Genomic DNA, 71,438 nt, shown 5'->3' with positions numbered 1-71,438 from the left:
CAGAGGTTCACCTCAATGAGCAGAGGCCTGGGCTGGCCATGTGGGGTCCCTTACCAAGACCACAGGGCACCTCACCCATCAGAGGTGCCTGCCAGGCCAGCACACACCTTCTCAGCACTAGTATTTACATAGGATTTGCAGAGGGGGGAAACACAAAATGCTTCAAAACACTCCACAGGGGAGAAGAGACCACAAAGCCCTGGGGATCCAGCACGGGCTCCTGTAGCCAGCCCTGAGCTGACTCCAGGACCTCCCAAGGGCTGCTCCTGATGAGCTCACAAGCCTGTGGCTGAGGCCAGGCCCCGCACATGTGGCCATCCCTACGCATCACAGCCCTGCTAGGCAGTAACTCATGGCATCTCCCACTGAACGGCTGAGAAAGTGAGGCTCACAATGATAAGGGGGCAGAACTGGGATTCCCACCCACTCTGCCTCCAGATGAGCCTTGAGTGCCGAGGATAACCTGGGCCAAAAGTGAACACACAGGATATCTCAAGTCCCCAGGTTCTAACCCACTCAGCCCTGGAAGTGGGGCTGGAGTGCTGGGGGGCATAGCTTAGAGAGAAGAATTAGAGGTGCAGGTCCCCAAACAACCATCATGACTCTGCACCAAAACACACTCCCATCTCCCCACAGGGCAGTCAGCCTGAGGATCCCAGGGAAAATGGCAGTCACTTTGCAGCCACCAGCTCTATGCATCCAAGGTTCCCATCTGAGGGGGGCAGCCCCCCAACACTGAGGGAGCATCAATATTTCATGGGCAGCTCCCTCCTGGCCTCCAATCGTGTTTTCAATTGTCATGAAACAATTCAGAATTTCCAACTCAGGGCTAATAGGCTGCCCTCCACCAGTCAGCCAGAGGAGGCAGGGGTAATTATTTTAAAAGCTTCCGACAGGGCTGCTCACTGCGCTGGTTCCCCAGATTGTCTGTTTGCGGCAGTGTCTGTGCCCCTTCGGGCCCTGAACGCCCTGTCTCCCCAGCAGCAGCAGACACCTGGAAGGCTCCTGAAGCACAAGCCACAGAGCCTGTGAGGATGAGAGACACAGACCAGGCCTACAGAAGGGTAAACTGAGGCCCTCTAAAGGGCAGCTCCAGAAAGCAGGGGCCTCAACTTCTCAGCTTCATATTTCCCAAGCCAAGCTGTAGCCTCCTATGCTCCAGGCAGATGGACAGACTGATGGACCAAGAAAGAGATGGATGAAGTGGCTGAGTGAATGCTATTGCAGTATTCTGCTCCTATATCACCTCCTCAGATCCATCTTCCACTACCCAGAGGGAGTGATCTTTCTAATATAAATCTGACCAGACCTCTCACTGTTTAAACCCTTCACCTGCTCCTGTTTGCCTTCAGGAGAACATCCCATCCTCCTAACAAGGATTGTGAAGCCCTGTGGTATCTGCTTCCCACTTAATTCTCCAACTTCCTCTTCCCCCATTCTATGCCTTACCACCTGTCCCAGTGCTACTCCACGGTGGGAGGGGAGAGGGGGAGAACTGTTCGAGGCAAACTCAAAGCCTGTATGTCATTCAGGGCCCTTCAACACCAGGCAGATTTCCTCTCCAGCACTGTGCTCCAAATATGGTTATGGGTGGCTGTGTCTGCCTCCTTGGCTCAACCCAAATGAGCAGGAGATATCAGTCTTTGTGTGTCTGCAATCACAGGCACAGAATATGGGCTCTCTAAACTTTTGCTGACTTAACAGAGGCCTGTCCAGGAAGGTTCCAGACCAGGGCTCTTTCCATTATTCCATATAAATGCTGATAGGTCTGCAATGAAAAAAATACTTGAGATGCCCAAATGGTTTCTATTTTTGCTTTGGCTGCCAGGAAGCTCAAAGTGCAATATAATAATGCTCAAAGTAATTAATATCTTACCTGATCCTAGGGGTTCCTCTCTACCTTTAGAGCCTCTAATTCCCTCCTCACAGATGAAAAAGGGAGTACAAAGAGATGCCCTTCCTTGATCTAATGATCCATCCCTATATGTGAGTCAGCAGACTCTGAGCCTGCCCTCAGACGTCCTGGTAGTCCTCCACCTCTTCCCACAGATGGATGCAGGAACAATCCTGATGGACTTCAGACTCTCAACCAAGCCAGTTCCTCCCCACTACACTGGAGTGAACTTCTTATCAACACCATCAGCAGCCCTCTGAGAACCTTCACAGGGCAGGGACTTCTTTGGGAACTAACCCATTCCCCTCCACTTGCACCTCAGAAGACTCGTTGCAGGACAGCAGCCAGTATTTTGGAGAGAGTATGATGAGTAGTCCCTAACGTGGTGGTGCTCCCTGTCCCATCCTTCTGGGGTGGAGCCTGTGACCCTAGCCTAGCCAGCCACAGCCCTGAGCCACTCTTCCCCACAAATTGATTGGTTCAGCAGTGGGCATGCAAGCTGCACCCAGCCAATCAGCATAGCCAAATTCCTTTGCCCTCCCCCAGGGAGGGTCCTGTGGTTGGCAAGAGAGGCTCAGCCTTGCTCTCAAGGAGCTTACAGGTGGTAGGGGCAATAGGTTTTAATCAATCATTACATAAATACTGATTTCAATACTATTGAAATAAGAGCTATGAAGGGAAAGGACATTCTCCCTGCTTTTACTAGATATTGAAATAAGAAATACTGCTTGAAGAATCGTTATGCCTTTCTGCATAACTGTGGCAGAAGACATTTGCCCATTATGTTTAGTGTGAATTCATGTGACGAGTTCAGCTCAGAGTTTTGTACTACGGAGAAAAACTTCGGACCAGAGGAAGCATGTCAGTTTGGAAGGAAAGACAAAGCAAATGCATCAGACAATTCTGCTGACCTTTTTTGGTTAGGTACCTGGAAGCTCAAAGCTAAACTGATACTAAGATACAAGGACTGTGTCACTTCTGTTCCTGGTGGATCCAACTCTAACCTTCCTCTCTCTGATGCCTGATTCCTCTGCCTTTAAAGTAGAAATGTGTATGCCCCCAAGATGTCAAAATCTAAAGGGAAAATGTGAAAAATTCTTTTTGGAAGAAGTGAAAATATGATCATAAAAAGCATTTTTGATCTACTCCAGTTCACCAAGAACTTCTAGGCTTTCAGGCCCTGATCCCACTCCACCCCACCCAACCTGCCTGCTCAGCTTCCCTGACCCAAAACTTCCAAGCAGCTAAGCAGGGGATGAGTAGCAGGTCTACTAAATCAGAGAATGAGCCTCCCCTTGCCTGATTCAACCAACGTGACCACGCTGGGGAAAGAAGGAAACAAAAATGAGAGCAAACTCTTTTAAAGAGCAAAGCTACCCGGCAGGTATCACCACTTTGAGCCTGCTGCCCACTGTTACACCAGGCCACACCCCTCACCTCCACCATCTCCTAGATTTATCAATGAAGTGAAAACTCTTATTATTCTCCCATTTCACAGGTAGGGAAGCTGAAGCTGGGAGATATTATGTGATTTGCCCAAGGCCACACAGTTAGTAAAAGACAGACAAGACTCCAACTCTGACCATCGGGTCTCAGAGGCAGCTTTTTGACACCACAGGCTCCGCCTGGGAACAAGGACTTACAGAGAATCACATTCATGGGCCCAATCACCACTGAGAACAAAACGCAGAAAATCGCTGTTGTGCAGGAGGAGAAAGGTTTGATTTCCCAGCGCAAGCACCAGAGTGAATGCCACCACAGCTAGACAAATGTCTGGCCCTCCGTACGTAGTAAGGGCCCAGCGGTTACATTTATGCCCAAAGATGCCCAGGCGCCCAGGGTGTGAAAGGAGGCTGCCTGAGACAAGGTCGGTAGCATCTCAGGTTAGCAGCCCACGGGCCCAGACTGGCCAACAAACCAGTTTCACACATAAAACAGACAAACTAGTGGCAGCGGGAGAAGCAGAGGCTAGAATTCCTGAAAGGGCAGGGTCCAAGCCGCGAGATTGCGTTCCAAGTCTGAAATCGGGGGTGTCAGGGACTCAGCTCTTCACCCTTACGATCCTGTGTACACCGAGCCCCACACACCCACCAAAGAGGTGCTCCCGCTGTTGAGGGTCGAGGGGAGGCTGTGGATTCCCGCAACAGCAAGACTGGGTGCAGGGGCCGCCTTGAGGGCCCGAGTGCCGCGGCCTCTGCAAGCCTTGGTCCGGCAGGCTTCCGGCTTTGGGTGTTAGGAGGGCGTCCGGGGTCTCCGCGTTGCCGGCCGGGTAGCCTTGGAAGCGAGGATCAGAGGGCGCCAGGGCGGGCGCAGGGGGCCGTGGCCTCTCCCGCAGCAGCTGTCAGAGAGAACCAGGCAGGGAGGCGTCGCCGGTGTCGGCACCTCATGAAACATTGATGCCCGGCCGCCGCACTGCCATCTCCCGGCACCTTGAGCCAAAGCGGCAGCCCTGAGTCCCTTGGCCGTCGGGGGCAGGCTCAGGTGCTCCTGTCCCCGGGGGTAGTCCCACACCGACTGCCCGCCCGACTCTGTGTCCCATCCCATGGCCCCAGCAGCAGCAGGCTCAGACTAGGCACTTGGGGGAAGCAGGAGCCTGTTTGTCCAACTGGTTTCCAGCACAAGGCTTCACGCGGGATATCTGGCCATGGGTGAAGAACCCAGTCGTCTGCGGATGGAACCCAGTTCCCCTCAGTCCGGCCCATCTCCCAGTAGCCACCAGCCAGGGATAGCCACCAACCAGGTCACATAGGTTGAGTCCTCCCCCGTGGAAAGGCCAAGCAGGATGACTGCTGGAGGGTGTGCAGGCAAGGGGCTGGACAAGGGGCCTCAGAAGTCTGTCCTCGTGGGGTCGGTCTCTCCTTTCCTCAACAGCCCAACCCCTGAGGAGGAAGGGGTGGGGGGAGAATTCTCCAAGCAGAGCAGATCGGGCGGTTGTCCCTCCCTAGTAACCACCCCCCCATACACAGAGAAACTCTAGAGTCTGTCCTCAACCTCCCTTGGCTGCCAAGCTCTGCGCAGCGGACTCCCCCTGTCAATATGCAAGGGCAGCTCCCTCCCACAGGCTGAGAAGAAAGGAGGAAAGGTCGAATCTCACAACCCCAGCTCAACCGTCACCTAGCAGGACGTGGGGAAACTCCGACCAGACCCCGACTAAACCGAGATCGGGCTCAGCCCCTCACGTGTCAGGTGGGAAACTGAGCCCGGGGACAGAAAGCCTGCGGGGGCCAGGCCGGGGCTCGCAGAGACTTCGTCCGCATGCGGCCAGGCCCCGCCTCCGCGCGCGCAGTCCCGGGGCGCGCTCAACGGCCTAGGGCCCGGGCCACGAGCCGCGCAGACCCCTGCCTGCGCGCCGAGGGAAGCCGGGACCCCTAGCCGGCGGGACTGCGCGCCGTCCCCTCCGCGCTGGTCCCGGCTAGAGCCTCGCTTCCCCTCCCCCCTTCCCGCCTCCCCAGCTAGTGTCCCCGCCTTCCCCGCGGGCAACGGGCGGCGGCGGCGGGGCAGCGGGAGGAGCGGGCCGAGCAGCGGCAGCCGCGTCCTTGCACGCTGGGATGTAGCGAACCAGAAGGGGCCGAAGCTGCGCGCAGAGCCGGAGACGCAGCTGGATCCGGGGCCCTAGCCAGAGTCGAAACCTAAGCCAGAGTCCGTGGCGAGCGAGCCCGGAGCCGAGGAGCCTCACGCGCCGCGCAGTCCGGGTCAGGTAAGAGTCTTTGGGCTAAGGGCGCTGGGTCCCCGCAGTGTTGGGGCGCAAGGAGGTGGTGGCCGAGTTGCGCGCTGTTTGCTCCGGGAGTAGGTGGGGTCCAGCCGGTGGTGCGGGACTGAGCACATAGCGAAGGCCAGGCGCCATCAAGCAGCTCCAGGAGTTTGTTCCTGCGCCCAGCGCACAATCACAACTGCCATCGTCGGGCGCTACCTCACCTAACCGGTGAACCCACGCCACGCTTTAGCCCTGGGCACCCTAATAGGGCAAGGGTTTCGGGGGTGCGGGCCCCAGCCCTGCGAAGGGCACAGCCCTGGACGTCCTTCGCAGCCCCTCGTGGTGGCGCGGACCGCTGGGGACCTCTGGGAGAAAGGGCAAGCGAGAGGGCCGTCCGCCGCTCCCCGCAGCACCCAGGAATGGGGGCCCCAGAACGAGCGGAAGCGCTGGCCCCTCCGCACGCGCGGGGACTTCGGCGTTAGCTTCGCGTCAACAGGGTATTTTTCCTAAACGAAACCGCTTCATTCGTTCGTTCGTTCGTTTGTTCGGGCAGCTGTGCCGCAGGAAAGCAACAGACGTCGCCCCGGCTCTCTTCGCCGCGCACCCCGACGTCCCGCCGCAGTACTTGGAGGCGCCCCCAGCCCAAAGCGGCCTGCCGGAGCCGCCACCGGTCAGGCTTTTCCTTACCCTGAGAGAAACCCCAAATGCTCTTCGCAAAATCCAATAAAGACATTCCCGCAGCTTCTGCAGGGTTTGGTTGTTGACTCTGGGTTCCGGAGCACACAGCCGCTTCTCTAGAACCGGGTCTCGGAATTCTGAAATTGACCAGCCTCCTAAATCTCAGCCGATTCCACCGTGGTTAAGCGAGGGCCCAGTGGCCGGAATCGCAGAAATGGGAACCCCAGGCCGGAATCCTGGTTCCAAGGTTTTCCGATTTAGGAATTCCCTTAATCAAAATATTTGAATCCACTTTCTGAGAAACCAAGGCTCAGGCTCAGGCATTCTCTTGACAGCCCAGTGGCCTCTGACAGCCACCAGGGCCAGAGGGAGGCAACCGCAGGTTGCTGTCCACTTGGCAGAGGCTACAGGTCTAGGGTAATGACAAAAGCTACAGGCAGCAGGGGCAGCACAGGAGGCGGACTTGCTGGCCTCCTGCCTTTTCCTCAGAGTGCTTTCGAACTCCTCACCTTTGCTCAGAAAAGGAAAAGAAGTGGACTGGGGCATACAGACCCGGCTGCCTGGATGCTAGGATGTAGAGGTGGCTTTTGTTGACCTTCAGGCCAGGTTCAGGGTGCCCTTCTATCAGGAAAGCAGCTGCTGGAAAGAGGAGGCTGTGTACAGCAGAAGCTGACCCTCTGCTTCCCAGTTGTGTGACCAGCCATTGCCACTTTCCGAGCCTTCTCTTCCCCTGGCTCAGCCATTCTCAGGAACTATACAGCGACCAGTGGGCTCCGGTGAGCCATGAGCCTGGAGAGCGATGGGCCCTACCAGCTGCTTACGGGAGAGTTCTGAGTTTCATGCTCCCATCAGCACCCCACTCTGCCATACTGCCTGAATACATCTCAGCTCTTCCCACCAGGACAGGCTGGGGAACCCCGACTGAAAGGAAGTCACAGGCTGGGGACCTAAAAGCCTAAAGGATCCAGTGAGATCATTCCCAGCCCCTACCTGAGCACCCCTTTTCCCATCACTCAGAGATTGCTTGCAGTCAAAGAAACAAGAGTTTTTATTGGGGAGGGGGTGTTAGATCTGGCAGAGGAGGTAGGTGGTCCGGGCTGCACTCCCAAAACTGGGTTTTCTAGTTTGAACTTCTCCACGGCCTAAGAGGCTTAGGGCTGGAATGTCCTAGAGAGTCATGGATGGCCCCTGGGGCAAGCCATGGCACATTCCTTTCCTTCTCCTAAAATCCCTTGATTCTGGTGCAAAGATTAGGACAAGGTGCCTCTGTGAGTGGGTGGAAGGATGCCCTCCATGAGGACCCTCCAACCACCCTTCCCAAATAAAATTACTAAGCCATTCTTGGGCACAGAGTCTGTTTTCTGTAAGCCCAGTCTCGGGAAGAGTCCCTGTGGTGATTATTTCAACCCGACAACAGCCCAGGCTTCTCTGCTGAGCCCAGCCAGGACTCTAAGCCCCAAATTTCCTGAAAGTCACAGAGTCATTGCTAGCTCTGTGTGGCCTGGAGGGATGGGGCACATGGTTCCAGCTCCAGTAAGCCCCCTTCCCTTCTCTCCTCATGTCACATCATCAGGTGAGGTGGAGGCTGAAGCAGCAGTCAGGGATCGCTGTGTCCCATGTCAGACATGGGAACTGGCACACAGTGCAGGTCAAGCCTTGTCTAAGGTCAGACAGCAAAGCCAGGGGAACATTGAACCCCTGCTCTTACTCCTGAAAGACAGCTGCCTCCTGTCTCGAGTGTGTGTGTGTGTGTGTGGTGTGTGATATGAGTGTGCAAGAAGCCCCTACTCTGCCTGGGATAGCAGCCAGCGGAGCGAGTGGCTGAGGAAGAAAAGAGAGCGTCCAGGTCCCTTCTCCAGCCAACACCCAGAATCAGGCCAGGGCCTCCTCTAGATCAATCACTTCCTCACCCCTGCTCATTCAGCACTGCCCAGGTCTAGCAGAAAAGACTCCCCTGGGCAGCCCCCACTAGTCTCAGCCCCTCTCTAGGGCTCAGGGCCCCTGGGATATAGAGCTTCAACGGCAATAGTCTGAGCACCTTTCCATCCACACAGCAGGCATTAAGATTTCCAAACATAGGGATTATTGTGACTGCCTGGAGCACTGCCAGAGGCTTGGATCCAGAGGGGCACACAGCAGGTGCTCAATCACTGCATTAAATGCATCAACAGTGAGATACAAGCCCCTCAGACTGAATAGCTAGAGCTGCAGAGTCACAAAACAGTCCCCATCAATGGAAGGCCTGACTCTTTAGCCCCTTTGGGGAGTGGGGGCCTGTGACCCTCAGCCTCTGGATGCCCGTAGGCAGACCATTCATTCCATGTCCCCATCCAGAGGGGCACTGTGTTTCCCACCTTGGCCCGACACTTGGTGGGCTTAGAACACACGCCTGTCGGCCAGATTTTGCACCAAATAGCATCAGTGTTCTGGGACCCAGAGGCCTGGCTGTGTGTACACATATGTGACTGTACTCGGCAGTCCCCTGTGTGGGTGCAGTATGTGTGTGTCTGTATGTGCACAGCACACCTGTATGGGTATGCAGTACGTATGAGTACATGCATGCTTTTGTGACCTGTCTAGATCCAGGCAGCCTGGGTGGCACACTGTCCAGTCGGGGTAAGGTGGCTAAACGGAAGACGGAGTGTGAAGGGGCACTCCCTGGCATGCTGCAGCACCTGAATACCTCCTTGAAAGGAGGTATCTGCTGCTTCAGGAGATTCAGCTAAAAAATGTGGTAAAAGATGGGGCTGAGGGCAAATGCTAGGAAACCATACCCCCCATGTACCCCTCCCACCATCCCCGTACACACCAAGTCTGTTTTCACCCTGGGGGTCTCATCTTGGAGAAACTTCCCTTTGGGAGGAAAAGGCTGGAGTTACTGAGGCCCTCCCCCAACCCAAACTCCTGGGATGCATCCTCCCTCTGGCCCCAGCCTCAGACCTAGGCCCCTGTGGCCTCAGGCACCCAGTGAGAGTGGGCCAGCCCTAAGGAACTGTGCTTTTTCCCCAGGGCCCAGAGCTGGGGGCCTTGGGCTGAGGCCAAGGGAGCAAGAGGCAGGCCTGGTTCCACCTTGCCCACGCCCCTGCCCTCATAATCCTTACCAAGGAGCTCAGCCTGGGGCGGGGGTCCCTTCCTCTGATAGGGAGCCAGGTGAGGGAAGGGACTGAAGAGGGTCCCAGACCCTGACAGCCTGCACAGTCAGTCCCAAGCAGAGACCCCAGGAGGAAATGAGGATGCACTAGGCCCTAGGGTGAGGTACTGGGCCTGGAGATTACCACAGTGCTTCCCCCCAACCCCGAGGCCGCTGTCCTGCCCAGTGCCGCTTCTGGAGGAGCAGACAGATGAGGGGCAGAGGGCAGCCTGGGGACCAGCTGTGGCTAGAGGAACGGGTCAGGGTCGCAACCTACCACCCGAGCTGTCACCTATTTGCTCAGGACTCTGATGTCTCAAGACCAGTTAACAATTGTTAAGCAAAATCCTTCAACAAACTTTACTGAAGTAGGAGCATTCAACGAGGGACTCATTCTTAGGGGTGGGAAGGGGAATGTCTTTGCCTGTGCTCATAGAGTGCCCACTGGTGCTGCAGCTTAGCTACCACTGTGTGGGAGAGAAGCTCAAAGACCGTCCTAGGCTTCCTGGGCTGCTGGCCTAGGCTTGAAAACTGCAGTCACCTGGCCTGCCAGGCCTGTGCCTGAAGCTCTGGGAAGCCAAAGTGAGGCCCCAGGCCCTGCGAACGTGCCCTGAAGGGGGCAGAGCCCCATCCTGTGGCAACCGAGGCCGGGGCCTGGCGGATTTGGTCAGACCATTGAAGGTGCAAAACAAGGGGAGACAGCCCTACTGAAGAGGCTCTGGGGCCTGGCAGGGCTCTTGGGGTCTCCTGCTGCACTCGCCAGCGGCCTGGAGCCAACAGAAACGCTTCATCTGATTAGAAGCCATCAGTTCTATCCCAATCCCGGAAAATTGACTGCGGTGCAGAGGGGGAGGCCTGAGAAGAAGCCTTGGGGGAGAGGGTCCAAGCTAATTAGGAGGCAGCATCCGGGGGCCCATTAGAGCGCAGGCTGCTGTCACTCAGCCTGGCTCAGGTCCCAGGAGAAGAGGCCGGGTAAGGAGGGGCCGCGGCCCCTCGACGAGGACGCCGCAGGGAGCTGCCAGAACGAGCCCCGGGCTCTGCCCCCACCCTGGCGCTGGCTCGCAGGCGCCCGGTCGGTGCGATCCTCCTTAGTGAACATTCACTCATCCTGGGCTGTTCTCGCCGGGGGCTCGGGACATCGAGGCGGCCCAGACAGGAGTTGATTCTGAGCGAAACAAGTCATTTGGGGCTTGAGGTGGGCACGAGCCGCGCGGGACTTGCAGGCCAGATGCGTTTCTTTTGTGCGGCCGCGGGAGAACTCTGTGTGTCACCGGGGAAGGAGGGTGAGGCGCGGCGAGGCCGCGGGAGGGGGGAGGCGTCGGGAAGGTGGCTGCGGAGGGGGAGGGCGCGGGCGAGGCAGTGAGGGAGGGAAGGAGGGAGGGCGGCAGAGAGGGCGCGGCTGCTCGGGCGGCTCGCGGCTGGATTCCGCCCGCGCTCCCTCGCTCGCTCGTTCGCTCCCTCCTTCCCTCCCAGCCCCCTCCCACCCAGGCCCACCCCACCCACCACCCCTGGCGCAGGGACTGCTGGAACCTGGCGTGCGCGCTGTCGCTTTAAGACAGACTCTGCCGGCGCCGTCCGGAGCCTTAGAAACCGGCCCCGGATCGGGAGCCGGAACCGGGGCCGGGCGGGCGGCTGAGGCCCGAGCGGCGGGAGGGCAGCGCGGAGCGCGAAGCCGGGCTCCCGGTCGCGGGAAACCGCTGCCGCTGCCGCCCGCCTGGCCCCGCAGCCCCGGGCGGTCCATGGGGCGGGCGCGGCGTCGTTTCGGGCGCGGGCAGCCCTGGGGGGCGGCCGCTTAGGCGCAGCTCTCTTGTCCTCGCAGGTCGCAGCCAGGGCGGCCGGGCGCGCCCAGCTCCGGCCCCCGGAGCGCCCGCCGCGGTCCCCGCCTCCATGGACGCCTTCAAGGGGGGCATGAGCCTGGAGCGGCTGCCGGAGGGGCTCCGGCCGCCGCCGCCGCCGCCGCACGACATGGGGCCCGCCTTCCACCTAGCCCGCGCCGCCGACCCCCGCGAGCCGCTCGAGAACTCCGCCAGCGAGTCGTCCGACACGGAGCTACCAGGTAAGCGCGGCTCCCCGCGAGGCGCGCACGGAGCCTACCCGGGTGCAGGGAGCCGCGAGCAGGGCCTGGCGCCCGCTCCACGCCCCAGGAAGCCTCAGGACCTTTCCTTTTCCCATTCTCCACCTGACGGTGAACGCGGACAAGTAGGCGCTTTATGAAGCGGAAATTTAGTGCTTTTCGAAGGCACTTTCACGCAGTGCCCACGCGCCAAGTGACCTGCAGATGCACGAACCTACAACCGGAGGGTCGGAATGACAGCCCCTCTTGATCGGGGGCAAATAGAACGGGGAGAAAAGTTAGGCTTGCGCAAATGGTTGTCGAAGGGCCGCTTGGACCAAAGGAGAGGAGCAGATCAGAAAAGAATGGGCGGCGGGCGAGAGAAAGTGCCCAGAGAGAGTACAGACACCCCGACAGACTGTGGGCGACTGACTGACAGGGAGAGAGCTAAGAGAAGGTGGCGGGAAAAGTCGGAAAAGCAAACTGGGGGTGTGGGGGGGGAAACAACCTTAAGTAAAGGGAAAAGAGAGGACAGCGAGGGCGAGTGGGCCAAGAGGGGCGACCCGGCTCCGGTCAGGACCGCCTAAAAGAGGGATCCGTGCCCCACGTGCTCCGCCGGAGCCCGGAGCCTCCAGGCCGCGGGTCCAGGGCTCCGACTCTGCTCGGCCAAGTCTCCTTCCGCGCTGCCTTTTTGCCCGAGCTCAAGCTTTTTTCCCCGCGCCAGCTACTGGGCCGGCGGGTGGGCGGCGCGGGCAGTGATGAAGCCAATACCCGGCCCTACCCGGGCTCCAGGGTCTCCGAACGGCTCCCGCGCTCGCGGTCCTAGTTCGGCGCCGCCGCCGAGCTCCCCACTCCCCCGGCCGTGGGCGCCTCTTCTGCGTTCATTTCTTAATCCACCGCTGAGTGTTTCTCTACGAGTTTTTAATCTCTATTTATTTCTGTTTTGCATCCCAAAGTGACTTTCTCTGAGAGGTTCTGTTTGCTTGGTTAAAAAAACAATCAACGCTGGACGGTACTTCTGTTTTCAAAAGTTTTAACCGTGGCCTTTGGTTGGTTTTTATTTTTAAAACCCAGAGAAATACATAGTCATAGATTGCTTTAAAAACCCAAGGCTATGAGAATAAATTTTTTAAATTAACTGTATTTTTCGTTATAGAAAGAATTGCTATACTAGATATATTTCTCTGGAATTTAAAATATCTACATGCAACATTATTCTTCGGGAGATTTTAAAAAGTCAATCCAAAATGGCGCTTTTCTCCGGGATTTTCTCAAAATCCGTTTACAGTGATGTTATTTGGGGAATTTAAGTTATCTAACTATAGTGTTGTATTTCCCTGGGATTTAAAAATTATTTCTAGAAGGGCATTATCGGGAAGGGGTTAAAAAATCTATCTACAACAGTACATTGATTTTTTTTAAATCCCAGATAAATAAATGCCTGTGTCTGCCTGGAGTTTATACACTTAACAGCACTGTATTTAGTTAGGGGTGTGTTTGCACGGAGGTTTCTGGCTTCTTAATCTGCATTTGCTGTGTTTCTACCTGCCTATTTTTAAGAATTTGTGACCCTTTCTATGTTTTTAGGCATAGAGCTGTGAGCTTTTCTGGGCTTCTGTGTTTTGTTTTTAAATTCTTTTTCTTTGTGTTTCAGTGTTTCTATAACTGCATGTTGTTTGTGTAGCTTCAAAGAGAGAGAGGCTAGAGCCCCCAGGTCACCTAGACAGAGTCTGTGGGTCTGGGCTGCCTGGCTGCTGCCAGAGGGATTTTCTGTGCCTTAGGACTTGAGGCCTGGAGCTAAGGCCGAGAACCCGGCTGTGTTGTGCCTGCCCGGTGGGGCGCCCACACGGCCCTGGGGAGAAGAAATTGGAGGGGCTGCAGGCCACTGCCTGGCTCTTGCTCCACCCACCCCCCCAGCTTCAGGCTAGAAAGATTTGATCCTAGTTCAGAAAAGCACAGATCCCCTCTGATTTAGAACCCCAAGAGCCCTAAAAAATGTACATTTTCGGGTGACATTAACAGCAGAGCTCCAGCATGAGCCGAGCTGTGAGAGCAGGCCCTGCGCAGCTAGGAACCTAGGCCCACGTCTCCAACTCCTGGGCTCTTCTCCCAGACGAGCCTGATCAGAGGTGACTACTGCCTACCCTACCCGGCACAGGCGGGCTCTTTACAATGGGTACAATTCCAGGGGCCCTGGCGGGAGGGCGGGCCCCACCAGGGCTGACCACGGGCGCTTCGGTGGAGCCGGGATGGGGTGCAAAAGGGCATAAGCCCGAGGTGACTGGCGCCCTGTCCTGCCTGCTTCAGAGAAGGAGCGCAGCGGGGAGCCCAAGGGGCCCGAGGACAGCAGTGCGGGCGGTGCAGGCTGCGGCGGTGTGGAGGACCCCGCCAAGAAGAAGAAGCAGCGGCGGCAACGCACGCACTTCACAAGCCAGCAATTGCAAGAGCTGGAGGCCACGTTCCAGAGGAACCGCTACCCGGACATGAGCATGCGGGAGGAGATCGCCGTGTGGACCAACCTCACCGAGCCACGCGTGAGGGTGAGCGCGGGGTGCACGCCTAACGGGACCCGCGCAGAAGGCTGCCAGCCGGCCCAGCGCAGCCCTTGAAAGCTTAGACCCGCGCTCAGACTATCACTCTTTCCCACACTCAGACTTGCTCCCTCCCTCCACCGGAGGCGACTCCACCTTAGGCCCCGGTCTACCCAGCTGCTGCAGAGCCATTTGGTGCAGCACCCCTCGGCTGCTGCCTCCTCGGATCCCTCTGACCTGCATCCTACCTGACCCTCGGGCTCTACCGCAGCCCCCGCCCAAAGACCTGTGTCCCCAAGGGACATTCCCCTGCCCTGCAGAGCCCAGCACCCACTCGGCTGTTACCCCCTAGACTGAGCAGAGGATTCCCCGCCGCTGGGGACCTCCGGAGCCGCTGGCGCCTTCCCGCGAAAACGAAAGGGAAAGGCAGATCCTCTCTGGCAGCCTGAGAGAGGCCTGATAAGAGTGTAGGCTTGGGGGGGGGTCTCAAAACTTCCTAGGGCAGTGGTCCCACCCGCACACTGCTTCTCCAAAATCTCAGGATATTCTCCACCTGACTCTTTCTCAGCCATTCGGCCAGTCTGTAGGTGAACCCTTTCCCTAATGCTCTTTCCCGTAGGGTTGGGTTCAGGTGAGGAGGGGGGTAGCTCTGGTGGATGAGTGAGCCTCAGGCCGAATCCCTTTGGAGATGTAAGGTCTCCAACTCAAGACAGGACTGCACCCTCCCTCTTCTCACCCCTTGGTTCCCAGTGAAAACATGGCTGTCCTGCCAGAGCAGCAAGAGAATCACTTCTTCTCTGGGTACTGCAAATATTTAATCAGATATTGGGAGCACGTTCCAAGCTAAACCAAAGTCCTACCTGGGCCACAGAATCCCTGCTATAACCCCAGCTATCACCCCTCCCCAGTCAGGCTGGCCAGCCCAGTGGGATAGAGAGTGAAGACAGCACTCAGTAATCCTGAACTCACTAAGCCTGCCTGGGGTTTACGGTGGTACGGGTGGGGTGGGGTGGGGTGGGGGTGGAATCAGGCAATGTTAGTGCTGGGGATGGAGAAGGCTGAGATGCAGGGGTCCGGCAGGAGAGGTCGGGATACAGCCTGGGGCTGGTCGAGGGCTGCGGAGGGCAAAGGACTGGGACTAGATGAGGGTCGTCAGGCACCGGGAGTTGGGAAAGAAGAGGTTCTAACTGAATTTTGTGCGGAAAAGTGGAGACGGGAGAGTCGAGAGAAAATAGTAAGAAGTGAAAGGAAAAACATTTGGCGTATATTTAGGTAGCAGGAAAGAAATTAAGTATTTAAGAGAGAAGCAAAAGGATCAAGTATTTGAGAAAACTAAAGAATCAACCATTTAAGAGAAACAGTGAAGGTCAGATATTTGGAAAGAAGAAAAAACACTAAATATTTGCAGAAGAATCAAAAGGATCAAAAATGGGGGATAACGAAGAAAAATGGACTGTTTGAGGGAGAAGAAAGTGGTTCAGATAGTGGGGTGGACAGAACGAAAATAAACATTTGAGGCAGAAATGATAATATCAAATATTACCAATAAAGATGGAAACAGACTATCTGAGGAACGAAAAACAGACTGAAGAATGAGAGGAGTCGCAAGGTCCTATATTTCAGGAAAGAAAACTACCTTTTGTATTCGAGGAAGAAGAAAATGGATGGAGTATTTAGGAGATAGATGGGGAACCGTTTGCGGGAGAAGGCAGAAGATGATGGTTGAGAGAGGAAGAAAGAAAACAAATATTTGTTTTAAAAAAAGGATCCGTATTAGGAGAAGAAACCGGATTTAATTGGGGGAGAGGATAAAGATCAGAAAAAGGAAAAGACTAATATTTTCTGGAGACAGAAAGGGAACCATTATGGAGAGAAGGCAGGGGTGGAAATATCGAAGAAAGAAAGAAACGGTATTCGGAGAGAAGGAAGCGGGCGGAGGCCTCGGGGTGGGGCGGGGGAGGTGGAGGCGTCTTCCCGCCCTCCGCAGCCCTGACCCTTCTCCTGTCCCCCTCCCCTAGGTCTGGTTCAAGAACCGGCGAGCCAAGTGGCGGAAGCGCGAGCGTAACCAGCAGCTGGACCTGTGCAAGGGCGGCTACGTGCCGCAGTTCAGCGGCTTGGTGCAGCCCTATGAGGACGTGTACGCCGCTGGCTACTCCTACAACAACTGGGCCGCTAAGAGCCTGGCACCAGCGCCGCTCTCCACCAAGAGCTTCACCTTCTTCAACTCCATGAGCCCGCTGTCGTCGCAGTCCATGTTCTCGGCCCCCAGCTCCATCTCCTCCATGACCATGCCGTCGAGCATGGGCCCGGGCGCTGTGCCCGGCATGCCCAACTCGGGCCTCAACAACATCAACAACCTCACCGGCTCCTCGCTTAACTCGGCCATGTCACCGGGCGGCTGCCCGTACGGCACACCCGCCTCGCCCTACAGCGTCTACCGGGACACGTGCAACTCGAGCCTAGCCAGCCTGCGGCTCAAGTCCAAGCAGCACTCGTCGTTCGGCTACGGCGGCCTGCAGGGCCCGGCCTCGGGCCTCAATGCGTGCCAGTACAACAGCTGACCGCCCAGCCGGGCCACGCGGGCCGGCGGCCGGCACAGCGCCGGGGCCGGGACCGGGTCGGGTGCGGGCGCGGAGGACCTGGTGCCTGCGCGGCCCCCTGCTCCCCACCTCCCCACCTCCGGCTTGGTTTTGTGTTTGCTTTCCTGGACCCCACTCTGCCCTCCAAAACGAGACAAAGCAAAAAGACGTCGGAGAAAAGTGCCGCGAAAAAAAACGGATGAGTTGCAATTTTCCTCGGGATGGAGCGGGTGGTGCGTGGTCGCTCGCTCGCTCGCTCGGGGCCCGGTGGGCCACTCTGCGGAGGGGACGCGGCGCGGGAGGCGAGCGCGGAGGCCGGCGGCCGGGAGGAGACGCCCCGTAGCCCGCGTTCCCGCCTGCGAACTGGAGCGCGGACCCCCGGCAAGCCTGGGCCCCAGCCAGGTGCGAACCAAGACGCCCCCTCCGAGCTGGGCCCGGCCGAGCATACCTTAGCTCGATCCGGATCCAAGTTGGAGCGGGCGTTGGGCCAGGGATGACGGTACCCAGTCCAGGGTCGGGATCTCTCCGTGGAGCCGTACTAATGGCTCCGGCGCGCCTCGAAGAGCCCTTGCCTGCCCCGCAGGCTTACTTTAAGGCCAAGGAGCTGCAGCTGGCGGTGCGGACGAGGCGGGAGCATGCGGAGTGCTCGTCTCAGAGCATCCCAGCCCCCAAGCTTCGCCGCAAGCCCAGGCCCTCCCCTCAGCTCCCGGCTAGAAGGTGGCCTGTCTGTCCGGCGAGGAGTCGCCTCCTCACCGCCCGCCGTGCAAGAGTCGAGCCGGGAGAGCTCGGGGAGCGGCCGGGGCCCCACGCCGTGCCCACTTTGCACACCCGCTCTCCGGCCCGCGCCCCTGTTTACAGCGTCCTTGTGTATGTCGGACTGACTGTATAGAATTATAAATCTGTCTATATCGACTTGTCCATGTACATCTATTAAAACCATAGTACGAGCGTGCTAACCACTGCCGAGCCCTGACTGCTTCATTCGGTCTTGGAGGGAAGGCGGGTAGAAAGGGAACTGCACCCCCGTGGGCCCTGCGAGCAGGAGAGAAGAGCCGAATCCGACCCGGCCAGAGGACCCTACCCCCACTTCCCCACCACCATTCCAGACCAGTTCAACCCAGCTCCCTTGAGGGCGCAGCCCACCGCTCCGAGCTTCCTTTCCGCGCGCGCGCGGCGGCAGGCGCGCGCCCGATACTCATCGGCGGTGCGGCTCAGCCTCCCGGCGCCGCGCGCGGGCCGCTCTAGCCTGAACCATCCGCCCTACCCGACCGCCGGATTCTGCAGGCTCTTCCCAGACTGGGTCTGCAGTGACCCTCCAGGCTTTTAGGGTGCTTCGCGGCCTTTGTCTGCTGGGAGCTTGGCGGTGGGAGCCGCTGAGAGCCTCTTTAGACCTGGGGTTGCCTGTTCTCCTATAGGCCCTGTGCCCCCACCTTGAGCCCTGCTCTGGCTGTTCCAGGAGGACCGAGGGTGCTGGATCCGCCAGAGTCGAGCCAGGGCCTCCACATCGAAATCCCACCCAGGGGCATATGGCTGTTCCGGTGAAAGTGTCCATCACACAGAACTCACTTCTCACTTACCTTACATCCCAAGTTATCGGTCGCTCCCGCCGCCATCCTCCCCCGACTTTTGGAAACTACTGAACAAGATCAACCTGTAAACTGCCTGTGAAATTCTGCTTCCCTTAAGTAAGTCACTTCTAATGGCAAAACAAAATGTCTGCAGCTGTAGCCGGGGAGGAAGGAGGGGTTGGTATTCTGCTTTAGAGTCACCTTGTGATTGTCACTGCCCTGGAGCTGGACCCAGGCAAGCCCTAGATGGGAGTGGGGCACAGCCATGGGCTTAGTCATGAGCTAATAGCTGGAGAGCCCTGTGCACACATTCCTAAACCAGGTCAACACTGCCTCTGAGGTCAGGAGTGTTGTCCCTTATACAGATGATGGAACCAAGGCTCCATCACACTATGCACTGGGCCAAGGTCACACGGATTCCAAAGCCAGGCATCTTTCCACTTGTCTTCTCACCTTCAGATGAGGAGTGAGGAGGGGTCCTTGGTGGAGGATGGCTCAGCCTGATGCTGTAGGACTTGGAGTGAAGGGTTCTGAGAAGGACAGGGCCAGATACACAGGCTGGAGGAGGGGAGAGGGAAGGTTGGGGCAGGGGGCTGGAGCCCGACCACCCCTCCCCCAACGGCTGCAGTCCAGAGCTCCGACCCCTAACTCTCTGGAAACATAAACACAATCACATCTGGACTCAGAGTGCCTCCCCCAGCCTCACACATCTGCCAAGGCCAGGGGGCCCTGGTCTCAGCTGAGAGCAGGAGGCAGGGGAGACCTAGAAGGAGCTGGGACTGGAGAGAAGTGGGAGGCAGAGAGGCCTCTCTGAAAGTCAGGCCCGGTCTCAGGTGAGAGGAGGACCGAAGAAGAGCTCTGGTAGAGACTTAGTGTGGAGGTGGGCCCAAAGGGCAAACAGCTGCAGCCAGGAGGAAAGGCAGAAGCAGTCCAGAATGACCCCATCATCCATCAAGGACCACGGCCAAAAAGGTGAGTGCAGGACCCAGCCTTGGGCCCCCCCCATCTATTCTGTGCCTGCAGATGGTACCCAGCCCTCCCCAGCTACACCAACTGCAGGGTCATCTCTGGAGCGGGGATAAGGAACACACGGGGTTCTGAAAGCCAAGTCCTCTGAGAAAAGGCAGAAAGTCCTAGTCCTGCTCTGCCTGAAAAAGACTGGGGAGGCTTCATTTACTGTGCTTCTGCCCTTGGTGCTGGGGATGGAGAAGTGGGAAACAGACACAGTCCCTGCTCTCATGGACAAGTAAACAAACACATATAATTACAAACTGGGCTGAGTGCTTTTGAAGAAAAAGAACATGGTGTTGTGAGTAAGAAAAAATGAAAGTCCTGCTTCAAACAGGATAGGCAAGGCTGTTCGGGGGGGAGGTGGCGCCATCTCCATCTTCAGTGGCAAGCGGTATCATATACTGAGCCCATTCGGGGTCCAGGGCCCTCTGCTAAGTGCACGCTTCTCATAGATGAGCCCCTTTTACCTGCACCGCAGCCCTATGAGAATGATCCTCATTATCCCCTTTCCCTGATGAGACCCCTGAGGCTTAAAGAAGCCACACAGCAGGAAGTGATGGAATGGATTCAAACCCAGTCACTCCCCACTCTCCACCTTCCGTACTGGGCTGCCCCATGCCAAGCACCATGGGCAACATGGCAGGGGAGGGTGTCTGACCTTGAAGAGATAATAATTTCTGCTGGCCACACAGGACTAGCCCGCAGGAAATAGAAAAGCAGATTTGTTCTTACTTGGTACTGACAAAGTGACCCCCAAAGGGCCACTGCAGATTTAGAGGGGCCATGAATTAGGGACAAGAGGGCAAGAGGCTGGTGCCCAGCACCGGTTTGAAGGCACTGTGGGCACCAAAGGAGAATGGGGTGAGCCACTGTGTGCAACCCCTGTAGTGCCTGGTCATCGAGGGAGAGGAGCTGAGTCACCTCCCCTAGCTTTATGGCCCTCCCTCTGGGCCACCAGAGTCACCTGGAGGGGGAGGGGGAAATCACAGCTGGAAAAGCTGCCTTGCAGAGGGGCATTGCCTGGGGAGTCCAAGCCCTAGAGGTGGCTCTGGGTGGCCCTTCAGCTCCACATGCCTCAGCCTGTTGCTGCCCCAGGAAATAGCAGTGGGACCTCAGTCACAAAGAGGGCCAGTCTGGGAAATGAGAGTGAGGGTGGTTTTCTGCCCAGGGACCTCTCCATTTTCTGGGCCAGTTACTTGGCTCTGGCATCCACAGGAAATTTTGCTGTGGTCTTTGAGAGTGAGAGTTTGAGTTCTGGCACTACCTCTGAGTTGCCCTGGACAAGAGGCTTAATTAAGGTCTCTGAGCCTGTTTCCTCTTCAGTAAAAGGGAATAATGACAATCACTTCACACAGCTGTCTAAAGGATTAAATGAGATAATGCACATAAAGTGCTGGCATATAGTAAGTGCTCAGTAAATTGTTATTGATGTTGGAATTGTTATTGTTGATGTTATTATTATTAAAGTGAGATGTACTGCCTCTTCTCCTGAGGGCCCTGTCCCCCACTTTCCCCATTAATAGGGCATCTCTTAAGATTCTCAACAGGTCATTTCTGAAAATGTCATTTGGGGCCCAACTTGGATTTCCCTCCAGCTTTGCTGGGTGCCATGAATGTGAGTCATGATTGACAGTCCTGCTGATTTCCCCACCTGCCTTACCTTCCCCACTCCATCCCACCCCTGGAACCATCCTAGACTTGGGCCCCCAGTAACCCAGCCTTGGGCCCCCTGTAACTCTCCTGATGGGAATCACACTGGTGTTGGGCTAGGGCGTGGGGGTGGCGGGGAGATAATTATAATTCGTGTCCAGAGGCTGGACTCAGCTGTGCTCTGGGAGAGAGGAAAAAGGGCCCAGGCCCCGGGATTTGCCTTTGCCAACCTCATTCGGCTAGGTGGGAGAGGAGCGGAGGACACAGGTGACATCTGGGACTGAGGAAGCCCTCGGTGTGGGCAGCAGAATGAGGTGGGCAGGCGGGGACACAGAGAAGCTTCCTGGTGAAGGCAGGGCCCTGGAATATCAACCATGAAATCCAAACTCCTGTCTTGTTCAGTGTTACGAGCTTCTCGTTTCCTAGATGGGCGCTTCCAATCTGCCTCCCAGGCTTTCTCTCAGCCCTTGCCAATCTGCCTCCTTGCCCCTCTCCCCACAGGAACCCCAGTCTTCACCCTCCTGTGTTGCCTTTGCAGGGCCCTGGGCCTTGCCTCCCAACTGGCTGTGTAACCCCGAGCCGGTGCCCACTGATCAAGAGGCTGCAGGGCACCCCGGAGACACAGTGCCAGCGCTCAGCCAGGTTGGGGAGCCTGTGATCCCATGAATCAGGATGCTGCTGAGGAGCAGGTCAAGGTGCAGGAAGCTGCATTTGGAGCAGGGTGGAGGCAGATGAAAGCTTCTCTGGGTGATCGGGTCACGTGGCCGCATGCCTCACTATGCGCCTTCCCCTGCTGTGCACTGTGCTGTACGTGTTTTATTTATCTTGTGAGCCTCCTTTTCTAGATGAGGAAGCTAAGGCTCGGGGTGTCATATGACCTGTCCAAAGGCACGCAGCTTTAGAGCCTTGGATCCCAGCCTGTCTGACTGCAGGCAGAGCCTGTGGCTTAACTTCTGTGGGGACGGCCTCCTGCAGGCAGGGTCACTGCAGCCCCCGAGAGCCAGGATGTAGCGGCCAACAAGTGTGGACAGCAATGTGTGGAGAGTGTCTGCACACAGTCGGTGCTCAGTAACGATCTGCTGAATAAATGAAGTGAAGGGCTGCCTTCCTTTATATGTCACTCCACAAGACATATCCTGGCCTTCCTCCCTCTCCCCACTCCTTTCTCTCTTCTCTTGCTTCTTTCCCTCCTCCTCTCACTCTCTCCCTCCCCCCTCTCAGCACAGGCAGCTCCTGGCGCTGCTTTTAAAAGTGTATCTGAACAACAACAACAACAAAAATGCAAAAATGGGCAAAGGACTTTGAACAGACATTTCCCCAAAGAAGACAAATGGCCAATAAACACATGAAAAGATGCTCAACATCACTAGTCGTTAAGGAAATGCAAATCAAAGCCACAATGAGATACCACTACACATCCATTACGACGGCTCTTACCAAAAAAGCAGAAAATAATAAGTGTTGGTAAGGATGTGGAGAAATTAGAACCCTTGTGCTTTGCTGGTAGGAAAGTAAAATGGTGCCACTATGGAAAACAGTATGATGATTCCCTAAAAAAAAAAATAAACAGAATTACTATACTATCCAGAAATTCCACTTCTGGGTACATACCGAAAAGAAACAAAAGCAGGGGGCTTCCCTGGTGGCGCAGTGGTTGAGAGTCCGCCTGCCGATGCAGGGGACACGGGTTCGTGCCCCGGTCTGGGAAGATCCCACATGCCGCGGAGCGGCTAGGCCCGTGAGCCATGGCCGCTGAGCCTGCGCGTCCGGAGCCTGTGCTCCGCAACGGGAGAGGCCACAACAGTGAGAGGCCCGCGTACCGCAAAAAAAAAAAAAAGAAACAAAAGCAGGGACTCAAACACATATTTGTACACCCATGTTCACAGCAGCATTATTGACAATAGCCTAAAGGTAGGAGCAACCCATGCCCATCAACAGATGAATAAACAAAATGTGGTATGTACATACAATGGAGTACTATTCAGCCTTGAAACAGAAGGAAATTCTGACAGACCCTCCTACATGGATGAAACTTGAAGACATTATGCTAAGTGAAATAGGCCAGACACAAAAGAACAAACATTGTATGATTGCACTTGTATGAGGTACCTGGAATAGGCAAACTCATACAGACAGAAAGTAGGATGGTGGTTGCCAGGGGCAGGGAGGAGAGGGGAATGGGGAGCTAGTGTTTAATGGGTATAGAGCTTCATTTGGGATGAATATGAATGTGCTTAATGTCACTGAACTGTGCACTTTAAAAAAGGTTAAAATGGTAAATTTCATGTTATGTGCATTTTATCACACTTAAAAAAAAAAAGTATATCTGTGTCTGTGCCTCTACCTTATCCAGAGAGGCATTCAGAGACTGGTGCCCAGGACTCCTGGGGGCTGAACCCACTACCAGGGCTGGTGTGGTGCTTGCTGGAAAACCTTTCCTTGCCGCCCTCTTCAACTGGTACCCTTTGAGGCCCCAGTTACAGTTACAGCTGAACCCCCTTGTGGCCCTCACCCCATCCTCCATCCCTCTGTGCAGCATAGCAGTGGGACCCCATTAAGGACACGTCCCCTACTGAGTGTCTACTATATGGCCAAGAGAAAGTAAATGGGGCCAATGACTTCTCTATAAGTTTAGCATAAAATTAAATAATGGGTTTGCCATTGCCTTTTTTAAAAAACTGAGCTTCTTTGTCAAAACACTAAACAAGGCAAGCTACAGAACATTATATAAGCACGGTACCATTTTTATTTTTACACAGGTACAGAGAAATTTCTGGATGTGTTAACAAAGTGTTAACACCAGCTACCTTTGGGTGGTGGGAAATAAGGGATTTTTTTTTCATTTTTCCTTTCCAAGTTTTTTGCACTAAGCATGTATTACTTTTGTCATGATGGAATGAAACATCAAATATTATTTTAAAAATGCAAAGAACTGTGATCTGCAGGACAGGGAGTGGCCTTCTGCCTACAGGTCCCTGTCCTCACCCCAGAGGGGTCATTCATCACCTCCCTGGGATGATGTGTCAACCCCCAGGATTCAGCCTCACGCTGGGGGCAGGCCAATGTGACAGGTGGTGTCAAGTAAACCTTTACAGATTTTTATAGAAGTGAAATTTTTGTTTTCAAATACTTTCTTCTTTAAACAGATGCCAAATTAGTAGGTGCCAAGAGGAGTGTTCAGAGAGAAGAAGAATTTGTAATGCTCTTGTATATTGCAAAGCAGAGAGAACTCAGTTTAAACACGGCTCTTGTAAGCCATAAGGGTCCCCATCCCTGTCCCCTTTGTCCCCTCGCTGCATCCCCCAGCCCCGCCCTCCTAATCCTCCAACTCAGCAACCTATTTACACTCTTACCTTGCTTTCACACACACACACGTGCATCCACACACGTGCACACACTGTGTGTGCCTGCCAGCCAGCGTGATCATGGAATCTTTATTAAAGAGGTCCAAATTACCAAGGTTTCACTGCACTACTAAAAATAGTCATGCTTACTTAGCTTGTTTAATAAGCACACCATTTCTGATTTTTCTGCCTGAGTAAACTGAAACATCATTCCAGAAATACGTTTTTACTGAAACAAGAAAGCTTGATTTTTCCTTCCCTGCTCATACACTCTTCTCCCTCTTTCCCCTTCTGCCTTCTCTCTCCATCCCCTGTGTCCCCCTCAGCTCCCACCCTTCTCTTTTTGAAATTTCAAAACATAAAGGGGAAAGTAACAGTAATTTGGACTTGGCTTTTACGCAAAATGGACCAATTTTTTTAAGTGTTGGTAATTTGTCCCGAAAATGGATATAGGGAGTTGGGCTGGAAAAGCTTTGAAGAATGGGGTTTTATGAGTGGAAAATGAGGCCTGAGTGTGCGGGAATGTGAGCTGCACCTCCCTCTGTGCCTGGGACAGTGCGGCACGTGTGATAATCGGGGCTGAGAGCACCATTACCGCCATTATCACATTATATTATTAGTATTCATCAAAATCAGACAAAGCACATTAACCCATTTAATTGAACAAAGGGCTTAACGCCCCAGTGACTTCACGCAAAGTGCTTGGCAAACCCTCCAAGACACTGCAGCCACAAAGCAGCTGGCCACTTTGCCGCTTGCCAGGCGGTGGTGGGGCCAGCAAGGGTTTCCCCAAACCGTTCCTGCTGTGGCCTCCCTGGGAACTTTCCAGGACACACTGGAATGGATGCTGATCCCCACCCTTACTCCAGCCTTTTCATGCACACACCTCTCTTCCTCTGAGTAGACATGATCTAATAAAGGCTATATTTGGACAAAACACACACACACACACACAAGACAGTGTGGCCAAGGACCCTCCCTCCATCTCCCAAACTAGCACTCCTGCTGAGTCTCAGAAGCTGGTCCTGAATACAGGCACACAGTTCATGGCTTCTCCTGAGCTTGGTGCCCATACCTCCAAAGCTTCTTGCTTCTTCCTCAGTCTCCACTGAGGCCACCCCCGGGCAGCCCCCCAGGCTCACAGAGACTGGCCCAGCCCATCAAGGCAAGGATACCCACTGAGCCTAGGCTGGGGGAGGTGCCTGGGAGAGGCCAGGGCCCCTCTGGATTCTAGCCCCTGGGCTGGGCTCCTCCCTGGGGCCTGGTTGTCCCTTCCCGGAGCCCAAGTTTCCTCTTCTGTCAGTGGACACTGGATCTGCCTGCTTGCCTCTTGGGGTTTGCTGTCAGGATTTGAAGAGACCATGGACGCGAACAGTATGTAAGGCTTTCAGGTGCGCTGTTGCTTCAGAGGCACAAAATTGTCCTTTATCACTGACCTGCTACTGGAGAATCTCTGAGTGGGAAAGCTCTTCCTTGGTCAACATGCCCAGCCTCCTCCCCTCCAGATTCCCCCACAGTGCCCCTGCCAGCTGGCCCAAAGGGAAATATCTTGCTTATGTCACTGGGGACAGTGGCACTCCCAAGGCCTCAGCAGGGATGCTGCACTGCCCCAGATCCTCCATTGGGTCAGGAGCTACCACTTGAGTGAGATGGCATCACCCTCCCACCCTGAAATCCATTTCCACTGGGTCTGGGGCAGCAAGGCACAAGAAGGCCCCACGACAGGCCCAGCCCTGCCAACCTCTGGGGGGATGAGAACCAGAGAAAAGTAGGTCACGGAGGTTAAGAGTATGGGCTTTGGAGTTAGACAGAGCCTGGGTTCTACTCAGAGCCATACCACTTACTGCCACATAACCTCTCTAAGCCTCAGTTTCCTCATCTGTACAATGGGGATAAATGTGAAAAGCTATGTACAATGTTTGGCACTGTGCCTGTGACATGATAGGCTCAAAATAACTCCTGGGTCTCTGCTGCCTGCTTTCTCCCTCCCCCATCAGGACTCTAATGCTGGCAGATGTCAGCCCATCCATCACTGGCATCCAAGTGTTACAGCATAATCTCAGTCCAGGGCCCTCGTCCTGGTTCTAGAGGAATTATGGTCTGATTTAAGGTCAGTTATGAAAGTTCAAGGGTGAGAGTATGAAAAAGGAGATATCAAGGCTAACCAGAGCAATCTGGGAAGGCTTCCTGTTAGAGGGGGCCTAATGCTGAGTCTTGAAGGACAAGCAGATGGGAATGGGTATGCAGGAGTGGAGGTGAGAATGAGCTGGGCAAAGGGGAGCCCTGGAAGATATGGGGAGAGGAAGCGGGAGACAGAATAGAGAAGCCTTAAATGCCAGGTGAGGGGGAGCAGGCCATTCTCAGAGAGGAAGCAAGAATCAAATCTGGCCAGGTCACTGCCCTGCTTCCAAATTGCCAAGCTGCGGTACTCAGGATCATACTCAATGTACTTCCCCAATCTCCCCCCCACCTCGCCCATACTGCAGGCTGTGGCCACACCACCTTCGCAGCTCCCACCCTTTCTTTTGTGCCTGTGGTTCCTTCTGCCTGGAATGCCCTTCCACCTACCACAGGCACAGCTGTGCATGCACACACACGCAGACACGCACACACCCACACACACTGCTTAACTTTTTTTTTTTTTGGCCACACTGTGCAGCATGCAGGATCTTAGTTCCCGACCAGGGATCGAATGCGAGCCCCGACAGTGAAAGCATGGAGTCCTAACCACTGACCCGCCAGGGAATTCTCAGCATTTTTTTCAAGATGAAAATTATATTGTTTCTCCTGATTGTAAAATACATACTGATTCTTAAAATTCAAAAAGTTCAGAAAAGTGTGAGGACAAAGTCAAGATCACCAAACCACTACTAATATGATTATCCTTCCAGACATCACTCAGCACACACACGTGCATGTACACATATGCTACATACACTCACTCACTCAGTGTTACATAAAGGACGTCAGATCACATGCTGCTTTAGAAGCCACTTTTTCAATCATATAATATCAAGAACATCTATTCTTATCAACAAATCACTATTTTAGGGGCCACATGTATGGACTCATACTAATTCAACCAGTCGGCTCACCAATGGGCATTAAGTAATTCCTTGATTTCTTTTGCTGTGTTTCTATCACAACAGGCCACAGTAAACATCCTTATCCCTGCATCTCTGTGCATTTGTCATTTGGCTCTTCAGGATAATTTCATAAGCAGAACTGTTGGGCCATAGGAACACATGCATAAAATCTAATCCACATTGTCTTATGAAAAAGCCACACCTATGTGCACTGCCAAAGTGAACGGGGGTGCCCTCTCCATACCCTGGCCAATACTAGGTTCCATCTATCATCCTTGCCACCTGAAAGAATATCTCACTGCCACTGTGTGTGTGGTTTTATTTATCTCTCACTTTCTTTTTTTTAAAATACAAATGGTGTCACATATGTACAGTTCTGCACCTGGCTTTTTCCACCTGACACTTCTTTCACACCTTTTCCACTTGCTTATTCAAGAATCAGGTAAAAAGTCACCGACTCAGGTCAAGAACCTCCCAAAGTACCCCCTCTGATGCCCACAGCTTCTCCCCTTGCTGATGAGGTATCAGTGGGTACAGGAGCAGGCAGGGCGCCAGAAAGGATGGAATACATCATCCCCACCTAGGAAGCCAGCCTCCTGGGCAGCAATGACGAGGCTGGCTTATCCTGCCTGCTGAGCTCACGCCTGCTTAGCACATCCCATCGGCCGGCCAAGCCTCCCTGTGGGCCTGCTTGACTGAAACCCAGGGAAGGGTGACTTCTAAGCCAAACCCCTCTTTTGCCCAAGCTATAATTTCCTGATTAGGTGCCACACACTGATTGCTTCCTGCTGCCCTTGCCTTCTCTGGAGTTCCCAGGGCTCCTGAGCCAGGAGCTGCTGGACCAGCAGACTTCAGAGCTTCTACCAGGCAGCAAGAAGGTGCCAGGAAACTGGTTAAATGAGACCCGTTTGAGAGACCACCTTCCCTCCTCCCAGAGGCAGGCCCTGCTCAGGAGGGAATTAGGGCTTCATTTTTAAGGTTCAAAAAATAGCTTTGATAAGAAAGAACAAGGTTGCTGTGAGACAATAGAGCAGAGGGGGACATGTCTGGTCTGCATTCAAATACTAACTCTGCCCTTCAGTGATGATCTTGCCAAGTAACAGTCTCTCTGAGCGCCGCCTGCCCACCTATAAGATGAGGATAACAATTCCCTAGAGGATGTTGCACCATATTATAGCAGAGCAGTTAGAGCCAGACACGTTTGGTTCTTCCCCCTTAGTTATACAGCCTTGGGTAGGTTACATTGCCTCTTCGAACCTCAGTTTTGCCACCTGTTTAATGGGGATAATGAAAGTACCTAACTGTTGTTATGAGATTCAAATCGTGTATGTCAAAGTGTCTTAAACAGAACTACTGATAAAACACAAGGTGGTATTTTCCACAGCCAAAGAGAAAAGGCCATACCTTTGGAGCCTCGGCCTGACCTCTGCTTGGACTCCTCCTTCGCTGGCCCAGCAGCATGTTTTGAAGAGTCTTTTTATCTCATGCCCCAATCCCAGGCATCAAGGCCCCAGTGGGGAAGGAGGGAGTCAAGGGGCAGCTGTGCTCTCAGGACACTGAGCTCTGGGCAGTGGGGTGCCTCTGCTGTGAAAGGTCATTGCCCCATCACCAGTTTACAAAAGTTGGGGTCAACCTCCAGTTTCCTCAGAGTTTTAGAGCAGACTCTTCATCCCCCTCTGGCCTCTTCCACACTTCCTTTTGAGACCTCAGTTTCATTTTGCAAAATGCCAGTCACGTTTGGTGCCACCACCCTCAGGGGTACTTCACCTAGAGGCCTCAGGTCACAGCTGGGAGCTCAGTCAGTGGTTCGTAAAGCCCTCTAAACATATCCCAATTTTAGCCTAAGAGGTCCTTATTACACACAACCATCTTTACATCACCCAAACATGATGCAGACCCCACGTGGCTGAATCTCTTCATAGGGCTCCATTTTTAAAAGACACAGTTCAGGGCTTCCCTCGTGGTGCAGTGGTTAAGAATCCATCTGCCAATGCAGGGGATACGGGTTCGAGCCCTGGTCCAGGAAGATCCCACATGCCGTGGAGCAACTAAGCCCGTACGCCACAATTACTGAACCCATGTGCCACAACAACTGAAGCCCGCGTGCCTAGAGCCCGTGCTCCGCAACAAGAGAAGCCACCGCAATGAGAAGCCCACGCACCACAATGAAGATTAGCCCCCGCTCACCGCAACCAGAGAGAGCCCTTGCGCAGCAACAAAGACCCAACGCAGCCAAAAATAAATAAATTAATTAATTTTTAAAAATAAAAACAAAAATATAAATAAATAAAGGACACAGCTCAGCAACCGAAAATCATCCCTAAACAATTTCCATCATTATTTGCCTCTCTCAAGGAATATCAGTGGGGATCCAGCTGTCACCCTACAAGGATACTTGCTGTCTCCATTTGTCCCCTTTCCATTCTCACCCTCCAGCTGGGTCGGAGCCTCTGTCCAAAGTCTCTGACTCCCAGCCTTGGCCTTTACTTCCTTCCTCCTCCATGCCCCGGCTCCTATCGTGTAGGTCCGATGAGCCTTGCCCATTACCCTGCTTCTTTCTCCACAGTGAAGGAGAAGCCAGGAGCCAACCGAGAAAGCACAGATGCTCCCCTTTCCTTCCAGCTCTCCAGCCCTGCCTCCCTCATCCCCCCATGGCTGCATCACACCAAGCCTCAAGTGAAATCAGAGCTAGAACTCGGGGAAGGTGCGGCATGTGGCTGACCAAACACAGATGAAATTCTTGGTGCAGAGTGTGGGGAAGAGTGGGGTGCTCGTGCGTTGGTAACTCTCACCCCATCACACTGAGCTCCCTTCTCCTAATTTCCCAACCCCTGTGACTAGAATCAGCAACAATTACCTCTCCTTTCTGAGTAGCCTAGTTAGGAATTCAGAGCCGTCTTCTCTTGACCCGGTGAAGGGCGGTTCGTTTTACAAGGTGTCCTGTCTCACCGGCATTTGGGGAAAACATCAAGATGTGCGGTTTCCAGCATCTCAGTATTGGATTTTTAGGGACTGTTGGATTGACGAGGAGCACTTTATAGTCTCAGTCCTGCCTGGATTTCCATATTATAGAGACTGCTTCCTGCTGGTGGAATCAACAAGCAGTTTAGAACAAAAACCAAAATCCAGCCACCTTCCAAACACCTCTAGCCTTGGATTCCACATCCTTCTTACAAGAGCTGGGGGAGGGCCTGGGTGTGACCAGAAGACTCAGACCCAGGTCCCGGGTATCCCACTGCAGCCTCAAACCACCCAGCTGGCAGGGTGGAGATGGGCGAGCCATTTGGGGACAGCTCTGCTGGATCCCGGCGCTGGGGGAAGGAGGAGGAGGGTCCTGCTTTCCACAGCCAGGCCTGGGCAAGCAGAGCCACTTCTGCCCCAAGCAAATCAATTGAAAGCCTTGGCCAAGCCTGTTTGAGTTGGTGAGAGCCCAAGTGGGAATTCCAATCTGCCAGTGTTTGCTCTGCAGGCAAAGAGAGCCAAACAGAAATGCTGCTCTGGGACTTTACACCAAATACCCAGTGGCTTGTTCTGCCAGCAGTGCTGAGCCAGCCCTCTGCACATCACCCTCTCCCAGCTCCCTGCTCTGTGAAAGCCTTCTGCTTGTGCCCTTAAAGGAAGCTTGCCCTCCCACACCACAGCCCTACAGCCCGTGCCTGGGCTTCCCTGCTGGGACCAGGCCCTGCAGGTGCAAGCGGCCATCCCATACCAGCTCCACCTGGACACGCATTCCCCCACCCCACCCCCAGGTTCCTGATCTCTGCTTCCTACTCTCAGCTCCATGCTTTCACCACTCCCACCCCCCTGCCCCGGCCACCTCATCATTGGCCCAGCCCCTCTCAGCCCCTGATCAGGACCGCCCACGGCAGCTGGCCTCACAGCAGAGGCAGAGCTGACAGCCAGGAAGCACGAACCATAGTTGACTCTCTTTTTTTTTTTTTACACTGTCATATGTATTTTATTTGATCTTTATAGCTGAACAGTTTTATCAGTTTTATCAGCCCATTTCTCAGACGAAATAGCTGAGGTTTCAAAAGACCAGACACCTTGCCTGAGGTCACCTGATTAAGGAATCCAAGTCTCCTGACTCTAAAACCATGGTACTCACTAACTTGCCTCCCTGCAGAAATTTTTAAATCTTTTGTTCACTCCCAGAGGCCTAGGGCAATTCCCACGATTCCTAGTGACAGCAGGCAGAGGTGTTTCCGCATTCCCCCATGCAACACTGGCACGTCCAGTGTGGGCAGTTGGCAACGTCTGCTTTATCCCAGCCCTGAATCGGAGCCACTGCCTGAGGCCTGCATCCTGGGCTGACTGGGCTGCACCCACCAGAGCCCCCCCGGAAGCCCCCAGCCAAGAGTCGCCCCCTTCACAGTTAGGTGCTGGGTGCACACCCCGCTTACTTCAGGGCCACCTCCCAGGGCACTGGTACCAAGTTCTCTCCACCTGAGGAAGGAGCGAGGCCAGATGCCCTGCCCTCACAGGGCTCCCCCACTGCACGGTGATGGGTCTCACGCTCCAGAGCGATCCTTCTTGGCACCATTTCACACAGTTCTGTTTGGTCCTGAGTGTGATCATTTGCAAATAGAAGTGATCTGAGTATCTTAGAAGACACATGCTCTCTGCATTCAAACAATTATTGTCACTTCCTCAGGGAAATTTTCTCTCATCCGTTCTGGCCGGATGACTGTCTCTCCTAGATAACCGTGGGGACCAAGGGGGCCAGGACGAGACTGTGGCTTTCCCGTCACAGAACCCCCAGCGCCCTGCATAGCTCAGAAACTAGTAGTCGGGTGAATGAAACTACGGGTAAAGGCTTCCACCAGCCCTTGTCCTCTGGCTTCAGGGGTGCCGTCATCCAGGCCTGGAGCCCACGGGCCCCCCATGGGACCCTTGTCCAGCCATTCTCAATTCTACGTGTTTTCTACTGACCTGACTCCCCAGGGTGGGCCTGGGCACCCAGCTACAGATGCTGGCTTCCCACCCCAGCTCAACCCAGAACTCACTTCTCCTCTAAGAATAGGGCACCGCCAAGGTGACAGGCCTCGAGAACACTCCCCAGAAATGGGAGCAGAGGGGGCACTGCCGGGCCTCTGGTCTGGCAAGTCGGGAGCAAGGGGTGCCAGCCACCCGCCCCCACCTGGGCCTTCAGATGGCTCCATGATGGCTGGACCGGGGTGGTGCCAGGACCTTGCCAACTGTGGCAGTCATTTGGCCAGGGATGACACAGAAAATGCCACCTTTCGAGTAAAGAGTTCTAACTCACTTAAGGGGATGGAGCAGCCCAAAGCGCCCGATGCTGCCACTTGGCTGGCCCCTGCATGAGGTGCCCCCCTGAGCTGCATGCCACACAACAGCATCCTTCCAGTCACGGCTGCACCCCTGGGGCACCACCATCACTGTGAGCCTGGGAGAAGCAGAGTAGAACTCCAAAGAGGGGCCTCCAGGGCTCTGGGTGCACAGAGAGAGCTGTAGCTCTGCCAGGCGTGGGCACACACACAAAGGTGAGCGCAGCAGAGCTTCCGGGATCAGTAGGGCCACACCAGCTCAAAGGGGCCACGCACTCTTATGGGGTGGCTGGAAGCCCTTCTCGGTCCGGGGTCCCCAGGTGGCTTTCCCAGGAACCCGGTGGGCCCTTGATGCTGGGGTCAAAGGAGGAGGGAGCCAGTGTGGACCCTAGGTGTGTCTTCTGGTCAGGGTGGGCCTTGAGCCTCCCTCTCCCCACTCCCTACTCCCAAGGTCTGGCTGTGTCATGTGAGGGAGGAATCAGAATTCACGGGCATCTACTCAGACCCAGTTCCCAAAGGTGGAGAAATGCCATGATCACAGCAACCGTGAAGAGGCCAACTCAGAAAACCTGTGTTTAGTTGGCGGGACAGGGTGTCACAGCCTGCGAGGCCCTCGGTGCCTGGGTGCCCACATCCACTACTTCTCCTCGACCTTCTCCAAGGACTGGGACTGCTTCTTCTGGGGCAAGTCTTCAAGCATCAGGCTCAGCACGTGCACGATCTCGTAGTACAGCTCCTGAAGCCTGGAAATGGAGGAGGAGAGGAGGCCTGAGCTCACGAGCGGGCTCCATGCCACGCTGGCCCTGCCCACGGCACTCTCGCACCCGCACGTTTGCCACTCCTGGTAGGTGTGGGTTCAGGGAAGAGCAAGGACTTCAGAGCCACGTAGGGCTGGGCTGGGAGCCTGGCTGTGCCACTCTACCTGGGGCCCCAGGAGTAAAGCCATTTCACCACATGTGTCAGGTGGGAGACAACAGACTCCTGGGCTCGGAGCGAGGTGAGCCCGTGGAGGTGCCCAGACGCTGCCTGGTCCATGCCTGGGCCAACACTGGGCATTCCTAGATCCCCTCCTTTTAGTTCCTCCTGTCTGCGAAGCCCTCAAGGCAGCTTTTGTTGAGAAACCAGGCTAATTGTGCACCTCCCCTTCCTGCAAGTAACGGCCAGAAGGAACCCAGCTAACTCACACTGAGCACAGCCCTGGGCCAGGCCAAGCTCAGAGCTTCACACACATTGCTTCCATAGTCAGCCCCTCCTGTGCCGGGTAGGAAAGGGACAAAGACTTTGCCAGAGTCACACAGCACCAAGCCAGGGGCTTCAGCTTCTGACTTGCCAGCCAGCGGCGTTCTCTCGGCCCTCTGAAAAGTGCTTGGTGAGGAGGGTCTTGGAGAGTCAGAGGAGCCAGTATTTAAAAACAGGTCAGGGTGGGCTGCGGACGCCAGTGGGCAGAGTCTCCCCCAGCCACAGGCCCGTCCGCACAGCAGCCCAGCCCCTGCGCGCTGCCAGGAAGGGCCTCGCCCCCCCGCCCTGCACATCAGCCATTGCCCCCCTGGGCCTGGGACCGGGTCAGTGGGGCTGAGACTGACTTGTAGATGGTAGCATCCTGGTTGTCCAGAGTGGACAAGTAGACATCAATGAAGGGTAGGCTAGTGCCAAAATCATCCAAGACCATGGGGTCAGTGTGCCGCAGGGTCTTCTTAAACTTCTCCACCAGCTCAGTGAAACTTTTGTGGTCAACGTTCTTCTAGAGAGGGAAGCACAGAAAGCAAGGATGAGGAGGTAGTGACCGGGCTGCACAGAGACCTGGGGACCCTCCATGTGGGGCCCAGGCAGAGGCCTGACCCTGGCCCCAGGATGAGTCCTGAGTCCAATCACAGTTCACCCCAACCCCTTCTGGGCCTGGACCCCCCTGACTGAGGTCACCTGGTGAGCCACCATCCCTGACGTGAGGACAGGTGACATGGGAAGGAATCGGTGGGAGCCTGAGCGTGGCTCAGCATTTCACCCTGTTCTGGACAAACCTTGGGCACACCGAGACAGGCGGGCGTCTCCACCTCAGAGAGGAGGCTGAGGAGGGAGGCACCGGCCACTTGGCGGGGAAAGGGGCAGCATGCTGTTCACGACCCGGCCGAGCACCCCGGCAGCTCAGAGCACTTCGGCCGAAAAGAGAGGACTCTCCTCCAGCCCCTCACAGCTGTATCATGCTTGACAGAAAATCTCCAGCCCACTGTGCTCATTCTTGTTCCAGTTTAGAAAAACTGAGGTTAGTAATGCCTGTCAGGGCCTCTGTGGCCTCGCCCACTCAGCAGACGGGGACCAAGCCTGCCTGGCACCCAGCGAGCCCTCAGGAACAAGAGTGCTCCAGGCAAAGGGCCCAGCAATGGAGTTTTGCCCATGAAGAAGGGAAATATTATAATCACAACACTCAACACTTGAAGGGGTCCAGAGAAATACAAAAATGCAGAGAATAACATCTGACTCTGAAAAGTACAGGGGGGGTGAGCAGCTGACTTACCAAATGCCACAGATGCCTAAGGCCACCTGCCCTCCACGCAGGCCCCAAGGCCCATCTTCCTGACCGTTCCCTCAGCCCTGACTGTCCCTCTGCTTGTCCGCCGGCCCGTGGAGACCACCTACCTGTGTCTGCATCAGCTTGCTGACCTCCTCCTGCTGCCGCTTCAAAATCACATGCTTCTCTTCCATGAGTGTCATGCGTCTCTCTAGCATCAGCTCCCGCTCAAACTTTTTGACAGAGTCCTAGAGGGTGGGAGGATGGAGGTAAGATGTGGTCTCTCAGTGTGCACCACTCCCGTCTTCCTTCTTCCCTAGTCTCCCACTGCTGCTCAGGCCCCTCAGCAGGAGGATCCCCTCACAGGCCAGCCCCCAGCTCAAGCTGCCAACTGTAGCTGCAGTGACTTTCCAAGCACCTATCCTGCAGGCCACCATCATGAGGGAGGGAAAATACAGGGTTCAGGGAAAAGAGTCAGGCTGGGGTAGAGAGGCACCCACCTGGTCATCCCCCCCACCTCCACTTTGGGAGGGAGACAGTTCAGTGTCCTCCCTTGAGACTTGGCCCATCCACCTGCCACACTTACCACTCCCCCATCCTTACAAGCACCACCTCACCTCTGTGTGAATGATCATCACACCCACGAACATGCTAAGGAAGATGAAGGAGGCAAGCAAGATGAAGATGATGGTGAATGAACGGCTCAGAATAAAATTCTGGGCATCCAGCTGCTGTTGCAGGTCTGTCCAGCCATCAACCTGCTCAGGCAAAGCAGGGTATGCTGAGTGCCTAGGCCCAGAGCGGCAGGCCTCCTCTCACCCACCGTGGGGAGCCCCAGCCCCACCGAGGAGCAGGCCGGCTTCCTTCTACATCAGCCCTGCGACAGCCCCTAATCCTCTGACTCCAGGGCATACATGCTGGCCTGGAGCTGCATGGCACCACTGGGTGGGGGCACTTCTGATCAAGGTGCCCTAAGGGCTCTCCTCCAAAAGGCCTTCCATCCTTCCCCAAAAGGCAATGCCTCTTTGCCAGGCCCTCCTTTGGAAAGACCCCAATCTTTCCAGAGTCCAGCAGAATCTAGACTTTGAGACTTGGGCTTTGCAGGCTTCTTCTGGGTGGCTTTGTGACAGCCTGTTCCCCAAAAGGCTATGTGACATGGGTTTCCCTTCTAAATTAAACTTAATATGAATGAATTGTCTTTTGAAAACTTTTTGAAAGTTTTACACCCCTGTGGGACAAATAAGAATGCTCTAGGGAGTCACAAGATTAGAGATAGTGATGAACTCCTGGCCAGGGCACTGGCCTATCCTTAGTCCTAGGAGGCCAGCCCCCAGCTTCCCCAGCCCAGCTAAGTGCCCGAACATGGGAAAGGCCCCAAGTGAGGCCCAGCATGTCCACACGCCCACACCAGCTGCCAGTCCCTTCTCAAGTCCCCTGCCCCACCACTGCTCCCAAACACGGTACCGTGGCCAAGCTGAAGAGGGTAAAGAAGGCCAGAGCCAGGTTCCCCCAGTTATTCAGGTCAGCCGTCTCTGCAACTCCAAATAGGCAGAAGCCCAGGACAGCGAAGATGTACATCAGGACGAAGAGCAGGACGAGCAGGGAGGCCACGGTGCAGGCTGTCTGCCCCACGGCGGTGAGGAGTGTCTGCAAGGCACAGGCACTGGGGCTAGGCCAGGCTGCCAGGTTGGGTTGGACTCAGAGGACAGGGGTCCAGCCTGTCCCAACACCAGCTGCCCCAGAATCCAGTGCCTTGCCTGGCACATGGCAGATGCTCCAGAAATGGTTAGATGAATGAATGAGTGAATGAATGGGAACTGTGCCCAGACTGAGGGCTGGACCAACCTAAGAGTGGTTCATCAGTGCCTGGCCTCCATGCTCAGTTGCCCATGCGTGGATCGCCCATGATGCCCCAGGTCTCGTGCAGTCTCCCCATCAGCACCACTAAGCACTCCACTTGAACCCCAGCCTGCCTTTGTGGTCATCCTAAGGTGTCCTGCTCCCTCTCCTCAGCTGGGCGCCAGCCCTGAATGCTCTTCCAGGCCGAGGAGGACTATGGGAACTACCCTGGGAGTGGGAATGAAGAAGGCTGAGAGGAATAGGACTCCTCAATTTTTCTGGGCCCCATTTCACAGGCAGGCCTCCATCTTGTGAGCTCAGTCTTCCCCCGTGAGACGGGTGTTTGTCTTATCTCCCATGACTCATCATTCCTTCTCCATGCCCTGGAGTCTCGCATATACATGTTCAGCGACCTTGATACTGTCACAGATACCATGTCAAGGTAGGAAGATGTTCCCATTTCAAGATGCAGGATCACAGGCTCAAAGAAGCAAAATGCCTTGGTCACAGTCACAGTCTGATAGAACGGCAGAGCGGGGACACATTCTCCAGCCCCTTGCCTTGTGCCACCACAGTCAACCACAAAAGCCCCTCTTTCTAAGCCAAGATACTATTTATTGACTTAGCAGTAGGAAAGGAGGTACTGCTGGAGCTGGGACACAGGACAGTGAAGTTTTGACAGTCTGGGGTAAAGTGAAAAACAGAGAGACAACCCGGGAGCACTGGGGCTGCCCTGTATGTGGACCACTTTGGCAGCTGCCTGCAGGGGTGAATGCACACCCAATGCACCCCTCCCTCCTTGGGGGAAGAAAAATCAGTGTTTAGGGATTAATTCCAAAAGAACTGAACTGTAAAAAATTGCCTCCAATACTGCAAGAGAGATAGAACTTCTTTCCCAAGATTGCTAAGACTGAAGAGGTAAGAACTCATGAAAAATGCTGCAATGGGACACAGTCTGCAGGTGACGTCTTCAGGGTGGGGAGGGGCAGGGCACGTGGAAGAACCTGAGATACCTTGGAAGGATGAGGGACAGGCCCCGGTTGGGTCTCCCACTTCCAGGCTAGTGCACAGGCCCAGTGCCACCCAAGGTCAAAGCCAAGCAGCTTCGAGAACAGCCGTGCAGAAAAAGTCATGCTCTCCAGAAGCCTGTGTGGGAATGACTCCTGACCGCTGGTCTTGGCCACGTTCTTCAAGCACTATCCAGACAGGCCCCGTTATTCTGCAGTCTAGAAGGTTCAGAAATCTAGTCCAGGGAAATAAGCCTCCAAGGTGGGAGAGCTGAGTCCAGGATGTTGGGCCACCAGAGAACTCCCAGCCCCATGGAATATTAATTGGTGAGAGCTCTCCCAGAGGTCTCCACCCCAACACTAAGACCTGACTCCACCCAAGGGCCAGCAAGCTCCAGTGCTGGACGCCTCATGCCAAACAACTGGCAAGACAGGAACACAACCCCACCCATTAGCACTCAGGCTGCCTAAGGTCATACTAAGCTCACAGACACCCCAAAACACACCACCAGATGCAGCACTGCCCATCAGAGGGGCAAGATACAGCCCCACCCACCAGAACACAAGCACCAGTTGCCCCCACCAGGAAGCCTACACAAGCCACTGGACCAACCTCACCCACTGGGGGCAGACAACAGAAGTAAGAGGAACTACGATCCTGCAGCCTGCATAAAGGAGACCCCGAACACAGTAAGTTAAACAAAATGAGAAGACAGAGAAATATGCAGCAGACAAAGAGCAAGGTAAAAACCCATAAAACCAAACAAATGAAGAGGAGACAGGCAGTCTACCTGAAAAAGAACTCAGAGTAATGATAGTAAAGATGATCCAAAGTCTTGGAAATAGAATGGAGAAAACACAAGAAACATTTAACAAGGAGCTAGAAGAACTAAAGAGCAAACAAACAGTGATGAACAACATAGTAATTGAAATTAAAAATATTCTAGAAGGAATCAATAGCAGAATAACTGAGACAGAAGAACGGATAAGTGAGCTGGAAGATAAAATAGTGGAAATAACTGCCACGGAGCAGAATAAAGAAGAAAGAATTTTAAAAATTGAGGACAGTCTCAGAGACCTCTGGGACAACATTAAATGTACCAACATTCGAAGTATAGGGGTCCAAGAAGAAGAAGAGAAAAAGAAAGGGTCTAAGAAAATATTTGAAGGGATTACAGTCGAAAACTTCTGCAACATGGGAAAGGAAGTAGTCAATCAAATCCAGGAAGCGCAGAGAGTCCCTTACAGGATAAACCCAAGGAGAAACATGCCTAGACACATATTAATCAAACTGTCAAAAATTAAATACAAAGAAAAAATATTAAAAGCAGCAAGGGAAAAGCAACAGATAATATACAAGGGAATCCCCATAAGGTTACCAGCTGATTTTTCAGCAGAAACTCTGCAGGACAGAAGGGAGTGGCAGGATATATTTAAAATGATGAAGGGGAGAAAACTACAACCAAGATTACTCTACCCAGCAAGGACTTCATTCAGATTCAACGGAGAAATTAAAACCTTTACAGACAAGCAAAAGCTAAGAGAATGCAGCAGCACCAAACCAGCTCTACAACAAATGCTAAAGGAACTTCTCTAAGCAGGAAACACAAGAGAAGAAAAGGACCTACAAAAACAAACTTGAAACAGTTAAGAAAATGGTAATAGGAACATACATATCGATAATTACCTTAAATGTGAATGGATTAAATGCTCCAACCAAAAGACACAGACTGGCTGAATGGATACAAAAACAAGACTCGTTTATACGCTGTCTACAAAAGACCCACTTCAGACCAAAGGACACATATAGACTGAAATTGAGGGGATGGAAAAAGATATTCCATGCAAATGGAAATCAAAAGAAAGCTGGAGTAGCAATACTCATATCAGACAAAATAGACTTTAAAATAAACATTATTCCAAGAGACAAGGAAGGATGCTATATAATGATCGAGGGATCAATCCAAGAAGAAGATATAACAATTGTAAATCTTTATGCACCCAACATAGGAGCACCTCAATACATAAGGCAAATGCTAAGAGGCATAAAAGTGGAAATCAATACTAACACAATAATAGCAGGGGACTTTAATACCTCACTTATACCAATAGACAGATCATCTAAACAGAAAATAAATAAGGAAACACAAGCTTTAAATGATACATTAGATCAGATGGACTTAATTGATATTTATAGGACATTCCATCCAGAAACAATAGAATACACTTTCTTCTCAAGTGCACATGGAATGTTCTCCAGGATAGATCACACCATGGGTCACAAATCAAGCCTTGGTAAATTTAAGAAAATTGAAATTGTATCAAGCATCTTTTCCAACCACAACGCTATGAGACTAGATATCAATTACAGGGAAAAAAACTGTAAAAAATACAAACACATGGAGGTTAAACAGCATGCTACTAAATAACCAAGAGATCAAACAGGAAATCAAACAGGAAATCAAAAACTACCTAGAAACAAATGAAAATGAAAACATAACGATGCAAAATCAGACTCCCTGATTTCAGACTATACTACAAAGCTACAGTAATCAAGGCAACAAGGCACAAAAACAGAAATATAGATCAATGGAACAGGATAGAAGGCAAAGAGATAAACTCACATACCTATGGTCAACTAAACTATGACAAGGAGGAAAGGATATACAATGGAGAAAAGACAGTCTCTTCAATAAGTGGTGATGGGAAAACTGGACAGCTACATGTAAAAGAATGAAGTTAGAACACTCCCTAACACCATGCACAAAAATAAACTCAAAATGGATTAAAGACCTAAATGTAAGACTAGACGTTATAAAACTCTTAGAGGAAAACATAGGAAGAACACTCTTTGACATAAATCACAGCAAGATTTTTTTTGACCCACCTCTAGAGTAATGGAAATAAAAACAAAAGTAAACAAATGGGACCTAATGAAACTTAAAAGCTTTTGCACAGCAAAGGAAACTATAAACAAGATGAAAAGACAACCCTCAGAATGGGAGAAAATATTTGCAAATGAATCAACAGACAAAAGATTAATCTCCAAAATATATAAACAGCTCATGCAGCTCAATATTAAAAAAACAAACAACCCAATCAAAAAGTGGGCAGAAGACCTAAATAGACATCTCTCCAAAGAAGACATACAGATGGCCAAGAGGCACATGAAAAGCTGCTCAACATCACTAATTATTAGAGAAATGCAAATCAAAACTACAATGAGGTATCACCTCACACCAGTCAGAACAAACATCATCAGAAGATCTACAAACAACAAATGCTAGAGAGGGTGTGGAGAAAAGGGAGCGCTATTGCACTGTTGGTGGGAACGTAAATTGGTACAACCACTATGGAGAACAGTATGGAGGTTCCTTAAAAAAATAAAAATAGAACTACCATATGACCCAGCAATCCCACTACTGGGCATATACCCTGAGAAAACCATAATTCAAAAAGTCACATGCACCCCAATGTTCACTGCAGCACTATTTACAATAGCCAGGTCATGGAAGCAACCTAAATGCCTATCGACAGATGAATGGATAAAGAAGGTGTGGTACGTATATACAATGGAATATTACTCAGCCATAAAAGGGAACGAAACTGGGTCATTTGTAGAGATGTGGATGGACCTAGAGACTGTCATACAGAGTGAAGCAAGTCAGAAAGAGAAAAAAAATATTGTATATTAATGCATATATGTGGAATCTAGAAAAATGGTATAGATGAACCGGTTTGCAAGGCAGATAGAGACACAGATGTAGAGAACAAGTGTATGGACATCAAGGGGGGAAAATGGGGGGGCAGTGGTGTTGGGATGAATTGGGAGATTGGGATTGACATATATAGTCAAATATGTAAAAAAATAGATAACTAATAAGAACCTGCTGTATAAAAAATAAATAAATAAAGTTAAAAGAATTTTTTAAACTAAAAATAGAACTACCATATAACCCAGCAATCCCACCACGGGGTATATACCCTGAGAAAACCATAATTCAAAAAGAGTCATGTACTACAATGTTCATTGCAGCTCTATTTACAATAATCAGGACATGGAAGCAACCTAAGTGTCCATCGAGAGACGAATGGATAAAGAAGATGTGGCACATATATACAATGGAATATTACTCAGCCATAAAAAGAAACGAAATTGAGTTATTTGTAGTGAGGTGGATGGACCTAGAGTCTGTCATACAGAGTGAAGTAAGTCAGAAAGAGAAAAACAAATACCATATGCTAACACATATATATGGAATCTAAAAAAAAAAAAGGTTCTGATGAACCTAGGGGCAAGACAGGAATAAAGACGCAGACGTAGAGAATGGACTTGAGGACATGGGGGGCGGGGAAGGGTAAGCTGGGACCAAGTGAGGGAGTGGCATGGACATATATACGCTACCAAATGTAAAATAGATAGCTAGTGGGAAGCAGCCACATAACACAGGGACATCAGCTCGGTGCTTTGTGACCACCTAGAGGGGTGGGATAGGGAGGGTGGGAGGGAGACATAAGAGGGAGGAGATATGGGGACATATGTATATGTATAGCTGATTCACTTTGTTATACAGCAGAAACTAACACACCACTGTAAAGCAATTATACTCCAATAAAGATGTTAAAAAAATAAATAAAAATGAAAGATACATGTACCACAATGTTCATTGCAGCACTATTTACAATAGCCAGGACATGGAAGCAACCTAAAGGTCCATCGACAGATGAATGGATAAAGAAGATGTGGCACATATATATAATGGAATATTACTCAGCCATAAAAAGGAATGAAACTGAGTTATTTGTATTGAGGTGGGTGGACCTAGAGTCTGTCATACACAGTGAAGTAAGTCAGAAAGAGAAAAACAAATACCGTAAGCTAACGCACATATATGGAACTAAAAAATGGTACTGATGAACCTAGTGGCTGGGCAGGAATAAAAACGCAGATGTAGAGAATGGACTTGAGGACAGAGCGGGGGAAAGGGAAGCTGGGATGAAGTGAGAAAGTAGCATTGACATATATACACTACCAAATGTAAAATGGATGGTTAGTGGGAAGATGTTGCATAGCTCAGGGAGATAAGCTCAGTGCTTTGTGATGACCTAGAGGGGTGGGATAGGGAGGGTGGGAGGGAGGCTCAAGAAGGAGGGGATATGGGGGTATATGTATACATATACGTGATTCACTTTGTTGTGCAGCAGAAACTAACACAACAGTGTAAAGTAATTATACCCCATTAAAGATATAAAAATACATAAATAAATAAACAAATAAAGTTAGTATTAAAAAAAAGAAAGCCCAGAGATAAACCCACGCACATATGGTCACCTTATCTTTGACAAAGGAGGCAAGAATATACAGTGAAGAAAAGACAGCCTCTTCAATAAGTGGTGCAGGAAAACTGGACAGCTACATGTAAAAGAATGAAATTAGAACACTCCCTAACACCATACACAAAAGTAAAGTCAAAATGAATTAAGGACCTAAATGTAAGGCCAGACACTATAAGACTCTTAGGGGAAAACATAGGCAGAACACTCTATTACATAAATCACAGCAAGATCCTTTGTGACCCACCTCCTAGAGTAATGGAAATAAAAACAAAAATAAACAAATGGGACCTAATGAAACTTAAAAGTTTTTGCACATCAAAGGAAACCATAAATAAGACAAAAAGACAACCCTCAGAATGGGAGAAAATATTTGGAAATGAAGCAACTGACAAAGGATTAATCTCCAAAATATACAAGCAGCTCATGCAGCTCAATATCAAAAAAACAAACAACCCAATGCAAAAATGGGTGGAAGACCTAAATAGACATTTCTCCAAAGAAGACATACAGGTGGCCAACAAACACATGAAAAGATGCTCAACATCACTAATCATTAGAGAAATGCAAATCAAAACCACAATGAGGTATCACCTCACACCGGTCAGAATGGCATCATCAAAAAATCTAGGAACAATAAATGCTGGAGAGGGTGTGGAGAAAAGGGAACCCTCCTGCACTGTTGGTGGGAATGTAAATTGATGCAGCCACTATGGAGAACAGTATGGATGCTCCTTTAAAAACTAAAAATAGAATTACCATATGACCCAGCAATCCCACTACTGGGAATATACCCTGAGAAAACCATAATTCAAAAAGACACATGCACCCCAATGTTCATTGCAGCACTATTTACAATAGCCAGGACATAGAAGCAACCTAAATGTCCATCGACAGATGAGTGGATAAAGAAGATGTGGCACATATATACAATAGAATATTACTCAGCCACAAAAAGGAATGAAATTGAGTTATTTGTAGTGAGGTGGATGGACCTAGAGACTGTCATACAGAGTGAAGTAACTCAAAAAGAGTAAAACAAATACCATATGCTAAAGCATATATTTGGAATCTAGAAAAATCATACTGATGAACCTAGTGGCAGGGCAGGAATAAAGACGCAGATGTATAGAACGGACTTGAGGACACAGTGGGGGAAAGGGAGGCTGGGATGTAGTGAGAGAGTGGCATGGACATATATACACTACCAAATGTATAATAGATGGCTAGTGGGAAGCAGCTGCATAGCACATGGAAATTAGCTCAGTGCTTTGTGACCACCTAGAGGGGTGGGATAGGGAGGGTGGGAGGGAGGCTCAAGAGGGAGGGGATATGGGGGTATATGTATTCATATAGCTGATTCGCTTTGCTGTACAGCAGAAACTAACACAACATTGTAAAGCAGTTATACTCTAATAAAGATGTATATAAAAAAGAAAGAAACCTAGTCCCATGCATGTTTACCCAGATCCCCATAGGCTGGTAGCTCCTTCCCTGAGGAAGGCTCCCTGAGGAGCTCCTTTCTGCTTCCTCCTCCCTGCACAGCCCTGGACTCCTTTCCCTCAGCCCACCACCATCACCACCTTCCTCTCATGACTCCCGCAGGTCTCTGGCATCTTCATTCCACAGTGATCTCTCTCCTGGCCTTCCCTGTAAACCCTCTCTTGCCTGAGGACATCGCTCCCCAGCAGCCCTCTAGAGGGAGGCTGCTCATCCCCCACTCAACTGATTCAGGAGGCCATCCCCTACTTTATCCTAGGAGCCCCAGCCGCCATGGGCAAAGCCCCTGCCTCTGGGCAGGGCCAACCTTCCACCTTCCCACGCCCTGTTGCATCTCGGAATGGCTCCACCCCACCCTGCTGTCATCCTGGGGGCCTTCAGCATCGCTGTGGACACCCACCAACCCCCAGGCCTCTTCGTCCCTTGACTTCCTCATCTCCAGTGACCCTTGAATCACTTTAGGCCCCTGCTCCCTTGGTGCCCCATACCCGAAAAAATGGCTACAGCCCCCACTGTCTGATTACTCCCTCACTCCGAGGTGCCCACCACCTGGCACTCACCTCCCAGAGAGCTCCAGTCTTCTTTCCTGTCCACCTGCCTTACTTTCATCCCTCCCTGACATAGACTCCATAGCCCAGCACCTCAGACACTCCCTTCCCCACTTCTAGGACACATTATAGGGTCTGCCTCTAGCCCACAAACAAAGGGAGTCACTCTCAAGTGTAAAAGGAGTGGTGCCATGATTCGAGGTGCACTTTAGAGATTCCTTCAGCTGCTGAGGCATTTCTGCTCCAGGGCTCTCAGTAGTGTGGGAAGCCATTGCAGGAACCCATGGAAAGGTGAATGGTGATGGAGAAAAAATGATGGCTGTTGGAGTGAAAAGATGTGAACAAGCCAAGAACCATCTAGGAGGCCAGGCTATAGGACTTTGAGAGAGAGAGCTCAAAGCCGACACTCAAATTTATGACTTGGCAGTTGACTTGACAGGAGGCACCCATCACCAACAGACAAAATACAGGAGGAGGAGCCAGGTCTTGGGATTGGAGGGTGGGGGTAGGAGGAGAGTGAAGACTTCCAGTTTAGACACGTTGAGTTTGAGGACTATGTGAGCTATCCAGGAAGCAGTTAGGTCTGAAGTTCAAAGAAAGTGGCGTGGGCAGGTGAAGACCCCTGACAAGTGCAAAAGGTCACCCAAAGAGAATATAGAGTGAGAAGAGTAGAGAACTCAGGACACGGTCCTGAGAAAACCACACTCATGGGCAAGGCAAAGAAAACGCGCACCTGAGAAGTTATGCCTAAGAGGCTGGAGGGAAACCAGGAGAAAGCGGTGACAGGAGGTTGCTGGCAACCTCAGAGGGGCTAGTTACTGGGGAGAGGAGGGAGGAAGCCCGGACACAAATGACAGGTAAGGAAGAGGGACTGGGAGAACAGACACCCCTTCCAGGAGCCTTGCCGTGAAGAGGAGCAGGAGGATGGGACCATGCTCCCATCCTGGGAGGGGACACACACGGGTATGTGACCACGTGAGAGCAAGACCTGAATGCATGGGGTCTGCAGGAGGGGGAGCTCTTTAACATGCGTCTATTCTCCACTCAGGCCTGGGGCTCCCTTGGGCTCCCTGAGTGTCGGACCTAAGCCCTAGACAGACTGGCCGACCAGGCTGGCCGAGGGGCAACCTCTCAGCAGAACAGGCTGACACACCCTAACTTGTCGAATAGGTCCAAACCAGCCCCTCCCTGGAGAAGCATGGGTACTGACCAGAGCCAGGGCAAACATACCATGTCCAGGATGAATACCTGAGGGCATGTTTGGGGCACCTCTGAGGTTTGTTCTGAAACCTCTGAGTCAAGTAAAGACTGGCCACCCTCTGCCCTCTCAGCAGGAGCAGCACTTCCAGAGCTGCCTGAACAAGTCATGAGACCATACCCATCAAGAGAAGCAGCAGATTTTTCAATCGTTCGGGGAAAGCAGTGAGTGGCCGAAGCCACCAAAAAGCTGGAGACTCCTGGGCACGTAGTCCAAAGGGTCTGGACCATAAGAAAATCAGTCACTTTGCAACATGGGAGAGAGGAAAAGATCAGATGGTCTTGAGTCAGACACACCTTTCGAAGTTCAGCTCCAGCATCTAACTACTGAGTGACCTTGGGCCTCAATTTCTTCATCTGTAAAATGGAGCTAATACCTTTCCTAGAATCGTTTTAAGATTAAATGAGATGACACAGGTTAACATTAACCTGTCACACAAGAGGACTCGGTCACTGCATGAGAGTAGCAGAATTATCATTTCATCAGGGGCCGATGGGCAGACGGGCCCTATCACCTGCACTCCCAGAACCACGGCATCCCATGTCACTCACCCGAATGTTGCGGCTATAGGTGATAAGCTTGAGAATGCGCAGGGACTGTACGCCATCGGCGATGTTGAGGTAGGGGTAGTGCTTGCCCTTGATCTTGCGGAGACTGTAGGGGATGAAGATGATGATGATAATGAACACATCTAGCAGGTTGTAGCCATCCTTCCAGTAGTTGATGGGGCCCACATAGAGCTTCATGCAGAACTCGGAGCTATAGATGGACACAAAGATGAGCTCTGAGACCTACAGGGGTGGTAAGAGTAGGAGGGTCAGACCAAGCTGCAGACCTTCCCCCTGCCTGGGCCACCCAATCGGGTGTGTGTGTTGGCGGGGCGAGGGTGGGAGCGGGTGCTCCTGAGTCAGCCACAAGACAGAGAAACCCAGGCAGAGTCCCTGGCATACGGTGGACACAATGTGCCTGATTCCATTCTCTTTCTGTGTCTTGCCTACCCTGTGGCCCCGAGCTTAGGGCTGGGTTTGACCCAGATAGCTTGGGAATGACTGACTGACCGATGGACAGAATGACTATTGAGGCCCGGTGGGAGGTGCATGTCAGGCAACCCGGATTTCCAAAGAGAAGGTCCTGGGAGCCTTCTGGCCAACCTGAATACCCAGACTTTTGGGAAAGGAGATGAACTACTCACACTTCTACTTTATTTACTCCATTATCACACATACTTAAAATCAGTTAATCTGCTTCCGAAGAACATTCTGCTTTTTTTTCCACTTTTATACTTTATGAAACAATCTTATTCAAATTATTCTCATTCATCTACAACTCCAGTGGCTTTGATTTTACCAAAAGGTACTTTTTTGAGTCATCTAAGTTTTTCCTTATCATCAATGAATTCATTCATTGAGGAAGCTTTGATTAAGCATCTACCACATGCCAAGCAAGCACTGTTTCAGGCACAGGGAAATGAAACAATGAGACAGTCTCGTTTTTTTTTTTTTTTTAAGAAGTTAATTTTTTTTTATTAGGAAACCAAGGTAACAAACCTAAACTTATTGAAAATGAAATCAGTAACTAAGACTCTGCAGGCCCCAACCCCAACCAGCACCAAGGCCTCTGTTTGGCCTAACCCCAGTTTCTCTAGTCCCCAAAAGAACAACCATGTGAAGAACCCGGGGTCAACCTCAGGGCACACACTGCAACTCCCTCTACCCCACCCTCAATGGACACCCCCCCCCCCCGCCAGATCAGCAGGCTGGGTCTAGGCCCAAGGAGGGAATAGTGAGGTTTCCTGGGTGGCAGGGAATCACGCCCCAACCTGGTCAAAATCCCAAGTTAGGAAAGGAAGACAGAAGGGAGACTGGCTTGCCCACCCACTCCCCTCCCGCCAGTCCCCCCAGACAACAGGCTCACACCCCTGATCAGTAACACTGTGATTCTGAGGTGTCAGTAGGGCTCCCAGTGGCTTCACCAGATTACTGCAAAGGGCCCAGGGGAGGGGGCAGGCATTTACCCTGCCACCTGTTCAGTATTAGCCAGTCAAGCTGCTGCCCTCAGCTTGTGCTGTGACCCCTCTCCCCTGCAGACACCCACAGCTAGGGACCAGGCCTCCGGCCAGAGAGAAATGAGTCCAGGAGGCCCTTGCTTCCCCAGCCAGGGAGGAAGGATGGCCTGGGAAGCCTGGGATGGCTACACCAGCTTCTTGGCTTCCAAGAAGCTCTTGGGGTGTAGCATCTGCCCAACGCCGATGGCTACGAGAATGAGGGTCTGCAGGATAGATCACCACAGCATGCCCAGGAAGCTGACAGTCTAGTAGGGGAGACGGAAATGAATGTTTAGACAAATACATACATAACATCAGACAGGAAGGAAAGTGAAACAGCCAAAGGGGAGAGAGGGGCTGGCCAGGGTGGGGAGGGGCAGGCATGGCAGCTACTTTAGAAAAGGTGCTGAGTGGAGGCCTTGCTAAAGCCAGGGATGGAACCATAATAGAACTGGGATACTACTCCCCAATGGTGAGTACAAGGGCCCTAAGGGGAGAAAGGAACAGCAAAGCCAGCGTGGCAGAACAGAAAGGGGTGAGCAGAGCAGGAGATGCAGTTGGAGGGGCGGGCCAGGTAGGGAGGGCCTTGTAGGCCTGGTGAGGGCTGTGAACTTTAACCTCAGCCTTGGAGGAGTTTGAGCAAGGGAGTGATGTGAACTGATTTACATTTTTAAGAGATCTCCATGGAAAAGAGACCGTGGGGGAACTGGCAGGAATAGCAACTGGGAGGCAAGTTAGGGAGGAGGTGCTAGATAGTAGAAGAATCATCGTCCAGGCAAGAGACGAGGTTAGATTGTACTGGAGTGGGGGACAGTGTGGAGCTGAAGAGAAGAGGACAGATTCCGGAAGTATTTTGTGGGCAGTGATGGCAGGACTTGCTGATGGACTCAGGGATGCACAGGGTAGAGAGAAGGCAAGGAAGACTCTAGTGCTTCACACAGAGCAACTGGGTAAACGCCTACCTTTAAATGAGATGAGTTTGGGGTGGGGTGAAGGGGGGCTAGAGAGAGTTTCTATTTCCATTTCTAGAGGGAAATAGAAAAGGTTTTGAGATACACCACCTTTTAAATATGTCAGATGCTGTCACTGGAAATTGTAACTCAAGACACAACTGTCCATTTGGAAAACATTAGGGCAGCTGGTGGTGTTACTTGTCCTGTATACTTATATTTGTGGTCTCCACATGGCAACCATTTACATACACTTTTATGTTCGTTAACTACAATGAAACATTTAATATACACAAAAAGGTATAAAGAATAATATAATGAACAACCATATACTACCACCCAGCTTAAGAAATAAAATATTACCATTACAGGCAGAGCCTCACATTGATCAGATCCCCTTCCCTTCCCACAAAGGTAATCCTATTTTAAATCTGGAGTATGTCTTGCTCGTGTATTCTATACTTTTACCACATATGTATCCCTATAAGTACATAGTGTGGTTTTGCATTTTTTTATACACTACATAAATTGCATATATATTACAGTATTCTTTGGGCGATTTTTTTTTCATTTAAAATTATAAGATTCATCCATGTTGATATATGTAAACCTAGTTTAGTGTTTCACCACTATTTAGCAATTCCACTTATGAAAATACTATAATTTATTTATCCAGTTACCCATTGAGTGATATTTAGCTTCTTTGTAATTTTTTACTACTGCAAAGAGTATAAAAGTACAAAAAGTTTGAGTCAGGTTGAAGGGCCATTTAAAAAGCGGACTTAAGGTCCTTTGCCCCTGGGCCCTCTCCCCAGCCAGATCGTGGGCAAGATGGCTGGGTGTGCAGCATCCTCGAACCCATTAGCAGATCCTCCGTGCCCCTAGGGACCCCAGCCCCTGCCACAGCAGATTCTGAGCACCCCTTGGGCTCCCAGGTGCTGGGCCGCCAGCACCAACTTCTGGAGCACCCAAACGGGAATTCTCCTGTTTGCTAAGATTCTATTGTGCCTGGTGATTCTGATCTGCCTTGATTGCTGATTGAGATGATCTTTGCTGCTATATTCTTTATCATCTATGTGTGTTACCTGCACACTGAGATGTAGGCTATCAACTGGCCTTGGAGTGATTTCTTCCAAACCCACATAGTGGTCATCCTCTACCTGATCACCTCAACCGTTGTCCTTGTTGAGAGAAGAAACCACTCCAAAATCATCACAAGAGTACTGGGTCTAATCGCTGGGTGCCTACATGGCCATGATGCCCACGTTACCTTCCCCTTGCGGCAGCAGACACAACTGCCCCACTAACCCTGCAGATTGCCAGCTGTAGTTGAACTCCCTTCATTTCTCTCTGAAACCTGCAAATAACACCTCCATCGAAATAACCCCCTGCCCTTACAACACTCCCAACCAACTAGTAGCTCCATGTTTTACTGTACACATGTGTAGTTTTTCTCTGTTACATACCTAGGAGTGGAATTACCTGGTTGTAGAATATGAGCATCTTCAGCTTCACTGGATATTGCCAAATTGTTTTCTGAAGCTATTGTACTAACTTACTTTAATATCAATGATGCTCCTTTTTTTTTAATTTCTATTGGAGTATAGTTGTTTCACAATGTTATGTTAGTTTCTGCTGTACAGCAAAGTGAATCAGTTATACGTATACATATATCCCCTCTTTTTTAGATTTCCTTCCCATTTAGGTCACCACAGAACACTGAGTAGAGTTCCCTGTGCTATACAGTAGATTCTCATTAGTTATCTATTTTATACATAGTAGTATATATATATGTCTATCCCAATCTCCCAGTTCATCCAACCCACCCCCCGCCTTGGTATCCATAAGTTTGTTCTCTACATCTGTGTCTCTATTTCTGCTTTGCAAATAAGTTCATTTGTACCATTTTTCTAGATTCCATATGTAAGCGATATTATACAATATTTGTTTTTCTCTTTCTGACTTACTTCTGAACAATGCTTTTTTTGTTTTTTTAACATTCTTACCAAAACTTCCTACTGTTGGACTTCTTAATTTTTGTCAATCTGATGAATATGAAATGGTATCTTATTTTTCATTTTGTCATTTCTCTAATTATTAATGAAGTTGGGTATCGTTTTATATGTTTAAATTGTAAATTGCCTGTTCCTAATCTGTTGCCAAGTTTTCTGCTAGACTGTTTTGTCTTTTTTTGATTTGGAAGACAATATATCATATACTTTGATTCCTAATCCTTTACCTGTTATATGTGTTTCAAATAGCATCTCCTACAGTGACTTATCTTTTCACCTCTTTAATGATCTTTTGATGAATAGAAATTTAAAGTTTTAATGGAATCAAATTAACCAAACTTTTTCTCCATGGCTTATGTATTTCATACCTTAAGATACCTTTCCCTTCTGAGATCATATAAATCTATATTTTCTTCTAAAAATTTTTAAGTTTCACTTTTCAAGTTAGGTCTTTAGCTGTGTATGCTGGAAGGTAGAGATCCAATTGTGTTTTTTCTCTCCACATGTACTGTTTAATGAAGAATTTATCTTCCACCACTCATTTGCAGTGCCATCTGACAGGGGCCACGTTTTCATACAAGCCAGGTCTGTTTCTGAGCACTATATCCTGTTCCATTGGTCTGTCTATCCATGCATCATCACCCTGCTTTAATTACTGGCATTATAGGAAGTCTTATTACCTGGTAAGTCAAGACTTCTCCCCTTTTCACTTTCAAAACCATCTTGGTTTTTTATATTTCATTCTTTTATCTAAATTTTAGCATCAGCTTTTGGCAACCCATAAAAAAAATCTGCCAGACTTCTTATTGGAATTTCATTGATATAATAGCTTAATTAGGGAAAATTGCACCTTGAAGAAACTAAGTCTTTCTATGCATGATCTGATATACCCTTCCATTTCTTTGTCTTCTTTAATGACCTTTATAGATTTTTTTCCTCCTTAAAAATCACACAAGGGCTTCCCTGGTGGCGCAGTGGTTGACAGTCCACCTGCCGATGCAGGGGACGCGGGTTCGTGCCCCGGTCCGGGAAGATCCCACATGCCGCAGAGCGGCTGGGCCCGTGAGCCATGGCCGCTGAGCCTGCCCGTCTGGAGCCTGTGCTCCGCAACGGGAGAGGCCACAACAGTGAGAGGCCCGCGTACCGCAAAAAAATATATATATATAGTGGTAAATGCAATTTCTCTTTTTAATCCCTAACATGATTCAGGGCTTGACTGACAACTTATCATGATTGTCTCATCAAGAAAGTTATTTTATAATTATTTTCTACGATCTAACTTTTTTTTTTTTTTTTTTTTTTTTTGTGGTACGCGGGCCTCTCACTGTTGTGGCCTCTCCTGTTGCGGAGCACAGGCTCCGGACGCGCAGGCTCAGCGGTCATGGCTCACGGGCCCAGCAGCTCCGTGGCATGTGGGATCTTCCCAGACCGGGGCACGAACTCGCGTCCCCTGCATCGGCAGGCGGACTCTCAACCACTGCGCCACCAGGGAAGCCCTACGATCTAACTTTTGGCTTTGTTGATCCCTTTGTGTTGAATCTTTGTTTTCCATTTCATTAATTTTTTCTCTTACCTATTTCCTTTTTTCTACTTTCCTTTTTTTTTTCCTTTACTTTTCTTTCCTTTTTCTCCCTTTGGATTTTATTCTGCTGCTCTTTTCCAACAGGTCAGCTCAATAATTTTTAAAATTGAGATATAATTCATGTACCATAAAATTCATCATTTTTTTTTTTTTTTTTTTTTTTTTGCGGTACGCGGGCCTCTCACTGTTGTGGCCTCTCTCGTTGCGGAGCACAGGCTCCGGATGCGCAAGCTCAGCGGCCATGGCTCACGGGCCCAGCCGCTCCGCGGCATGTGGGATCTTCCCGGACCGAGGCATGAACCCGTGTCCCCTGAATCGGCAGGCGGACTCTCAACCACTGCGCCACCAGGGAAGCCCAAAATTCATCATTTTAAAGTGTAGAATTCAGTAGGGAGGGGGTTCATTTTGAGTATTTATTATCTTTTGGTTTTGATTGTGGTAAAATATACATACCATGAAATTGATCATTTTAAAGCATTTTTAGGTGTATAATTAATTCAGTAGTATTAAGTACATTCACATTATTACACAATTATCCCCACTATCCACTCCAAGAATGATTTCACTATCCTAAACAAAAACTCTGTATCTAATAAACAATAATTCCCATTCTCCTCTCTAGCCATCTCATAGTAAACTCTATTCTACTTTCTGTATGAATTTGACTATTCTAGGTACTTCATATAAGTGCAACCATATAATTTTTGCCCTTTGTGTGTCTGGTTTATATATCACTCAGCATGGTGCTTTCAAGCTTCACCCCCATTGTAGCATGTATCACAATTTCATTCCTTTTTAGGGCTGAATAATATCCTATTTTATGAATATACCAAATCTTCTTTATCCATTCACTGGTTGATGGATACGTGGGTTGCTCCCACCTTTTGGCTATTGAGAATAATGCTGCTATGAACATTGGTGTGCAACTATCTGTATGAGTCCCTGTTTTCGATTTTGGGGGGTATACACCTGGAAGTGGAATTGCTGGATCATATGGTAATTCTATGATTAACTTTTTGAGGAAATACCAAAATATTTTCTATAGTGGCTGCATGATTTCACATTCCAATCAGCAATGCACAAGGGTTCTAATTTCTCCACATCCTCATCAACACCTGTTATTTTCCTTTTTCTTTTTTTTTTTTTGCAGTACGTGGGCATCTCACTGTTGTGGCCTCTCCTGTTGCAGAGCACAGGCTCCGGACGCGCAGGCTCAGCGGCCATGGCTCACGGGCCCAGCCGCTCCGCAACATGTGGGATCTTCCCAGACCGGGGGCACGAACCCGCATCCCCTGCATCGGCAGGCGGACTCTCGACCACTGCACCACCAGGGAAGCCCTATTTTCCATTTTATAGGGGGAGGGGTTTTGTTTGTTTTTATACTAGCTGTCCTAATGGGTGTGAAGTTGTATCTCATTGTGGTTTTGATTTGCATTTTGCATTCTGATGACTAGTGATGTTGAACATCTTTTCATGCGCTTACTGGTCATTTGTATATCTGCTTTGGAGAAATGTCTATTCAAGTCCTTTGCCTGGTTTTTTTTTTTTAATTAATTAATTTATTTATTTATTTTTGGCTGCGTTGGGTCTTCGTTTCTGTGCGAGGGCTTTCTCTAGTTGCGGCAAGTGGGGGCCGCTCTTCATCGCGGTGCACAGGCCTCTCACTATCGCGGCCTCTCTTGTTGCGGAGCACAGGTTCCAGATGTGCAGGCTCAATAGTTGTGGCTCACAGGCTCCAGACGCGCAGGCTCAGTAGTTGTGGCGCACGGGCTTAGTTGCTCTGCAGCATGTGGGATCTTCCCAGACCAGGGCTTGAACCCGTGTCCCCTGCATTGGCAGGCGGATTCTCAACCACTGCGCCACCAGGGAAGCCCTTTGCCTGTTTTTTTTTTTTTTTTTTTTTTTTTTTGCGGTATGTGGGCCTCTCATTGTTGTGGTCTCTCCCGTTGCGAAGCACAGGCTCCGGACGCGCAGGCTCAGCAGCCATGGCTCACGGGCCCAGCCGCTCCGCGGCATGTGGGATCTTCCCGGACCGGGGCACGAACCCGTGTCCCCTGCATCGGCAGGCGGACTCTCAACCACTGCGCCACCAGGGAAGCCCCCTTTGCCTGTTTTTGAATTGGCTTTTTCTTGTTGTTGCTGTTGAGTTGTGGAAATTCTTTATATGTTCTAGATATTAATCCCTTACCAGATATATAATTTGCAAATATTTTCTCCTATTCTGTGGGTCATATGTTCACTCTCTTGATTGTATCCTTAGATTCACAAATGTTTTTAATTTTGATGAAGTCCAATTTATCTATTTTTTCTTTTGTTTCCTGTGCTTTTAATGTCATATCTAAGAATCCATTGCCAAATCCAAGGTCATAAAGATTTACCCCTATGTTTTCTTCTAAGAGTTTCTTCTAGCTTATATATTTTGGATTTTGATCCATTTTCAGTTAATTTTTGTGTGGGTGTGGCTGCGTTGGGTCTTCGTTGCTGCACGTGGGCTTTCTCTAGTTGTGGCAAACGGGGGCTACTCTTCATTGCAGTGTGAGGGCTTCTCATTGCAGTGGCTTCTCTTGTTGTGGAGCATGGGCTCCAGGCCCGTAGGCTTCAGTAGATGTGGCAGGTGGGCTCAGTAGTTGTGGCTTGTGGGCTCTAGAGAGCAGGCTCTGTAGTTGTGGTGCACGGGCTTACTTGCTCCACGGCATGTGGGATCTTCCTGGACCAGGGATTGAACCTGTGTCCCCTGCATTGGCAGGCAGATTCTTAACCACTGCACCACCAGGGAAGTCCCAAGTTAATTTTTATATATGGTGTGAGGCAGGGGTCTAACTTTACTCTTTTGCATGTGGATATCAAGTTGTCCTACCACCATTTGATGAAAAGATTATTTTTCTCCCCCTGAAAAGTCTTGGCACCCTTGTCAAAAGTCAATTGGCCATAGATATTTGGATTTATTTCTAGAATCTCAATTCTATTCCATAGGTCTATGTCTGTCCTTATGTGAGTACCACACTCTTTTCATTATTGTAGCTTTGTAGTAAGTTTTGAAGTCAGAAAGTGCAAGTCCTCCAACTTTGTTCTTCATTTTCAATGTTGTCTTGGCTATTCACATTCATATGAATTTAAGGATGTGCTTTTCAATTTCTTTTTTGTAAAGGCTGTTGAAATTTTGATAGGGATTGAATTGAATTTGTAGATCACTTTGGATAGTCCTCTTAACAAGTTTTGTAATCCATGAATATAGGATGTCTTTCCATTTATTTAGGTCTTATTTAATTTCTTTCAGCAAAGTTGTATAATTTTCAGTATACACATCTCTCATCTCCTTGGCTAAATTTATTTCTAGGTATTTTATTATTTTGAATGCTATTATAAATGGAATTTTCTTAATTTCCTTTTCAGATTGTTCATATTAGTGTATAGAAATACAACTAATTTTTGTTGTTAATCTTGTATCCTGCAACTGTGCTGAATTCATTTAATAGCTCTAATAGTTGAGTTTGTATATGTGTGTATTCTTTAGGATTTTCTATATATAAGATCAAGTCATCTACAAATAAAGATAATTTCGGTTCTTCCTTTCCAATTTGGATAAATTTTAGCTCTTCTTGTTGCCTAAATGCTCTGGCTAGAACTTCCAGTACAATGTTGAATAATGGTGAAAGCAGGCCTCTGTCTTATTCTTTACCTTAGGGGAAAGATTTTCAGTCTTTCACCACTGGGTATGATGTTAGTTGTGGATTTCTTCATAATTACCCATTATCAAGTGAAGAAATTTCCCTTCTATTTCTAGTTAAAATTGTTTGGTTGTTTGGTTTTTTAATAATGAAAAGGTATTGGATTTTGCCAAATGCTTTTTCAGCATCTACTGAGATAATTAAATCAATTGTTTCCTTCATTCTATTGATGTATTACATTCGTTGATTTTTTCTATGTTGAACCACCCTTGCATTCCTGGGATAAATTCCACTTGGTCATGGTGTATAATCTTTTTAAGCATGCTGCTGGGTTCAGACATAAGTATCTCAAGTATTATTGCACCTATATTCATAAGGGACGTTGGTCTCTAGTTTTCTTGTGATGTCTTTGGCTTTGGTCTCAGGGTAATGCTGGCCTCACGGAATGAATTCAGAAATATTCCCTCCTTTTCTATTTTTGGAAGAGTTTGAGAAGGATTGGCATTCAATCTTTTTTAACTGCAGGGTAAAATTAACTAGTGAAGACATCTGGTCCTGTCCATTGTTTTGTTGGGAGGTTTTTTGATTAGTGATTCTATCTCTTTATTTATAGGTCTGTTTCAGTATGTCTGTTTTCAATTTCTTCTTGAGTCAGTTTGGTAGTTGGTATTTTTCCAGGATTTTGTCCATTTCATCTAGGTTATCTAATTTGTTGGTATACAAAGTGTTCATAGTATTCTGTTATAAAACTTTTCTTTTCTATAAGGTCATTTGTAATGTCCCAACTTTCATTTCTGTTATTAGTAATTTAAGTCTTCTTTTTCTTAGTCAATCTAGCTAAAGGATTGTGAATTTTGTTGATCTTTTCAAAGAACTGAATTTTTATTTTATTGACTTTTCTCTATTATTTCTCTATTTTGTTTCTCACTCTAATCTTTTTCATTTCCTTTCTTCTGCTAGTTTTGGGTATAGTTTGTTCCTCTTTTTCTAGTTCCTTAAGGTGTAAAATTAGGTTATTAATTTGAGATCTTTCTTCTTTTCTAATGCAGGCACTTACAGGTATAAATATCACTCTGAGCACTGCTTCTGTTGCAACCTATAAGTTTCATTATGTTGTATTTTCATGTTCATTTGTTTTAAAGTATTTTCTAAATTCCTTTGTGATTTCTTCTTTGACCTACTGGTTATTTAAGAATATGTTGTTTGATTTCCATATATTTGGAAATTTTCCAGTTTTCCTGCTATTGCTGATTTTTAGTTTTACTCCATAGTTGTCAGAAAAAATACTCTGTATGATTTCAATATTTTTTAATTTACTGAGACTTGTTTTGTTGCCTAACATATGGTCTATCCTGTAGAATGCTCCATAGGTACTTGAGAAAAACTATTATATCTTATTGATGAACTGACCCTATTGTCAATACATAATGTCCTTCTTTGTCTCTTGTAACATTTTACTTTAATGTCTATTTTGTCTGATATGAGTATACCCAACCCAGCTCTCTTTTGGCTTCTATTTGCATGGAGTACCTTCTTGCATTTTTTACTTTCAACCTATTTGTATCTGGATCTCAAGTGAATCTCTTGTAGACAGCATATATTTGGATTTTTTTAAGAATCAATTCTGTCTTAATTGGACAGTTTAATTCATTTACATTTAAAGTAATTACTGATAAGGAAGAAACTACTTCTGCCATTTTGCTATTTGTTTAATATATGTCACATCTTTTTTGTTCCTCAGTTCCTCCATTATTGCTTTCTTTGGTGTTTTGGGGTTTTTTTTGGTAGTGTACCATTTTGATTCTTTTCTCATTTCTTTTTCTGCATTTTTAAGTCATTTTCTTGATGGTTATTCTTGAGATTACAATCAACCTCTTAAATGTACAACAATCCATTTTTAACTAATACAACCTTAGCTTCAATAGTATATTAACAATTCTGTTCCTACACAGCTCCATCCCCCTCTTCATGTTTCTGTTGTCACAAAATACATCTGAATACACTGAGTGCCCATTAACTATATAATTATTGTTTTATGCATTCATATTTTAAACCATACAAAGAAAGGAGTTACGAACCTAAAATACAATACTGGCTTTTATATTCACCTACGTAGTTACATTTATCAGTGTTCTTTATTTTGTCATAGGGCTTAAGTTACTATCTAGTTTCATTTCCACCTAAAGGACTATCTTTAGCATTTCTTGTAGCACAGTTCTACCAGAAGCAAACTCCCTCAGCTTTTGTTTATCTGGAAATATCTTAATTTCTTCATCATTTTTTGAAGGATAGTTTTGCTAGATACAGAATTCTTGGTTGACAATATTTTTCTTTCAGTACTTTAAACATGTCATTTCACTGCCACTGTCCTCATTGTTTCTGAGAAGTCAGCTGTTAATCTTATGGAGGATTCCTTGTATGTAACAAGTTGCTTCTCTCTTGCTGCTTTCAGGATTCTGTCTTTGACATTTGACAGCTTGATTATAATGTGTCTCAGTGTGGATCTCTTTGTTTCTCCTTCTTGGAATTCACCGAGCTTCTTGGATGTATATATTCTTTATCAAATTTGCAAGGTTTTGGGCCATTATTTCATCAAATATCCGCTCTTCCTCTTTCTCTCTCTCCTCTCCTTCTGGAATGCATGTGTATGTTGATATGCTTGATGGCGCCCCTCAAGTTTCTTAGACTCTGTTCATTTTCATCATTCTTTTTTCTTTCTGCTCCTCAGGCTGAATAAGTCCAAGTGATTTGTCTTCAAGTTCACTGATTATTTCACTGATTATTTCTTCTGGCTGCTCAAATCTGCTCTTGAACCCTCTAGTGAATTTTTAAATTATTATATTTTCAGCTCCAGAATTTGTTTCATTCCTTTTTATAATTTCTATTTACTGACATATTCTATTTCCTGAAACACTGTTCTCCTGGTTACCTTTAGCTCTTTGCCTGTGGTTTCCTTTAGGTCTCTGAGCATATTTTACATAGTTGACTTTAAGTTTCTGTCTAGTAATTCCAATGTCTGTGGTTCCTCAGGGACAGTTTCTGTTCATTTCTCCTGTGTAAAAGCCATCCTTTCTTGTTGCTTTGCATGCTTCATAATATTTTTTTTAGAACTGGACATTTTAAATTGTACAATGTGGTAACTCTGGAAATCAAATTCTTCGCTCTCCTCAGGGTTTGTTTTTGTTGCTTTTTGTGGGTAGTAGCTGTTTGTTTAGTGACTTGTCTAAACAATTTTTGTAAAGACTGTATTCTTTGTAATGCATGGTCTCTGAAGTCTCTTCCTCTGTAGTTTCTGGTCAGCTAGTAAACAGGGATTTTCTTAAATGCCTCAGGCAAAAAGAGGGAAGGGAGGGAAGGAGAAAGAAGAAAGACAGAAAGAAAGTAAGGAAGGAAAGAAGGAAGGAAGAGAAAAGGAGAGAGGAAGTGAGGGAGAAGGAAAACTCTCCTAGTCTTTGCAGATGGGCTGTGTTGAGGAACTCCTTCAATGCTGAGCCAGGCCACTTATAACTGTATGTTAGCATTCACTTTGGGCTTGTGCTGAGCCTAAAGATCAGTCACAGTGAAAGCTTGGGATGTTCTCAGTTATTTTCTAAGCATGTGTCTTGCCCTGTGACTGTATGGCATACATGGGAGTTTTTCAATGTCTTGTTTTTCCAAAGAATCTCTCTCCCTGGATTTTCCTCTCAGGCTTTCAGCATATCTATTGTTTGCCTCGAGTGTTATTTTCTTGCTCCAGGTGGCAGTGGGTCATTCATTTGCCTTTCAGTGGTTTTGAGAAATGCCCTCTGCATAGCCACCTTTCTGTCCTGAGAAAGTTCCAGATTATCCAAAACAAAGAGAATAGCTTTGGATCAGTCCTTCAGGCAGCCCTCAGATAGGTCAAAACAGACAAACAATTCTTTAAGAACAAAATCGGCTCTGTTGTTTCTGGACCCAGGGACTAGGGTCCCACATGGGGAACACAGGCTGCCATCTTCAGAATCATCACCATGCTGAGGAGGGGTGTGGGCCAAAGACAAGTAAAAATGCTACAAAGTTTTCCTACCTCTTTTAAGTTGCCCCTTTCTTGATTCAGTGTTCACTCAGTTACTATAAACCTTTGGCTATTTTCCAGAGTTCTGACAGTTTTGCCCCCTTTTTAGGTGTTTTTGTGGACAGATGGCCTCTTGGAACTACCTACTCTGCATTTTCACTGACATCACTCCTCTCCATTTTTCTTTTTTTCCTCTCCATTTTTGAAGGAAAGTTTTTTCTAGGTATTGAATTCTTGTTTGACAGTCCTTCTTTCAGCACTTTGAATATGACATCCCTTGCCTTCTGGCCCCCGTGGTTTCGGATGAGAAATCAGCTATTCATTTTATTGATGATCCTTTTTATGTAATGAATCACTTCTCTATTGATGGTCTCAAATTCTCCTTTTGTCTTTGTCTTTCAACAAATTGTTTATAGTATGTCTAGGTGGATCTCTGAGTTTATCCTACTAGGAGTTTGTTGATCTTCTTGCATGTGCAGATTAATGTTTTTCATAAAACTTGGGGAGTTTTTGGCCATTATTTCTTCACATATTCTTTCTACCCTTTCGCTCCTCTCCTTCTGTGACACCTATTGCATGCATGTTTGTATGTTTGATGGTGTCATGGGTCTCTGCTCATTTTTATTTATTCATTTTACTTTCTGTTCCTCACACTGGAAATCTCAGTTGACCTATCTTTCTGTTCTTTCTTTCTTCCACTAGCTTAAATCTGCTGTTGAAGTCCTCTCGTGAATTCTTCATTTCAATTATTGTACTTTTCAACTACAGGATTTCTGTTTGGCTCTTTTTAATAATTTCTCTTTACTCATATTCTCTATTTGGTGAGACACTGCTCTCGTGCTTTCCTTTAGTTCTTTAGATTTGGGGTTGTTGTTTGTTTGTTTGTTTGTTTGTTTTGAAATCCTAAGTCCAACAGATGGGCTTCCTTACAACATTTGTAAAATAGTGTTATTAATACACACCTTCCAGGGTGGCTGTTGAGATCATTGAAAAAAACATGTATGAAAGCCCCTGGCTAACTATAAAACTGAGAAGTTATTAAGACTCTTAGGGATCCCGATCAAGGTACCAGGAAAGTACTGAGAAGTTCCTGATCTGTCACCTCTAACTAATCTTAAGATTCTTTGCAAGCAGCGAATGAAGGCTAAGGCAGACTTGTAAACTGCTGAGGCATTAAATACATGCCTTGGCAAAGGCTGGGAGACTTATTTGTTCCAGGCATTTAAGGAATACTCTGTTCAATCATTAGCAGACCATTAAGCTAACTGAGCAGAGACTTTGGTGGCCACACATGACAAAGAATATACACTTTATCGAAATAGTTCAGGAAAGTCACTTAAAAAAAGGAATGGCAACAACAATAAAACCCTAGGGAGGGGGGAGTATCTGGTTTCCAGAGTTTCCAATCTTATATGATTTAAAGTGTCCAATTTTCAACCCCCCCAAAAAAGAAATCATGAGTCATGCAGAGAAACAAGAATGTATGGTCTTCACACAAGAAAAAAAGCTATCAATAGAAACTTTTTTTGACTTGCAGAATTTCCCAGTCTGGATCGTGTTGACTGCACACTCATGTTCCTCTGTCCTCTACTTCCTGAAAATAGGCAGCTGGATGAAAACCCTTGATCAGATTCAGGTTTGATCTTTTTGACAAGATTATAGGTTCTGGGACTTCCCTGGTGGCACAGTGGTTAAGAATCTGCCTGCCAATGCAGGGGACATGGGTTTGAGCCCTGGTCTGGGAAGATCCCACATGCTGCAGAGTAACTAAGCCCATGCGCCACAACTACTGAGCCTGCACTCTAGAGCCCACAGGCCACACTACTGAGCCCATGTGCTGCAACAATTGAAGGCTGCATGAGTAGAGCCTGTGCTCCGCAACAAGAGAAGCCACCGCAAAGAGAAGCCCATGCACCACAACGAAGAGTAGCCTCTGCTCGCCGCAACTAGAGAAAGCCCATGTGCACCAATGAAGACCCAACACAGCCAAAAATAAAATAAATTTTAAAAAAAAGATTATAGGTTCTGTTCTTTCATAGGAGGCATATAATGTCTGATTGTCTCTTTTTATGAGGGAAGCAGTCACTAATGGTCAAAATGCCTAAGTCCTATAATTCATTGGGGGTTGAAAAATTGTGATATTCTATCATTTCTTTTTCATTTATTGGCTAGGATATTTCTATAAAGACATGTTTCCCCTTACCTACTATGTGGTTACTCATTAATACAGTTCATATAAGAAAGGTCAGTAATACTTGATTTTTTTCCCTTAAGTTAACAGTTTTTGAGATAGAGTATTAGGTCCTTCTCACATCCAAAAGTGACCTGTTAGCTTTTTTAGTATAATTATAAGCTTACAGATTATTTGATGAATTTCAAAATCCACTGTTGTTATTATCCTTATTGAACTCAAAGTGTCCCATCTTTGGCCAGTAGGAGCCTCTTCGAGTTGTCCCCTGAGCCCTTTTGACATGACCCCGGTAATCTTTGATAGCTTCCTTGCTATGTGTACAATAAGATATTCCTAGCTCATCTGGTATATTTTCTACCCTAGACCTGCAATCAGCCATTTCTCTAAGAATTCCTTGTTTCTTTTAGTGAGAAATGGTATTTCAACATCATATTATGGGACTTCCATGGTGGTGCGGTGGTTGAGAATCCGCCTGCCAATGCAGGGGACACAGGTTCAATCCCTGGTCCAGAAAGATCCCACATGTCACGGAGCACCTAAGCCCATGTGCCACTACTGAGCCCATGCTCCGCAACTACTGAAGCCCACGTGCCTAGAGCCCATGCTCTGCAGTAAGAGAAACCACTGCAATGAGAAGCCCGTGTACCTCAAAGAAGAATAGCCCCTGCTCGACACAACTACAGAAAGCCCGCATGCAGCAATGAAGACGCAACGCAGCCAAAAATTAATCAATTAATTAATTAATTTAAAAAACAATCAATCACATTATGGGCACTAAGGATGCATAATTGTTAAGTTGGTCATTGTTCTAGGTTTTTCAATGGATAAAGTTAAAATACTTTAGTAGTTTATATTGATGCTTCCAATTTAAATGCAGAACTACAGGGCTTTCACTTAACTTTGTCTATATTACATCCATATCTCCTTTCTTCCATGAGTAACCTGGTTCTCAAGAACACAGAGGATAACAGAATTAAACTGTCCCATAACTACCCATCTGCTTTATCCTTGTGTTACACACACAACAGTCTCAGAATAATACTACTAATAGCATCACCACAAAGCTGATTTCCGAAAATGGTTAAAAATTTTTTTTGCATTGACTCTCCCCATTCTTACCCATTTTTAATCAATACTATATCTTCACTGTCAGAGGATATATTCATTAGGTGCTACATTATCTCCTTGTTCACCCATAATTATGATTAGTTCTATAAATAATATTTTTAATGTCCATTGCCAGTCCTAATGTTGATACTTCTTTAGTCATTTTGGTTGGCTGAAACTTATTCTTTACTAGATTCGTAAGGAAGGGCTCATGGGAACAATATTAGCAAAGCTTTTTAACGTTGATGACAGTTTGTCTATGTCCTTTATACCTGAAAGTCAGTTTTGCTGGATCTAGAATTCTTGGTTCACATTTTCTTTCCTGAAGTATCTTAAATGTTTTACTCCGTTTTCTTTTGGCATAAAGCATTACTATAGCAAAGTTTGATAATAATTAATTTTCTTTTCCTTATAAGCCACTTTGCCTAGATGCTCACAATTTCCCCCACACCTCTTTCCTTTAAAGTCCAATAATTTTATTAGAATATGTTCTGGTGTTTGTTGTATAAGTCCATATTCTCAATATGCAACTTTCAAAATATAGTTTCAATTCTTTTATTTCAGGTAACTTTTCTTAGATTTTAGATTTTTTTTTTTTTTTTTTTTTTTTGGCTATGTTGGTCTTAGTTGCAGCATGCGGGCTTCTCTCTAGTTGTAGCATGCAGGCTCCAGGGCGCATGGGTTCTGTAGTTTGTGGCATGCAGGCTCTCCCGTTGAGGTGCACAAGCTCAGTAGTTGTGGTGCGCAGGCTTAGTTGTGCTGTGGCATGTGGGATCTTAGTTCCCTGACCAGGGATCAAACCCACGTCCCCTGCATTGGAAGGTGGATTCTTTACCACTGGACCACCAGGGAAGTCCCTAGATTTTAGTATTTATTCTGTTCCTTTACTTTGTTTCTGTTTCTGTTTCAAATTCAGGGACTGCTATTACCCTTAAGTTGGATCATTTTTCCCCAATCTTCAATTTTCATCATTTTCTCTTGAATCCTTCTCTCTTCATTTCTTACTGATTTTTAAGAATTTCCCCCACTTAATCTTATATTTCTCTTAAGCTATTATCTGCTATATCTAATTGTTCTTAGTCTAATTCAGTCTTCATTTTTGAAGTGAGTTTCTTTTATTTCTAATTCTTTCCTGAGTTTTGTCACCTCACTCTTTTCTTTCCTATCTAACATCATTTTCTTAAACATTTACCTACTTCTGAAATAATATGGTACAGTTTTTATCTGTTTTGTGAACATGTCTTTGTGGTGGGCTTTCATTATCTACAATGATATTATTTTCCACTTTACTCTCTTTTTTCTTATAATAATTTTGTATGGGATTTTACCTCAATCTTTTCCTATTGCATTTTATGTGAAATTAATTTTCTTGGACTTTGAGAAAATGTGATTCTAACTTCAAATATTCCCTCTTGATTTAAAATATGGTAGCTTGATTTTTAAGGTTTCCTGGTGCTGTTCCCCTCTTCCAATTTTATCTGAACCTCTCTTCCTTCATCTTTGGATCTCTAACCTGTTCAATTTTCATCCCACTCCCAATACTTCTCCTAAGTGTGGAGCACTGTCCTTGAAAGGAGCTGTGGAGAGTCAGTTTTAAAAGTTTATAGGGTCTGGACTGTTCTAGCCCCTTCATAAATTTTGGGAACCTCTTGTGCTATCCCAGTATTTGATTAGGTAACACCTTTCCTAATTTCAACTGCTGTTCTCACATCAGCCCATCATACCTTCCAATGAATACTTACTGACTTCCCTCTGCTTCCTCTCCTACAGATGCTAATATTATGCAGTGTGGCTCTTGGTAAGGATCTCTTGTTAACTAGTTTTGATACAGATCCTGTCCATGGGTTTTTGGTTTTGCTATCTAGTTGCTCTGTGTTTTTAAGAGGGGATCCAGGGAGATTAAACCACCATGTCACTGCTACGACTGCTGCCACCATCTTCCCAGATATTAGAGTATATTTTAATAGTCCTTAGAATCTTTCTACAGAAAAAATTTTTGAACAAAATGCCTTAAAAATCTTTAACATTTTCAGAAATAAAGCAGGTAAAACAGAAGAAAATTGACCCATTTTGTCTGCTTACCTCAAAAAGCCTGAACAAGTTGTATCTTGTTTTATAATCAGTCCACAAGACCATAAAAAAGGCATTCGTTGACACGGTGCTAATCATAATTATCTTAAAGAGACGACTCATTATAACTCTCTTCACAAATGCCTGACACTGAGTATCTTTCCTCCTGTCAAAAATTTGAATAAGAGGTATGATTATCTTATAGCTCTGTTGTAAGGTAATGCACAATGCACACTTTTTTTAGGGACTAGGGTCTGCTTTCCCCCTTCTGTGAATATAAATCTACATATACTTTAAAATTGCAATGCAATGCTGACTAAATGACCACTGAAATATGTATGACGATTACTGGGTGGGTCTGTCCCCACTCAGTTACTCAGTTCCTCCTCTCTAGACCTGTGAAAAAGAATGGTTACCACTCCGCCTCAAGCAAAACAAAGCACCATCTTCATTTACTCGTTCAACAAATTTTTATTAACTACTGTTCAACTCACTCATTTATTCATTCAACAAGTTTTTATTGAATGACTACTACATGCCAGGCAATACAGTAGGCACTTGGGATACAGGTAAGCAAAACTAAATATTGTCAGTCTAGTAGGGAAAACTGCTAATCAAATAATCAGCCATACAAGTGCTTACAAATCAATTATAAAAAACTGACCACCCTAAGAAAAAATGGGCAAACACACAGTCAACTCATTAAATACAATGGCATGAAGTTCCCTCCAAAATGTTCAGTAGCACTACTAATTGGGGAGGTACAAATTAAGTAAAACCAGTAATTTTGCTTATAAAATTAGCAAAGGCTTAAATGTGATAACATTTAGTGCTGGCAAGAGTGTAGTGCAACGGAGCAGTCTCATAAACTGCCAGGGGAATGTAAATTGACCAACTTTTCTGAAAAGCCTTAGTTCTGTTTGTATCCTCAGACCCAAGGAATCTACCCCAAGAGAATACAATCTGAAATACAAACAGTGACTTTAGCCAAACATGTTTATCCCAGCAATATTTGCTGTGAGAATTTGGAAACAATTTAAAAGTCTAACCAAAAAAAGACAGGTTAAGTAAATCATGGCATATCCATTTCATGGAATATTATACAGATGCTACAACATGTCTATGCATTTTTCATGATTTAGAAAAATGTTTATGAGCCACTGGATAGCAAAACAGAAACAAAGCAAGATAAAAATTCTCTACTCAAAATTATCTCAACTGTGCAAAATAGGTAGAAAAAAATTCGGCATGAAGTATGCCAAAATGTTGATAGTGTCTGCCTATGGATAGTGAGGTTATAGGTAATTCTTTTTCCTGTTTATTTATATTTATCTGTGCTTTCCAATTTTTCTCAGAGAGTATGTATTACTTTTTCCCCATTATATGTAACAAATGAACCCAGTCTCACACAGTAAAAAATATAGATTTATATACTTTTATAACCTATTAAAAACAAGATATATAATTTTCATTATCTGATTTGAAATCAGGTCTATTACCCAAAAAAAGGCTTCAAATTATCTAACACAGTAGCGAATAAAAAAGGACAAAATGGAGTCAAACTAGTCATTCAGTCTACAGGTCAAATAAGAGTGTGACTGAATGTTTGATTAACAGCCAATTGTGATATGAAAGCTGAGGAAACAACTGTTTGGCTGAGACTTCACCAGCCTCACCAGTTGGAGAAATCAGATTATCCAGGATGAGCTCCTCAGTCTGGGAAGTGGATGAGTGCCTGTGGGAAGAGGCTACGAGACCCAACACTGCCAGTTGCACACTTCTTAACAAGCAAGAGAAATAAAGAGTATTTACTGAAATTTCCATAACGTCTCAGAGAACAGCAGCGACACATTCTCTAACAGTGAGCTAGAAATGACTCTTGTGTGGTTCTGCTGATAAAAGTGTTGAGACATTTTCCAAATTTTCAATTTTTATTCCTTGCTTTTACCATCCAACAGAAAATCTCTGCTTAGGAATCTCCTCAGCATCTAGATTCCAAGAGGCCTCAGAGGAGTGTCCACAGAGGGCATTGCTGCTTTATGAAGTCACTCTTGGACATTCCGGTATGTTACTAGCCGGTATGTTACTAGCCGGTAGGCCCCCTGGAGGGGAGAGCTCCCCATTGGTCTACCCACAGATGCTCTCTTCCCAAGGAGACTGAGCACCTCTGTTCAGCAAAAGAGTCACGAGCACCCTGCAATTGTGATGCTCCGGGCTAAAGCTGAGAGACAGGCCAGACAAAAGCCCCTCCTTCAGGAAGTGCCCCCAACTGACAGACAGAGGCCCTTAATAATGTGTTAGAATAGGTTAAGGGTCATAGAAGAAGGGAAAGCAAAATTCTCTGGGCTTCTAAGTGCAAGAGCACACAGCCAGGGCACAGCACTGGAGACACCTGGAAGGACTAGGAAAGATTTTGATGGCTTTGGGGCTAGAACCCAAGAAACAGGAGGAGCAGAAGTTATCCATGCCCAGCACTGGCTAATTGGGGACACAGAATGTGCACATATGAACCACCTAAAGAGAGTGTAAGGGACGAGCCTTGGGGTAGAGATGTTTTAGGTACAAGAGCAATAGGGACTTTTGCTCTGTTCAATTCTTGGAATTAATATATTCTCTCGTTCTCCTTCTCCTAGCCCCTTTGGCTTCCAAGGCAAATCAAGACAGAGGCTTCTGGGTAGCTCTGTGTTGAATTAAATGTTTAGTTGGCCAAATTGGTCAAATTCCTGGAACCTTAATTCCTTGGGCCATAATAAAAGAAGGTGACCATGTCACCACCTCCACTGCCCCAGGCGTTCTGAAACAAGTGTACACAACCATCTCACATAGAAAAATACTCTTGTAGGCAAGCGGTATACTGAACCGGGAAATAACATCTTACCAATCTCTCCACTTAAAATCATCAACAGCAAAGCTTTAAGAAATACTTTGATTAACGTCCCCAGGCTTCAAACCTTGGCCTCACTGTCTTATTCTATATTCTCTCCCTCAGGGATCAAGCTCCTCCTACTGCCTCCTTTGGTCATATGCCCCCTGATGCCTTCTGGGCTCCTGCCCACACCCTGACAGTGGCCTCCTGGAGCAGCTGCTAAGAGAGAGCCTGAATCAGTTCTCCAACTCTGTTTCCACCCGCCCCAATTCATCAGTGTGCCTAATCCCGCCGGGCCATGTAGGAGGCCCTCGATAAACCTGTGCTTTGTGAATGTACCTCAAGGATTCTTACGCTCACTCAAGTAGCTGAGCCTAGTGGGTTTCTATTTCCAGGAATCCCAAGGATACACTACTATGCTTCCGCTCCTTAAGCTCCAAAGCATACTTCTGGGGAGAAACGAAGAAGAGATTAAGAATGTAAAAAATTCTTTCACGATGCTTGGAGGGGTGAGGAAAGATGGCTAGCTGGAAGCAGTCAAGAAGAGACCAGCTGGGGCTTCCCTGGTGGCACAGTGGTTGAGAGTCCGCCTGCCGATGCAGGGGATATGGGTTCGTGCCCCGGTCGGGAAGATCCCACATGCCGCGGAGCAGCTGGGCCCGTGAGCCATGACCGCTGAGCCTGTGCGTCCGGAGCCTGTGCTCCGCAACGGGAGAGGCCACAACAGTGAGAGGCCCGCGTACCGCAAAAAAAAAAGAAGAAACCAGCTGTTCTTGGTGTACAATATCAGCACAGCCAACCACAGCTGAATGTGTTTTCTATCTATCTATCTATCTATTTATTTATTTATGGCTGCGTTGGGTCTTCATTGATGCAGGTGGGCTTTCTCTAGTTGTAGCGAGCGGGGGCTACTCTTCGTTGCAATGCGGCTTCTCACTGCGGTGGCTTCTCTTGTTGTGGAGCACGGGCTCTAGGTGTGTGGGCTTCAGTAGTTGTGGCACAGGGCTCAGTAGTTGTAGCTCATGGGCTCAGTAGTTGTGGCTCGCAAGCTCTAGAGCACAGGCTCAGTAGTTGTGGTGCACGGGCTTAGCTGCTCTGCAGCATGTGGGATCTTCCCAGACCAGGGCTCGAACCCGTGTGCCCTGCATTGGCAGGCAGATTCTTAACCACTGCGCCACCAGGGAAGCCCCTGAATGTGTTTTCTGAAGTCACTGATGAAGAAATCTAGTCTGGGACTGGAACTCCAGCTGATGAGTGGACTCAGAGGTAACCAGCTTCTCCAGGCCTACTGATATCACCCGTATCTTCTCGTGGATAGGTGGGCGGGACAGGCACCCTGGATGAGAAGCTAAAGGGCCACCTCTTCTGCCCTTTTAGCAGCAACTCACACTCCCCCTGACTTGGGCAGCACCACCTTAGCTGCCGCACACAGTCAGTAGGCATGGCAGCTTGGTGGTGACTCAAGTCTTCTGACAAAGAGTCATTCCTAGTTACATGTAACTAGAATTGAAACACAAAGTTCACATATTATATCCAAACCCTATTACACCTCTTGCTGTTTTGCAGAAATTTTACAAAACTGAAAGTTACAGAGTTCAACTAGTATATTTCTAAACTCTGGATTAGAACGTATACAGACTGCTCCACATTAACACTAGTAGTCCAATACCTCGGCACACTGCCGAAGGCCAGGTGTGTGTCCATATGCAACATACATGCTGCTGCTTTTGGTCTCAAGCAAAAACATAAAGAATCATGCTTATTCTGTTTATCTAAAGACTTCCTAAATTCTATCAACGTCAGAGAGTAACCACAATTTTCAGGGCTTTCACTAACTTCATTTTAGAAAAGGACACTGTCAAACGACACAAAGGACACTGCCCTGATTTATTATCTATGGAGGTCATGCAAAGGGTCATAGGTCATATCTATTTAAACCCCCTCTACTTCAGTGATCATTTAAAAGGAAAATGGAGGGAAACCAAAGCTTGCCACATCAGAGAAACCACTGTCATCACAAAGATTTGGAACAGAAGAAAAGTTGGGGCCTCCAACTTTGGCAATGTCTCTTTTAAGTTGAAATGTCAGTTACTTAGAGCAAGTCTGGGGATTCATTCTGTTGGAATTTACCACAAGGAGTATTACCACAGACTTCTGATATGGGATCTTTGATTATCTAAAGTTCATGAGTTCCAGCAGATGCGACACCCCTTAACATGGACCTTATGTCAAATCCTCACATAGATGCTAATTAGTAGCTACATTCTCAGGCCCTGACAACTGCAATTATTAGCTGTACCCTGCTCTCTCCACTGTGCCATACACAGTACAGGTTAATAGTTTCTAAGCCTCTCAGACTTACATTCAAAATAGGGGGAAAGGTTTCCATTCAAGATACAGTGAAACAATTTAAGTGA

At 48.6% G+C, this 71,438-nt stretch overlaps 2 protein-coding genes and 1 pseudogene across 3 annotated transcripts; 2 read left to right on the top strand and 1 right to left on the bottom strand.

The window, feature by feature from the left end:
* Positions 1-11,283: 11,283 nt before the first annotated feature.
* PITX1 (paired like homeodomain 1) lies at positions 11,284-16,680 on the top strand (the record flags this gene model as incomplete). The annotated part of the gene is made up of 3 exons (XM_081232941.1): positions 11,284-11,452; positions 13,757-13,989; positions 15,999-16,680. The coding sequence occupies 3 exons, from the start codon at positions 11,284-11,286 to the stop codon at positions 16,539-16,541; spliced, it is 945 nt and encodes a 314-aa protein (XP_081089067.1). The 3' UTR covers positions 16,542-16,680.
* A 16,442-nt stretch (positions 16,681-33,122) lies between these two features.
* On the bottom strand, positions 33,123-68,068 carry CATSPER3 (cation channel sperm associated 3; the record flags this gene model as incomplete). Its single annotated transcript, XM_081232940.1, has 8 exons — positions 33,123-33,249; positions 34,090-34,247; positions 35,141-35,260; positions 35,630-35,770; positions 36,477-36,659; positions 47,050-47,289; positions 66,168-66,321; positions 67,968-68,068. The coding sequence occupies 8 exons, from the start codon at positions 68,066-68,068 to the stop codon at positions 33,144-33,146; spliced, it is 1,203 nt and encodes a 400-aa protein (XP_081089066.1). The 3' UTR covers positions 33,123-33,143.
* Positions 48,925-51,190, top strand: LOC308615644 (proteolipid protein 2-like; annotated as a pseudogene). Its single transcript has 2 exons — positions 48,925-49,014; positions 50,378-51,190. The product of its transcript is annotated as a proteolipid protein 2-like (transcript).
* Positions 68,069-71,438: the final 3,370 nt, after the last annotated feature.

The sequence above is a fragment of the Mesoplodon bidens genome, assembly GCF_964165515.1.
Source record: "Mesoplodon bidens genome assembly, chromosome: 4".
NCBI classification, from domain to species: domain Eukaryota; kingdom Metazoa; phylum Chordata; class Mammalia; order Artiodactyla; family Ziphiidae; genus Mesoplodon; species Mesoplodon bidens.
The sequence above is the reverse complement of the archived record's forward strand: the minus strand, read 5'-3'. Positions and strand labels throughout refer to the sequence as shown.